General features: G+C 46.8%; 2 protein-coding genes across 2 annotated transcripts; one reads left to right on the top strand and one right to left on the bottom strand.

The window, feature by feature from the left end:
* Window positions 1-20763: 20763 nt before the first annotated feature.
* Window positions 20764-28682, bottom strand: MBOAT4 (membrane bound O-acyltransferase domain containing 4). The gene is made up of 3 exons (XM_062213529.1): window positions 28564-28682; window positions 24467-24691; window positions 20764-21810 (listed from the first exon to the last, which is right to left on the bottom strand). The coding sequence occupies exons 1-3, from the start codon at window positions 28680-28682 to the stop codon at window positions 20820-20822; spliced, it is 1335 nt and encodes a 444-aa protein (XP_062069513.1). The 3' UTR covers window positions 20764-20819.
* Window positions 28683-33773: 5091 nt separating this feature from the next.
* Window positions 33774-53999, top strand: DCTN6 (dynactin subunit 6). Its single transcript, XM_062213422.1, has 7 exons — window positions 33774-33886; window positions 35595-35659; window positions 47366-47471; window positions 48695-48783; window positions 50710-50757; window positions 51976-52118; window positions 53426-53999. The coding sequence occupies exons 1-7, from the start codon at window positions 33864-33866 to the stop codon at window positions 53522-53524; spliced, it is 573 nt and encodes a 190-aa protein (XP_062069406.1). The 5' UTR covers window positions 33774-33863; the 3' UTR covers window positions 53525-53999.
* The last annotated feature ends 6618 nt before the right edge of the window (window positions 54000-60617 follow it).

Raw genomic sequence — 60617 nt, 5'->3', positions numbered from 1 at the left:
TCAACGCATACACGTAATCCAAGGCTGTGAGAAGAGCCACTAGAAAGGGAGGAGTTCCTTGTAATTAAGTTTTCTACACTTTAGTGTAGGAGTCACTCTGAGCTTAAGATACTCATACACCTTTATCTCACTTCTGAGATCTTTTGTTTCCTGGGATTTTGTTAATTATTTGGAAGGCAGAGCAACACAGAGGTCTTCCATCCACTGGTTCACTCCCCAGATGGCTGCACCAGCCAGAGCCCAGAACTTCATCTGTGTCTCTCACATGGCTGGTGGAAACTCGGGTACTTGAACTCTCATGGGCTGCTTTCCAGACCCAATGGACAGAAGCTGGGTCAGAAGCACCACAGCCAGGACTGCAGCCAGTACTCCGACACTGGAAGCTAGCATGCCAGCGGTGGCTCAGCCCACTGCACTACAGTCCCCACCCATCTAAGGTCCTTTATGTCTTCCCCATTTGTTTTCCATTATGAAAAGTCTAGACATGAAGTTTCTTTGTACCCAAGTGTCTTGAGGATTATTTGAAACCATCCCTGGATTCAGGACCAGACACAGCCACGTTATTCAGATGTTAATTCATAAACGTGCATTCCAGTGGGTGACAGGGAGATAGAGAAACTCCTAAAACTTTCCCTCAGAGATTATCACCACAAGACCTTCCTGTTCTAATTCTGTTTGTTTATATTTAGAAACAGTATTACTGGGGGGAGGAGTCAGGATTTTTTTCCACTTCAGGAGCCAGTGGAATGGCTAATACTGTGAAAAGAAGCTTTTTTGCAGTTTATAACATAGAAACCACTACATGGAATAAAATAAAGAATAAACATTGAGTATTTTTTGTAAGAGCCTTGCTATTAACAATTATTATCTGGATTTATTACACATCTGGATTTAACTTCAGAAGTTCTCTCTTGGCAGATGAGTTTACTGCATAATATCCTGTAAATATAGCTACAACATCAAGTGGACCTGTGTAGATTTGTGAGCCTCCCAAATAGAGGGCATTGGACAAATACAAGCTAGGTTTACTTAACATCGAACCTGTAAGAAATGTGTTTCTGTAACCTCCTAGGATTAAACTAAAATATATGGGTTGAGTTTATTTTTGTCATGGTCGAAGCCATCAACTTCAAAAATATAAAAGAGAAGCAGCTCTAAAACCCAGTTATGCGTGCAGCAGTGAGGATGAGGATATTCGTCTCCTAAGGGTTAAGAAAAGGAAAAAAAGGTGGTTTTGAGCGGTTGAAATGAAATTTGTCATTTACCAGTGTAAATGGCCGAGTCATCATTTTCACAGTCCAGTGCTTTAAAATATTTTTAAAAACTGCAGACACTGAGAATTGTCCAGCCAATTAGCTAGAAAAGTTTGGTGTCCACAGCTCTGTATTTTGCCTTGGCTATGTCACTGAGGTGGTTATTCTGAAACTCCACACTTGGTGTGGGCGCTTGATCTAGAAAACTTCCCAGTGGCAGGTACAGACCGCTTAACAACATTTTAGGTACTCTGAATAGAAACAAAACAAAAAAACACATGGCAAACCAGCAACCTGGAGAGATGAGACAGAGACACAAAAGGTATCAAAAGAAGCGGACTCCTGTGCATTCAGAGAGAAGTGTGGAGGCTCACGGGAGGAGATATGGAGAACCAGGTGAGGAGTGGGCTGGGTTCCTGTCCTTGCTGGCAGGCAGGGCCACGGTGAGCCGAGCACCTCTCTGCAGCGTCATTTTGCTATTGGTTCTTCAGCTGCCTGGGGTTCAGGAAGCTATTTGGGTCGCAGCGATGGTAATAACAGCATCTTTTTTTTTTTTTTCTAACTTTTAAAACGCATCTTATTTGAAAGGCAAGAAACAAATCTCCCACCCACTGGTTCATTCCCCAAATTCCTGCAACAGCCAGGGCTGGGCCAGGTAGAAATCTGGAGCCAGGTTCACCCCATTGTTTCTAAGTGGGTAGCAGGAACCCAACTACTTGAACTATCATCCAGGGTGCATATGAGCAGGATCAAATGGGGAGTGGAGTTGGGACTTGAACCTAAACAACTCCGGTGTGGGATGCAGGTATGCCTACCCCCACATCTTGATTTTGACACCCAGCCTGGATCCCAGAGACCATATGAGAGGTGAGGTGAGTGAGGCTATATTTTTATGTATTTTTTTTTTTTAAGATCTGTTTACTTGAAGGCAGAGTTTCAGAGACATCTTTTATCTGTGGTTCACTCCACCAGAGGCCACATTAGCCAGGGCTGGGCCAGGCTGAAGCCAGGAGCCCAGAACTTTCAGGTCCTGTCACACAGCTTGAGTCTTCATCCGCTGCTTTCTCAGGTACATAAATGGGGAACTGGATCAGAGTGGAGCAGCCAGGACTAGACCGGTGCTGGTGCCCATATGGGGTGCCAGTGTCCCAGGCAGCAGCTTAACCCACTGTGCCACAATGTTAGCCCTTCAGGCTGTATTTTTAAAGCTATATAACCAAGCAGACTTACCAGTGAGTTGTATAGGAGAAAAACAAGAATCAAGAATGGCAGGTTGTTGCAGACACAGTGGTCCTATAATTAGGGTGTCACCAAATAACCTCAAGCAGGAGTTGCTCAGAGGAAAGCTTTATGTTTAAATCCCACTCTCTTGAGTTGTCATACCAAGGAGGTAGGAGTGAAGAACTAATGAGGGCGAGTTTGAAAAAAAAAAAAAAAAAACCCTAAGGTTCAGCTTGGGCCCCATGTCCAAACCACTGGTTCATCACATTCGTTTGTTACCTAAACATAGTGTGCTTTGTCTTGTTTCAGACATCTGCCAAACAAAGCGATACTGGTGAGGCTTGGGACACGTGAACCTTGTAAATATCTTTCGAATTGAATTCCTTAAGGGCTGGCATGGTGTGTAGCACATGTCACAGCTTAGCCACGTCACTCTGGGATCTGGAGTCCCACCGCCTGGCGATGCGACTTTAGCCAGGTTATTTGACCTCTCTGTGTCTCATTTCCACGGCTGGAAAGTGAGGACCATATTAGCATTCCCACCACAAGATGGTCTGGGGTTTAAACATGCCGACTGATTAACGATTTGCTCTTTCTAGCAGTGTTTCTCACCAATTCCCTGGACTGCTAGGCAGTTTCTCCTCTTACAAGTGGCCAGATCTTCATAAACTCACATCTGAAGGACCCAGTGCATATCATGCAGGCATGTATCTCTTGCAAATGCTGTAACCACTTGTTCCATCAATTGTTGGAGTACTTCCAATTCATTAAGAAGGCCTGTGGATTATTTAATAAACTCTGCCAGGATGCTGTGACGTGGGCTCCCAGCAGACAGTGTACATGTCCTTCCTTCCTATAATTTTATTTACTTGGGGTGGGAGGAGGAAGGGCAAGGGCACAACAGGTTAAGCTGCCACTTCAGCATCCCTCATCAGAGTGCTGGTTCGAGTCCCAGCAGCTCAACTTGAGATCCAGTTCCTTGCTAATGCGCCTGAGAAAGCAGCAGAAAATGACCCAAGTGTCTGGGCCCCTGCCAGCCCTGTGGGAGTCCCAGATGGAGTTCCAGGCTCCTGGCTTCAGTCTGGCCCAGCCCTGGCTGTTGCAGCCATTTGTGGCATGAACCAATGCTGTTGCTTTCTGCCTTTCAAATAAATACATAAATCTTTAAAATAAAAAAAAAATAGAAAATGCATTGCTGAACTAAAGAAGGGAAACAAGAGAGGGTGGATCTGATTGAAAATCGCTGAGAAAATTTAAGCCATGGGATCTAACTGAAAAGCTTATGCAAGCGTGGGAGAATCCGACTACCAAAGGCAGGAGCCATGCCAAGGTGGCCAGTGTTCAGTGCGAAGGGTGGACTCCAGGAGCAGCAGGGGGCTTCCAGAGGCCACACCCAGGCACCTTGGGGTGCTGCCGTGGGAGCAGCCAGCCAGCAGCTCCTTGGCACCTTCATTCCTATCCCCATCTCGCTGCCTCCAGTGTAGGGTGGGGGGACATCAAGTTCAGGCCAGCCCCAGCTTTCCTCTTCATCCCGGATGCCCGGGAAACACTGGGCCTCTCCCTTTAGTCGGGCTGCACAAACCAGGCAGCACTTGGTCTACCAAGGGCTCTTGGTGCAAAGCCGAGCTCCCAGATGATGAACACAGAGCGTTCAGGGGCACCAGATGCGAGAAAACAGCATTTACTGCTGAGGAAACAGTTAATGCGGCAAATTGAAAGAAGTTCCATGTTCGCTGTTTTAATGTCGGAGCCATCCACCAGCCTGGGAAGGCCATACCGCATGTCATCAAGCTGATGATATTAAACTTACAGAACATTAACATTTTTTTTAAAAAAGATGTATGTGTTTACTTGAAAGGCAGAGTTAGCAGGAGAGACCAAGATTGCCATCCGCTGGTTCACTCCCCAGATGACTACAACAGCCAAGACTGGGCCAGGCTGAAGCCAGGAGCCTGGAACTCTATCTGGGCCTCCCAAGTGGGTGGCAGGGGCCCAAACACTTGGGCCATGTTCCATCACTTTTCCCAGGCCATTAGCAGGGAGCTGGATGGGAAGTGGAGCAGCCAGGACTTGAACCAGTGCTCACATGGGATGCCAGCGTTGCCACAATCCCAGCCACATTTTTGCACCATTATAAAGTAAAAAACTCACTGTAAGTCAAGCCATTGTAAGTCGGAGACCATCAGATGTGTCAGTCATCCATAAATCCATAAGAAAAAGGTGAGACAAGCTTAGAGAAGAGTGGTCACAAGATACAAATAAGTGAATCGTCGCAAAGGAAACCCCATCTGTCAGTAAACTTACTGAAAAATACTCAACTGCCCTAGTCATAAGAGAAATTAAAATTAAATCTCACACCACATGCACGCACAATTTGAAAACATGCCTTTCATATCAGTTTAAATGCTTTTACCACACAAAATAGGACCGCTTTGTGGGTGGGTGCTGGCTGCTCTGTGTGAGCATGGTCCCCAGGGCTATAGGCATGCTGTCTACCAGGACGTCCTAAGATGGCTAAGAGTGGGTGGTGGATGGGGAATACCACACTTCCGGAAGATTTTGAGGAAAACCTTGGTTAGCTTATTGTAGAAGTTAAAGATGAACAGACAGGTGAACTGGCCTCCATGTGCAGACAGAAAAAGTTTTCCTAAGAAGTCATGTCAACTTCTTGAAGTCGTTCTATTTGCTATTCTCTTCCTCAAGGCATAAAACGGAGGCTGCTCTAGCTCTTTTCTGAGGTCTTACAGTGAGGCCTAGCCTGGATCCTGCCTGGGAACTTTGCTCCGAGTCCTTCTGAGCAATCACTTGTTTGTCTTAATCTTTTACATTAGGTACTTGAACAGAACTCTCCTTTTAAGGAACTTGCTATGCTCATAGGAATCCCTTCTGTTTTTTAAGATTTTATTTATTATTTATTTGAGAGGTAGAATTACAGACAGGGAGAGACAGAGAGAGAGAGGTCTTCCATCTGTTGGTCCACTCCCCAGATGGCTGCAACAGCTGGAGCTGAGCCAATCCGAAGCCAGGAACCTGGAGTTTCCTTGGAGTCTCCCATGTGAGTGCAGGGGCCCAAGGGCTTGGGCCATCTTTCACTGCTTTCCCAGGCCATAACAGAGAGCTGGATCAGAAGAGAAGCAGCTGGGACTAGAACAGGCTCCCATATGGGATGCCAGCACTTCAGGCAGAGGATTAACCTACTGCGCCAGCCCTTTGAATCCCTTCTTAAAGTACGTAAGCCTAGAGGTTTTATCTTTCAAGCTTTATCTTTGGGAACAGTTTTTAGTTAATGTCTGTCCTAATTTTAAAAAAGAAAAAAAAAACATACAAAGTAGTTACAGAAATCTGAGTGGTGTGTGAGTTTGTATGCAAATATATGCACTGCCTGTCTCTGTCCACTGAGGGTGGCACAGTGACAGCTCAGTAGCAGTAAGCACACCCTGCACCCAGAGCCTGGTTTCTAAACACCAAAGAAGGAAGGGGTTGACTCCAAGGCTGGGGCTAGGAAAATAAAAAGATGAACCTGAGCATCTTGTGATGCCTGAAGGCAGGAGTGTGATTGAAACAGGACGGGGCTTTTGTGGAAAGGACACAAGGGCCAGTCACAAGGTGCTCCCAAGGGCTAAACCAGAAAAGTATGCGTGACGAAATAAATATAAGCCACAGTTAAATAAATATGGGCTGGCTTTGTGGCACAGTGGATTAAGCCGCTGCCTGTGATGCTGGCATCCCATATGAACAGAGGTTTGAGTTCCAGCTGCTCAGCTTTTTTTTTTTTTTTTTTAAGATTTATTTATTTTATTTGAAAGGCAGAGAGGCAGAGGCAGAGACAGAGAGAGGTCTTCCATCCGCTGGTTCACTCCCCAATGGCTGGAGCTGCACCGATCCGAAGCCAGGAGTCAGGAGCTTCTTCCCGGTCTCCCACATGGGTGCAGGGGCCCAAGGACTTGGGCCATCTTCTACTGCTTTCCCAGGCCATAGCAGAGAGCTGGATCAGAAGAGGAGCAGCTGGAACTCAAACTGGAGCCCATATGGGATGCCAGCACTGCAGGCGGCAGCTTTACCCACAATGCCACAGCACTGGCCCCAGCTCAGTTTTCAATGAAGCTCCCCGCTAAGGTACCTAGGAAAGCAGAGGAAGATGACCCAACTACTTGCACCTCTGCCACCCTCATGGAAAACCTGGATGAAATTCCTGGCTCCTGGCTTCAGCTGTTGCAGCCATTTGGAGAGTGAACCAGCAGATGGAAGTTTTATTCCTTTCTCACCCTCTCTTTCTCTGTCACTCTGCTTTTCAAACAAATAAATAAATCTTCAAAAAATTATTAGTTAAATATTCATGAGTATGTACTGATATAAATGAAAGGACAACTGTTCTTTACCAGAGTTCCAATTAATGACCTGTGAAGAAATCAGAAATTCAGAATCCCCATTAGGCAGGTGTTAAGAGTTATAAAATAGCCAAAAGAAAGAAATCCATGGCCAGCGCCGCGGCTCACTAGTCTAATCCTCCGCCTGCGGCGCCGGCACCCCGGGTTCTAGTCCCGGTTGGGGTGCTGGATTCTGTCCCGGTTGCTCCTCTTCCAGTCCAGCTCTCTGCTGTGGCCCGGGAAGGCAGTGGGGGATGGCCCAAGTGCTTGGGCCCTGCACCCGCATGGGAGACCAGAAGGAAGCACCTGGCTCCTGGCTTTGGATCGGCACAGCACCGGCCGTAGCAGCCATTTGGGGGGTGAACCAACGGAAGGAAGACCTTTCTCTTTGTCTCTCTCTCTCCCTGTCTAACTCTGCCTATCAAAAACAAACAAAAAAAAAAACAAAAACAAAAACAAAAACAAAGAAATCCATTTGTCCAAGAGATATCTGCACTTTCATGTTCATTGCAGCATTATTCACAATAGCCAAGAAATGTAATCAACCTAAGAGCCCCTGAAAAACAAACAAACAAAAAATGGAGCCATAATCTGCTGCCTTCCCAAGCATATTAGCAGGTATGTGCATCAGAAGTGGAGTAGCCAGGACTCAAGCCGGTACTCTGATATGGGATGCTAGCATCCGCTTAACCCACTGCACCATAACACCAGCCCCTTTTTTGTTTGTTTTTAAAAGTTTGTTTTTTTTAAAAAAAAAAAGAATGAGAGAACTTTGCCCATCTCTGGACTCCTGGATTGATTTAATATATTTATCTGTCTAGGCAGAAATAACACCAACATTTAGAAAGGTTAGGTAAATGCATTGCAGCTTCTTTTATAACTTTGGCATTACATTCAAGTGCCTGTGTTCCTTAAAACTGATCATCTGGTTAGAGTGCAGCCATTCGCAGTTAGAACCCTGTTTTGTTTGCTTCCATTACTCAATTCTTCCTAAGGAAATTGAGAAGGATTGGCTGGAAACCTGAATTTATATAAAGGGTCTCATTGAGTTGTATCAAAAATAGACACACAGAAAGAAAGAAAACCTTCCACTTGAAAACTTTCCCTGGAGGGCGGCTGTGCCATGAAGTGCGTGTGTCGGGTGCTCAGGTCCCAGGGAGCTTCGCAGGGAGGGGAGGACGTGGCCTCCAGCATCCTTGGTGCATTCGTTGTTCACACACCGGGGAGTGTGGCCTCCAGCCTATTGGAACACGTGGCTTTAAAAGAATGTGGGCCTTAGCGCCGCGGCTCTCTAGGCTAATCCTCCGCCTGTGGCGCTGGTACACCAGGTTCTAGTCCCGGTTGGGGCGCCGGATTCTGTCCCAGTCGCTCCTCTTCCAGTCCAGCTCTCTGCTGTGGCCCGGGAAGGCAGTGGAGGATGGCCCAAGTGCTTGGGCCCTGCACCTGCGTGGGAGACCAGGAGAAGCACCTGACTCCTGGCTTTGGATAAAGCCAGCTGTAGCAGCCATTTGGGGGGGGTGAACCAACGGAAGGAATACCTGTCTCTCTCTCTCTCACTGTCTAACTCTGCCTGTCAAAAAAAAAAAAAAAAAAAAAAAAAGGAATGTGGGCAAAGCTTATAAGCTCCAGAGTAGGTGTTTTCCTGGCTTTGGGTTGACTCTACTTTATGTGTTTCTCAAATTTTTCCATTTTATCCTCTGCTATGCATTTTTTTCTAAAGATTTATTCAAAAGGCACAGTTATAGAGAGAAAAGGAGAAAAAGATAAAAGGATCTTCCATTGACTGGTTCCCTCCCCAAATGTTCACAGTGGCTGAGACTGGGGCCAGGCCAAAGCCAGGAGCTTAGAACTCTGTCCGGGTCCCACCCACATAGGTAGGAGGGGCCTGACTACTTGGGCCATCTACTGCTTTCCCAGGCATGGTAGCAGGGAGCTGGATTGGAAGTGGAGCAGCAGGGACTTGAACCAGCACTCTGATATGGGATGCAGGCAGCAGGCGATGGCTTAACCTGCTGTGCCAAGTCACCCACCCCCATGCTATGCAATTTTGTGGTCCATTACTGAAAATGATTACAAGTTCTGCATAGTATTAAGCTTTACTACGACCACGTGTATATGTCTCCTTCCTTTTTTAAGGCTATAATACACAATTTCACTTTGATTCATTGTTTTTGCTCTGTGCAGAGACTTTAGAAGGCTAACCCAGAGGCAAGCCAATTCAGAATTGAGTGTAATTGAACACAGGCTTAAAAAGTATTCATGGGAAAAGGCAAAGGTCAGAAGCATGATCAGATTTTTGTAGCTACTAAACATTCCAAGTGTTTGTTTGCAGCTTCTGTAACAGTTTTCTCTTAATTTTTCATAGTAAACAGTCCTGTTCAAATTTTTAGTCAAGCTCTTCTACCATATGTTATCAACTACACAAATAAAAATAGTTTATATTATAGTGGAGAAAACCAGTAGGCACCACGTTAATCAAGTGACTAAGTTTCACATCATGAGTAGTAAGACACATTACTGAAGTGACACCCGACAGGAGGGACTCCACTTTAGAGCATCCAAGACTGCATGTTGAGAAAGCACCCCTCAGCGTGAGACTGTGGTCTGCCACTAACTGTGGTCTAAAACTCGGACAGTCACAATACACTACATCCTGCTTGGCGGAACACAGACATCCACCAGCATGACTGCTCAAGCTTCAAACAGATAGGCTGCACCTGGATCAATGTTAAGATTGTAATCTGGCCAGCGCCGTGGCTTAACAGGCTAATCCTCCGCCTAGCAGTGCCGGCACACCGGGTTCTAGTCCCGGTTAGGGCGCCGGATTCTATCCCGGTTGCCCCTCTTCCAGGCCAGTTCTCTGCTATGGCCCGGGAAGGCAGTGGAGGATGGCCCAAGTGCTTGGGCCCTGCACCCGCATGGGAGACCAGGAGAAGCACCTGGCTCCTGGCTTCAGATCAGCAAGATGCGCCGGCCATAGCGGCCATTGGAGGGTGAACCAACGGCAAAAGGAAGACCTTTCTCTCTGTCTCTCTCTCTCTCTCACTATCCACTTTGCCTGTCAAAAAAAAAAAAAAGATTGTAATCTATGTCCTGCCTATGTGTTAGGTTGGATAGGTCAGTACCTGGCCTAACGTCAAGACTGTCATTGGTATTGTCAAGATTGTAACTGATACTAGCTTTGCATATGCTTCAGGTCATCTTGACCCTGGTAACCTTTTGTTCCCCTGACCCCAGCAACCAAGTATTCCCCCGACCCTAGCAACCATGTATTCCCCCTCCCCTCCTTGTGGTTTCTGCCTTTAAAAAACCCTGTTGCTATGAGCTTCAGAGTCGAGAGTTCTTAGGGGCCTGAGCTCACTCTCCATCGCTGGCAATAAAGTCTCCAAAGTTTATCACACGTGTGTGTGTGTGTGTGTTTTGACAGGCAGAGTGGACAGTGAGAGAGAGAGAGAGAGACAGAGAGAAAGGTCTTCCTTTGCCGTTGGTTCACCCTTCAATGGCCGCTGCAGCCGGCGCACCGCGCTGATCCGAAGCCAGGAGCCAGGTGCTTCTCCTGGTCTCCCATGCGGGTGCAGGGCCCAAGCACTTGGGCCATCCTCCACTGCACTCCCGGGCCACAGCAGAGAGCTGGCCTGGAAGAGGGGCAACCGGGACAGAATCCGCCGCCCCAACCGGGACTAGAACCTGGGGTGCAGGCGCCGCAAGGCGGAGGATTAGCCTAATGAGCCGCGGCGCCAGCCTTGCATGTGTGTTTCTAAAGTGGTGCTTTCACTGCTGGGCCAAATGACTGCCCCAATAACTTACTTTTTAATGAAGAAAAATATTGCTGGCATCAATTTAAAAATCACCAAAGGGAGTTAGGATTTCAACACATGAATTTGGAGAGGGAGAACAAACATCAGTCCACAATGGAGGAGATTTGAATAAGGCTGGTAGTTTAGTAGTTAGTTACACTGTATGCTAATTTTTGGCTTTGTAATTATACTATCATTTTGTGAACTGTTAACATTAGAAGCTGGGTACAGGGGCTGGCACTGTGGCGCAGTGGGTTAATGCCCTGGCCTGAAGCATTGGCATCCCATATGGGTGCTGGTTCAAGACCTGGCTGCTCCACTTCCCATCCAGCACTCTGTTATGGCCTGAGAAAGCAGCAGAAGATAGCCCAAGTCCTTGGGCCCCTGCACCCGCCTGGGAGACCTGGAAAAAGCTCCTGGCTCCTGGCTCCTGGCTTCAGATCAGCGTAGCTCTGGCCTTTGTGGCCAAGTAGGGAGTGAACCATTGGATGGAAGACCTCTCTCTCTCTGCCTCTCCTCTCTCTATGTAACTCTGACTTTCAAATAAATAAATAAAATCTTTAAAAAAAGAAGCTGGATGGAAGGGTAGATGTGAACTCTATACTATTTCTTAGCAACTTCCCTAAAAACATATTTCAAAATAAAAAAAAATTAAAGTACCACTTACATCCATCAGTTCACAAAACTGTAAGTGTTGACAATATAAAGAATTGGAAAGGAGATGGAGCAAATAGAACCCTCTGAATCGCTGGTGTTTAAGTGTCTAGTGGTACAAACACTCAGAAGCATACACAGCTATGTTTGTCAACAGCCAGGAAAACTGAAGGTGCACAAACATAATTAAGCATTTCTGTGGTTGGGAAGACGTCTAGAGTAACTAGGAAATACCACTCACGGGAATAGACACAAGAGTGTCCATCGCCAGTTACAGTGGCCTCTCAGCTTCCAGGTGAACTGGCGCCAGGACTCCTGCAGATGCCCAAATCCCTCACCAAGGAGGCGTGGTACTCGGGACGGGCTTCTGGGTGAGCTGCACACATCCTGTGTCAGAATGCCTGGCTTTCACACTCCCCTCTGGCTCCTGCCTTCGGCTTTCTGCTGTCACAGACCTTGGTCCCTGCCTCCCTCGTGGGAGGAATGGATTACATTCCTGTTTCCCTGCCCAACCTGGGCCATTCCAGGCATCTGGGGAGTGAACCAGTGGATGGGGAGCACTGTCTCTCTCCCTTTCCCTCTCTCCCTCCCTGTCTGGCTCTTTGCCATTCAAATAAAATTTTTTAAATAAATAAATATGGCCTGGAATCTATATATAACTGTGTACTTTAAATCACCTCTAAATTACATATAATACCTCATACAATGTCAATAGCCACTCTAACGTACTGTATAGGTGCAGGGATGTGGGACGTAGGGCCCACGAGCTATACAAGGCCCACAGAATCATTTGGGCTGGCCTTGCCAAGGCAAACACAGGCAGGACTTGAAATTCAATAAACCAAGAGCAGGCTAATTTTTAAGTTGATAATTCTGTATGGCTCATGAATGATGTTATAAATATCCAACAAGCCCTTGGCAGAAAAAAAAAGTTCCCACCCCTGGTTGATGGAATAAGAACAAGGAAAAAAATGGCTACACACATTCAGTACAGATGTAACATGGTAGGCCTAATTACAGAGTGCACACTTCACACCTGGTTATACATACCATGGATGCAGAATCCTAAGCCACAGGCCCTTGTTTTCTTTTCCTTTTTTTTTTTTTTTTTTTTGACAAGCAGAATGGATAGTGTGTGTGTGTGTGTGTGTGTGTGAGAGAGAGAGAGAGAGAGAGAGAGAGAGAGAGAGAGAGAGAAAGGTCTTCCTTTTGCCGTTAGTTCACCCCCCAATAGCCGCTGTGGCCGGCACACCGCGCTGATCCGAAGCCAGGAGCCAGGTGCTTCTCCTGGTCTCCCATGGGGTGCAGGGCCCAAGCACTTGGGCCATCCTCCACTGCACTCCCGGGCCACAGCAGAGAGCTGGCCTGGGAGAGGGGTAACCAGGACAGAATCCGGCGCCCCGACCGGGACTAGAATCCGGTGTGCCAGCACCGCAAGGTGGAGGATTAGCCTAATGAGCCGTGGCGCCAGCCTGGCCCTTGTTTTCATCCCCTGGGGCCAGGCCTGGTTCATCGTGGGAGGGTGTGAGTATCGGGAAGAGAGGTTCATTAGGGTCACTGAAAATTATTGGGCCATCTTCTACTGCTTTCCCAGGCCATAGCAAAGAGCTGAATCGGAAGCAGTGTCCATGTGGGATGCTGGCACTGCAGGCGGTGGCTTTACCCGCTATGCCACTGTGCCGGCCCCTATAAATGTACTTTTACCATTAGTTGATTTGAATCAAGAGCTACACAAAATCTACACACTCACAAAATGATATAAACAAAAATATGTAAAGAATAAAATGCATTTGAGGTCAGCTATATATTTAAAAAATAAGGGACTGGAGAGAGTTTGGGGCAGCAGTTAATGTGCAGCTTGTGATGTCTGTACCCCACACAGGAGAGCCTGTGTCTGATAAATTGATAATTCTGTATGGCCCTTGGCAGAAAAAAAAATTCCCCACCCTGGTTGATGGAATAAGTTGGTTCCACCTGTGATTCAACCTTTTTGCTAATGTGTACCCTGGGAGGCATCTGTGGTGGCTCAAGTAATTGGGTCCCTGCCACCCATGTAGGGGACCAGGATTAAGCTCCTGGCTCCTGCCTTTGGCCTGGCCCACCCCCTGCTGTTATGGGCATTTGGGGAGTAAACCAGTGGAATGGAAGATTATTCTCTTTTGAATTCTCTCTCTCTCTGCCTTCCAAATAAGTAAATAAATCATTTTTAAAATATGTGGATAGGAAATTTTCTTTGTTCTTCTTGTCTATCCTGAACAGCACGCCCCCTTGAATTGCAGTCATTGTAAATGAGTGTCAGCAGCAGGGGTCAAGGCCACGCTCTTCTACAGGGAAATGCAATCAAAGTTCTAGACAATATGGAAGTGAAGTCTGGGAAACAGCCTTTTCATAAATTGAGGATGACAGAGAACCCTACCATAGCTCCAGGCTAGTGGGTCCATCAAAGGCACTGGGGTTAACATACTCAGACTGGCCATGCAATTAAGCCAAGGAAACTCCTGGATCATACGAACCGCATGAACTCCCTGCAAGGATCACATACCGAAACAGGTAATTATTTCAATTGCTGCTGCTTAAAAAATGTTTCTGAAGAAACAGATGCAACAAACACAGGTGAGGTAAGCAAACACACTTCTTAAGATATCATCTGGCATCTCTAGCCACTGTAGTTTAAAAAAAAAAAAGGGAGAGGTTTATTTAAAAGGTAGAGTGCCAGAGAGAGGGAGAGATAGACAGAGATAGAGACAGAGAGATCTTCCATCTGCTGGTTGTCTCCCAAGTTGGCCACAACAGTCAGGGCTGGGCCAAACTGAAGCCAGGAGCCAGGAACTCCATCCAGGTCTCCCAAGTAGGTGGCAGGGACTCAAGTACTTGAGCCATCATCCTCTGCTTCCCAGGTGCATCAGCAGGGAGCTGGATCAGAAGCATAGTAACCAGAACTCAGACCAGCACTCTGATATGGGATGTGGATGTCCCAAATGGGTGACTTCACTCACTGTGCCACAACATCAGCCCCTAACTGTGATTCTGAATTGTTCCTGGAAATGAGGCCCACGGCACACTGATATATGCTATCAGTTGCTGAGAAATTAAAAACCATTATTCAGGAAAGAAAGCAAACAACCAATAGTGTTTTATTACCACCAGAGAAATACTGTTTACTCTGTTTTAATGAGCCATGAAAATACCACTTCATTTTTTTTTATACAGCGAGAAACAAGTGGAAGAAGCATCATAGAAAATGTCAGCTCTTTATTAAAAAAAAAAAAAATCTTAAGTGCTCAGCAGATTTTCTTCTACTTCCTCCTGTAAAAATCCTTACTGGATGAACAGATGCAGGAAGCAAGGTGCTTTACTTTTCCTGCTGAATGTGTTGAAAAATGACCAGGCATGGACACAGTCCTAATACCTTCCATTTGAAAGCTAAGTAAGAGAATATCTTATCCACCTGGCTGGGGCACTCTAGGAAACTTGGGTCTGGAGAAGGAATTGCTCCAGTTGCACAGCTGGTTGGTGCTAGGATGGTGGTCGCTACAGCCAGCACGTTGCTGCCGGCGCACTGCAAAGATCCGAAGCCAGGAGCCAGGTGCTTCCTCCTGGTCTCCCATGAGAGTGCAGGGCCCAAGCACTTGGGCCATCCTCCACTGCCTTCCCGGGCCACAGCAGAGAGCTGGACTGGAAGAGGAGCAACCAGGACAGAATCTGGTGCCCCGACCAGGACTAGAACCAGGGGTGCCGGCGCCACAGGCGGAAGATTAGCCTAGTGAGCCGCGGCGCCGGCATGTTGGTGTTTTAATCATGATAGTCGCTGCTGTTTGTCATTTATTCCTTTATAGCAATGGTCATTGTAATGCCTTTGATCTGTTGGTATGAATGATACACCCATGAAAACAAGGGTCAGATGGGTCCATTCACACCCAGTAAACCTGCTTCATATCAACACGCTCCTCTTGTATGATCCCTCCCAGGTCCTGCCAGGGCCCATCAAGTGACCAGAGCGTGAGCTCATGGCCTGCAGGCCAGAGGCTGCATTTGTCGAGGGTTGACAGCATTTGTCAACATAACCACTCTGCTTCAGTCCACACATGGGCCAGAAGAAGACAGAAAGCAGGCGTAGCCTGGAAGCCACTTCCAGATCAAGCAAGAGAAGGAAATCAGGGAGCCCGATTCTGTCAGTGAGGTCAGAGCAAATTGAGAAGAGAGGTTAATAAGCAGGTGCTACTATAGGTCAAGTGGCAAAGGGAATTTGGGCAGCAAGTGTGTGGGGTCTCGGGGGTGAATTCGTAGGACACAGAAAGACAGGAGAACTAAAGTTGCCATTTCTTTTTCTTTTTTTTTTTTTTATTTGAAAGAGTTACGCACAGAGAGAGAGAGGTCTTCCATCCGATGGTTCACTTCCCAATTGGCCTCAACAGCCAGAGCTGCACCAATCCGAAGCCAGGAGCCAGGAGCTTCTTCCAGGTCTCCCACACGGGTGTGGGGGCCCAAGGACTTGGGCTACCCTCTGCTGCTTTCCCAGGCCATAGCAGAGAGCTGGATCGGAAGAGGAGCAGCCGGGACTAGAACCAGCGCCACATGGGATGCCGGCGCTTCAGGCCAGGGCGTTAACCCACTGCGCCATAGTGCCGGCCCCTAAAGTTGCCATTTCTTTGGATGAGCTGGGCAGCAGCCAGGAACTGAACAGGTCAGGTCCCAAGGGAAGACTGAGGGAATGGAAAAAGGCACATGCTCTCTGTTTTCCGCCATCTTGGATTCCAGCCTTGCCCTGTGCAGGCAGATGGTCTACATCTCTGGCTCTGACTGTATTCCTTAGGCCAAGTCCCTCAAATCACACTGCTCTTTATACTGTCCAGCTCAATAAACACTCCCTATAAGATGCAATTAGCAACGGAAGGAAGTGGACGTCCTGGTTTAACCAGAGTAGTAGAAATTATCCTTGGCCATCAACAGAGATTTGGAGGCCAGATTACATTTTACAATGCTTAATTCACCAACTTCTTTTTGAAAACTATCATTTCCGTAGAAGCATTTCTCTAATCATTCAAAGTTCTCACTAAGGGCCAGCAGTGAGGCATAGCGGGTAACACTGCCTCCTGAACAGTTTTTTTTTTTTTTTTTTCATACTATTTGTTGAACTCTTTACTTAGTATAGTGTTAATTGTATGTGTAGAAAGTTAATTGAAAATAGATCTTAGTAAAAAATAAGAATGAGAATAGAAGAGAAAGAAGGATAGGAGGGCAGGTATAGGAAGAATCACTATGTTCCTAAAGTCATATTTATGAAATGTAGGAAGTTTGTATTCCTTAAATAAAAGGTTTCTGGAGTAAAAAATAAATAAATAAAAAGGAGAAGTGGAGCAGCCAGGACCTGAACCAGCAATCAAATGAACTGTTGGCGTCACAGCGGCACCACAACGCTGGTGCCACAAATACATTTCTAATACACCTGCAACAGCAGCCCACACGGGCGCCAGTTTGTGTCCCGGCTGTTCCACTTGTGATCCAGCTCTCTACTAATGACCTGGGAAAAGTTGTGGAAGATGGCCCAAGTGCTTAGGCCCCTGCACCCATGTGGGAGATCTGGAGGAAGCTCCTGGCTCCTGGCTTCAGCCCTAGCCCAGCCACTACAGCCATCTGGGGAGTGAGCCAGCAGATAGAAGATCTCTCTGTGAGCCTCCTTCTCTCTGTAACTCTTTCAAATACATCTTTTTAAAAAGAAAAGTTCATAGAAAAATGCAATTAAAAATAAGTTCATTTTGGTGCAAAATAATTTTGAAATTCACACATAATTTTTCCCAATATGCATTTCCATGGACTTTTTTTTTTTTTTTTTTTTTGACAGGCAGAGTGGACAGTGAGAGAGAAACAGAGAGAAAGGTCTTCCTTTTGCCGTTGGTTCACCCTCCAATGGCCGCCGCGGTAGCGCGCTGCGGCCGGCGCACCGCGCTGTTCCGATGGCAGGAGCCAGGTGTTTATCCTGGTCTCCCATGGGGTGCAGAGCCCAAACACTTGGGCCATCCTCCACTGCACACCCTGGCCACAGCAGAGAGCTGGCCTGGAAGAGGGGCAACCGGGACAGGATCGGTGCCCTGACCGGGACTAGAACCCGGTGTGCCGGCGCCGCAAGGCGGAGGATTAGCCTGTTGAGCCACGGCACCGGCTTCCATGGACTTTTTGAAGTACCCTCATGCATTTATCCTGGTGATTACCATGTATGCATACACGGAAACATCACATAGTGCTCACAATGTGTGCAATCTTATGTATCAGATAAAAATAAAATTAGCCTAAATTTCCTCCCAACTTCTAATACCACCCCACCCCAGTCCCACTTGTCTCTCTGGTTAGTGTAAAGACTCATTTCAGTGACCTGTTTGTAATGGTCTCAGGGTCCCTTACCATCTCTTTGGCGAGGCACTGTTTTCCCCCCCATTCAAGTTCTCAGTTCTGTGAACCCCCTGCCTGCCCTGAGCTATTGTTTATGTGAGAGGAAATGCAGACCCACCCTGGCTGAGACCACGACAGATTCCCACCATTGCTGCATCAGGGGTGGGTTCTGTGTGCCAAGAGTTCACTTGCTGCTTGTTTGCCTTAATACTAAGTGGTGCTTGGGCCTCATTCCTTTGTAATCATAACCTCTATTCTACCACCAATGGCTCTACTCCCAACCTGTGTGTACTGATGGTCCTCTTCCCCACTTAATGCTGTATAATTGTTCAGACCTGGTTAATGCCACTCTTAGGATCATTGGTTACTATCCTCACCCTGTCTTTTATGACCTTGTCTAAATATGATCAGAGTCGGCAAACTTGGAAGGCTTCCATAGCCTTGGCAACTCATGACGAGAGCCTAGGGTGGTTACTGGTGCCATAAACTAGAGTGTCAATTTGTTGGGTCAACAACAGGAGTCACTGTGCACTTGCTCCTCATGTGGGATCTCTGTCCTTAATGTGCTGTACATTGTGATTTAATGCTACTAGTACTCAAACAGTATGTTTCACTTTGTGTTTCTATGTGGGTGCAAACTGTTGAAATCTTTATACTAAATTGATCTTCTGTATATAAAGAGAATTGAAAATGAATCTTGATGTGAATGGAAGGGGAGAGAGAGCGGGAGAGGGGAGGGTTTCGGGGGGGAGGGAAGTTATGGGGGCGGGAAGCCATTGTAATCCATAAGCTGTACTTTGGAAATTTGTATTCATTAAATAAAAGTTAAAAAAAATACTAAGTGGTGATGCTGACCTGTAACTTTCCAAGTCATCTACTGTTTTTGTCAGGCTTTAAATATTAAAGGCTTATTTGCCATTGAATGTGTTGAAAAGGAATGAAAAGTGTTGGTTTTGGAGGCTTAGATAGTTGCTTAATACTTTTATGATGGAATAGATATCACCCTAATAAGAAGACAGTTGTAAGCAGTACACAAATAAACACTTTTTTCTTTTGAACAAGCATGTGTTTCTTTTAGTGAGTAGCACAAAAAATATAATTAGTACACCAAATACAATTTTCATCAGTGTTGTTGCTTGGAAGGAAGGTTTTACTTACTTTTACTTTTTAAAACAAGTATCATTGTTTTACATTCACACTTTTAAAAATTATTTATTTAGGCCAGCGCCGTGGCTCAACAGGCTAATCCTCTGCCTTGCGGCGCCGGCTCACTGGGTTCTAGTCCTGGTTGGGGCACCAGATTCTATCCCGGTTGCCCCTCTTCCAGGCCAGCTCTCTGCTATGGCCCGGGAAGGCAGTGGAGGATAGCCCAAATCCTTGGGCCCTGCACCCTCATGGGAGACCAGGAGAAGCACCTGGCTCCTGCCTTAGGATCAGCGCGATGCACCGGCCGCAGCGGCCATTGGAGGGTGAGCCAACGGCAAAAAGGAAGACCTTTCTCTCTGTCTCTCTCTTACTGTCCACTCTGCCTATCAAAAAAAAAAATTATTTATTTGAAAGGCAGAATGATAGAGAAAGATCTTTCATCTGCTGGTTCAATCCCCAAATGGTCACGACAGCCAGGGCTTGGCTAGACCAAAGCCGGGAGCCCAGAACTCCATCTAAGTCTCCTGCACGGGTGGCAGAAACTCAAGTACTGGGCCCAGCATCTGCTGCTTCCCAGGTGCATTAGCAGGGAGCTGGATTGGAAGTGGAGCAGCCAGGACTTTCATATGGGATGTGGGCCTGCCAAGCAGCTGCTTAACCTGCTGTACCACACCACTGACCCCAGAAGGTAAGTTCTTAAAAGTAAGTTGATTTAAAGAAAAACAGTAATTATATTTTAGTAGAGGTGGCCCACAGCTGAGGCAAGGTGGTGAGGGTGCTGGTTATATGACATTGTTTCAATGTAACCTGTAGGTCCTGGTAGCTTTTTGTTGCTGTTACTATTTTAACTCCAGACCAAGGAAGAAACTGAGGGAGTTATTTAGCATATGCCAAGAAAAGGAATCAGACCCATTGTCCAAGTCTTAGTAAATGATCATCTCTTTCCCGTTCTCGGTCTCTGTGTGTAACATTTGCCTGAGTCGGTTTTGCATGTAATGCGTACGTAAGTAGTTATCAAGCCTTAGGTGGATCTGCACTCTAGCAACACACTTCCAAGAATAATATCAGCCTTCCCATTTTTAGACCAAATGTTTCAAATTTCCACATGTTGACCAGATATTTCAAATTTCTGAAATCAAAGGATGGGTTCAAACTTATAAGCTGGTCTCAAGTTCATGTAACATACCAATATAATAGCACAACTGAGGTTTGGTTTTGTGTCACTCAAGTTCACATTCCAGGATCAAGGGGGCCAACTGGATGCTTGGTTTCTGGGAGTCCATGCATATTCCATTTGCTCTCTTGTTCCCAGTACTTTGTGCTCTTTGCATCGCTTTCCTTAAAACTTTGCCTCCACTTGTAGAAAAGGAGGCCCTGAAGCAAGAAGCCATGTCTTTTTCTGTTTTGTATTCTCAGTACCAACAATAGGAGCTTGTATGTAGTGACAGTAGGAAGTGTCTTTATATGCACCAGTGACAGTCAGAGGGATTGCTGCTTAAAGTAGCCACACCAATTTCTAAGGCAGGCCATCAGGTGTATCCATCCAATTCCTAAAACATCCTTACGTTATGGAAATGTTCAAACATGCACACCATCCGTGTATCATCTGGTACTTTCTAATCTCTCTCACAGATGCATAAGAGAAAGCAAGGAAATAAGACAGGTAAATTTGGGGACTGGCATGTGGCACAATGGGTTGGGCAGCTGCCTTCAACATCGGCATCCCATATGCGCACCAGTTTGAGTCCTAGATGCTCCACTTCTGATCCAGCTTCCTGTTAACGCACCCAGGAAAGCAGCAGCAGATGACCCAAGTGCTTGGGCCCCTGCACTCATATGGGAGATCTAAAAGGATTTCCATGCTCCTGGCTTCTGCCTTGCCAAGTCCTAGCTGTTGTTGCCATCTAGGAAATGAACCAGTGGATGGGAAATCTCTCTTTCTCTCTCTCTCTCTCTCTCTCTCTCTCTCTCTCTTTTTCTCTCTCTTACTAACCCTACCTTTCAAGTAAATATTTTTTTAAGAAGTTAAATTTGTGCTTTCTCTTTGCTAATAGAAAAAGCAAAGTACAGTACACTGCAGGAAAGACACTGCTGTATGAATTACCCAGCAACCAGAGTGAGGAGAGGCTCCTGACCTCCACGGCCACCATTATGTAGGCTATGATGAGCTGAGTGTGGACCCAGGTGATGGTTCTATAGAGGAGCCTCAGGGGCCAGGACCTGATAAACACATCGGCAAAGGTGTGAATCAGGTAGTCCGCTTCCACCATCACAGCCCAGCAAAGGAAACCAAACACCTGTCCGGGGTGGAGTCCGTGCCACCAGGCAGAGAAGACGAAGGTCTGGAACAGTGGCCAGACCCTGCGGCGCTGGAAGATGAGCCGCCGGAGCCACTGAGCTGTGCTGTGGTTCCATTTCCTTGTGAACAGGGCTATCCTGTGGGTTGTTTCGAGTGTCCAGATGTCCGCGTCGGGGATGTATCCATCCTCACCAGGGCTCTGGCCAAACCCAGTCCCAAAGCCTGCAGCATGGAGGAGGGACTCATCCAGGATCCACTGGGAGTAGTAAGTGAGTTTGAAGAGCCCGGCTGTGGACCACATGACATAGACGCACTCGAGTTGCTGGCAGTGGCTCAGTCCTGCCCCTGTACTCACCAGCCCCCTCATGGCCACCTTTAGGCTCTCCAGTCCGAGGAGCTGCAGCCCCCTCCAGGACAGGACCCAGAAACACTGCCTGGGACCCAAAGAGCTGGGCCTTTGAACACGAGCCTGGAATCTCTGGAAGGAACACAGAGGGCCTCCGAGGAGAGCAGGGAAAAACAGCAAGTAGCTGAGATAGGGCAGTGCTTTCCCCAGATGCTCAGACAGAGAGCGCCTGCTGCCGACACCTCCTGAGGCCGCCTCCACTTTCCCCTCACAAATGTCCAGTGAGAGGGACGTGACCCTCTGGGTCAAGAGCATGAGGGACGAAAGAGCGATGCAGAACCTGAAAGAGATTTTTCTTAGTGTGAAAACACTCCCTATTTATTCTCTTTTCCATTCCAGTCTGTCACACATGACCACACAGCAAACAGGCAGCTCCGAAGAGTTCAGGTTAAGTGCCTGGGCTGCAGTGCCCCAGCTGAGACTCCAGGAAGAATTCAGAGCCACACTCCACCCTGGGCAGAATCAACAGGTACGTGAAGACGTTCAACACGAGTCATGGATGCAAATGTGGATTATAATATTTCTAAGAATGGCCTGCAAAGATTAGGATCAGTGACTTGGGAGAAGTTTGCCAAAGAAACTGAACTTTAGGAGTGATGAGATTACAGGAAGCTGCAGGCTACAAATCCTGCAAGATTCTGCCTGGTTTGGGATTGGTTCTGAGGCATGGGTCAGAGTGCGTGGAGAGCGGCTGGCAGTTTGAGGTGTGTTCTTCACCCATCTCGTGAACATGTACCACTTCATTGTCAAAGATGCACAGATTACTGTGGAAGGGAGGGCTTTTTGCCACAGCCAGATAAGCTGTTGCAGGCATTTGAGGAATGAGCCAACAGATGCAAGTCTCTCTCTCTCCTTTTCTGTCTCCCTTTCCAATAAATAAAACTCTAAAAAAATTATTGGGCCAGCATTGTGGAGCAGTGGGTTAGGCTACTGCTTGCAACACCAGCATTCCATATGAGAGTGCAGGTTCAAGTCCCAGCTGCTCTGCTTCTAATCCGTGCTAGTGTGCCTGGGAAGGCAGCTGAAGATGGCCCAAGTGCTTGGATCCCTGCCACCCTCTCTCTTTCTCTCTTTAAAGATTTACTGATTGGGGCTGGGGCGCTTTGGCATAGCAGATCAAGCCACTGCCTGCAGTGCCGGCATCCCACATGGGTGCCAGTTCAAGTCCCGGCTGCTCCACTTCCGATCCAGCTCTCTGCTATGGCCTGGGAAAGCAGTGGAAGATGGCCCAAGTCCTTGGGCCCCTGCACCCACGGGGGAGACCTGGAAGAAACTGCTGGCTCCTGGCTTCAGATCAGCGCAGCTCTGGCCGTTGCAGCCATCTGGGGAGTGAACCAGCGGAAGGAAGACCTCTCTCTCTCTCTACCTCTCCTCTCTCTCTCTCCGCCTCTCCTTCTCTCTCTGTAACTCTGACTTTCAAATAAATAAATAAATATTTTTAAAAAAATTTTTTTAAAAAAAGATTGAGAACAGTGAGTGAAAACTACAGGGCCACACTCTACAATCGGCACCACGGGCCTGTAGAGAAAACACAACTGCTGCTGTTTCCACCTGTGTGTCTGACGATGTACGGAGGGTGTTAGTGAGCCACTTTCCTGCCTTAACTGGGAGCCAGGCAGCCTCCAGGTGCCATCCACGCCTGCTCAGTCACCTTCAGTTCTGGGCTGAGGGGTCCCCCACGAAATCCATGTGGTAAGGGCCTTAACCCCAGGACTGGCGAGTGTGACCCTATTTGGAGACCGGATCTATAAGCAGGTGGATAAAATGGCTTCCCGGGTGAGCCTCTACTCCATGACTGGTGTATGTAATGACTCTGGTCCATTACACGCCATGGACGCAGAGGGAAGGCCGCCTGCACACCCAAGTAGGAAGACGACCATCTGCAGCCCAAGGACAGAGGCCTTAGAAGAACCTGTCCTCTGGACGCTGTGACCTTGAACTTTTCTCCTCTGGAATTGTGAGGAAACAAATCTCTGCTTGGTTGTTAGACAGCCACAGCAGCCGGACACGCCTTCCCATTCGGTCTGGCTCGGCTTTCCTCCTGTCCAGCCAGAGCCTGTTCTACGGCCCTCCCAGCCCCCACGGAAGTCCCGAGTCACTACTTCCGGGTCACTCAGTACGTCCCCGCCCACCTGCCCTCTGACCTTTTCCTCAGAGAAGCAAGCCGGAAGGCTTTCTGGAAGCAGAAAAGGATTCTGGGTGCAGTAGCGGTGGCAGAAGTGAACCAGTGGCAGGCGGGACTCGAGAAGGGACCGGCCTCCGCTCTCTGAAACCACACAGCGGGGCCAGTGTGTGCTAACCAGAGGGAGCCGGGATCACGAGGGAGCCATTTCCCTCAACCGTGGTGCCCACACTGACTTGTGAAAAACGCCCGGCAAGGTGGTCGGTAGCTCTTGTCTTCCTTTTTCTAGGTTGGGTGACCGTCCTTCCTCCCGAGGACAGGGGACAGCTGAGTCTGAACCAAGAGAAACCCCCACTCCGCAGCTGCTGGGGCCGCCACCATGAGCGGGCAGCGAGGGTCTCCAGAGAGTCGCACCTGCTGGCCGCGTGTCACCGCCCGCGCTGAGGGCAGCAAAGTGCTGCTTAGCCATTCCGGGCACTCCTGGCGCAGCCTCCCACTCAGCACAGTGAACTAAGAGAAATGCCAGATGCCGTGCTACCCGGGCAACACGCACCTATGAATCATTGTTGAATCACTTTGACCTTCACTGTCTCCGACTTAGAACAGGCCTTGTGAGCCAAGAACTAGACTCTCACCACCGCCACCCCCCAGGGAAAGAAGTCGAGTCTGAAAGGTTAAATGACTTCCATTCAAGGTCAAACCCACAGAGAAGAAATGAGCACTCCAATTCAACACCGAGGTTCTCCCCGCGAGAACTGTGCGGCCAGCACATCCCCGGGCAGCTCAGGACAAGCAAACCAAGGCGTCGTGTTACCTCATGGGAGGGGGCTCCTGCAGGTAATGCTCCGTGTACTGCAGCCCCAGGTGGCACAGGGTCTGCCAGCCCATCTGGAAGAGGAAAGTCCATCTGTGAACTTCCGGTGGGCTGAGTGAGGAGACCAGAACCACGGCGCAGACCGCGGGCGTGAAGACCAGCATGGCATAGGGCCCCATGGCAGCCACGGCCAGGGCGCCCCCTCCGGCCAGCAGGAAGAGATACCTGAAAGAAAAGGGACACGTCTGTGAGACTGAGACCCTGTGGCAGATACGTGGCTTCTGAAGTCTTTCCCCGGAACTCGGTGGAGGGAGGAATCCATGTAATTGTCCCATGGACGCCTTCCTTATGGCCTTCTGATGCAACTAAACATGGGAGAAAAAGCCAGGGGCAGTTTTGCTCCCTCAAGAGACAAAGCTTGATTCCTGCCTCAGTGACCCTGGGAAGCCCTCTCTTTTCTGCCCACCATGCCAGTGATTCCCTCTGAAGGCTGCCATTAACAGTCCTAATAGCCATGCTCATAGGGCACCATCAAAACCTAATGGCTGTGGCTGGCATTGTGGCATAATGGGTTAAGCCATATCTACAATGACAGCATCCCATATAAGCACAGGTTCTAGTCCCAGATGCTCCACTTCTCATTCAGCTCCCTGCTAATGTGCCTGGGAAATAGTGAAAGATGGCCCAAGTCCTTGGGCCCCTGCACCCACATGGAAGACCCACATGGAGTTCCTGGCTTTGGTCTGGCTTTGGCTTTGGTTTGGCTCAGCCCTGGCTGTTGCAGCCATTTGGGGAGTGAATCAGCAGATGGAAGATCTCTCTCTCTCTAACTATGCCTTTTAAATAAATCTTTAAAAAAAAAAAAAACCAACACAAAACCTGCTTTCCTGTAGTCTGACAAAACCTACTGTCCTGTAGTCTGACCAAAGTGATGTGAATCTAGCATTGAAGATCTAAAAGAACTATCTGAAGATGAATGTCTTTCCTTTTTAAGGTAACACTTCCCTGAAGGTTTTTTTTTGGGGGGGGAGGGGTGGTGGGGGAGGGGGGTTCAATACCTCCCTCTGGCAAGTGTTTGAAACTTAACTTAGAAAGTGTTTGTGGCCGGCGCCGCAGCTCACTAGGCTAATCCTCCGCCTGCAGCACCAGCACCCTAGGTTCTAGTCCCGGTCAGGGCGCAGGATTCTGTCCCAGTTGCTCCTCTTCCAGGCCAGCTCTCTGCTGTGGCCCAGGAAGGCAGTGGAGGATGGCCCAAGTGCTTGGGCCCTGCACCCGCATGGGAGACCAGGAGAAGCACCTGGCTCCTGGCTTCGGATCAGCGCGATGCGCCGGCCGCAGTACACCGGCCGCAGCGGCCATTGGGGGGGTGAACCAACGGAAAAGGAAGACCTTTCTCTCTCTCTCTCTCTCTCTCTCTCTCTCTCTCTTTTTCTCTCACTGTCCACTCTGTCTAAATAAATAAATAAATAAAAATTTCTAAAAAGTCTTTGTATCGCCCATCATCCTTGCACTGCACTTTAGATCTTATGAACCAGTGTTCTGGCTTTTAAAACGCTATTTTGTTTGTTAATGCTCTCACGGAAAACCTGCATAATCCCTGCAGGTCGCATCATGGCAGCATCTGCCCTCTATTTTGCCTTTCTTCATTCTGTCCTTGGGTTTCTTTGGCCCTCGAAGTCTTTTACTTCTCATACAGGCTGTGTCTTGCCAATCTGTGATTGGGTTCATTTTTCTTTGTGAAATCCAAGGAATTGTCAGAAACCTCAATATATAAAAATCCTGGTTTCTAAAATAAGTGAATCCTTAGGAGGTGGCCCCTTGGCCATGCATTTTCACTTTACAAAAGGGTATTCCACAAAACTTTTTTTAAAAATTAGAGACTGTCTCTAATGCATTGAGGTTCCTAGATATTAAAAAATTACAGGGAGAGGCACTAAGATGGCGGAATAGGGAGGGAGCTTACTGCTATAGTCTAGGGGAAGATAGTTTTAAAAAATGTGAACAGAGTGCAATCTCAGGGAAAAGTTAGGGAGAAAATGGCAGAGGAAACTCCACTCAAATTAGAGAGACATTAGGATCTACGTGGAGGGTGGGAATGTGCACAACTCAGGACCCCAGCAGCCAAGAGCCCCAGCGCCAGCTTTGGAGAATGAGATGAGACCAGACTGCAGCAGCCCAAGACACTGGCAATAAAGCTGCGGGAAGAGCCTGGTTGGTGTGAGCCTGGCTTGGAGCCCTGTGGAGGACGGTATATCTCCCAACCTAGAGGCAAAAAAAAGTAAGGCACATTTCTCTCTCCCGACCACCCAGCACCGGTGTCCTGCAACTAGCCCAGAGCAGGCAGGTGCCATTTTGGACATATGTAACTGCTGTGCCAGCTTGTGTCTGTGTGCCCAGCAACGAGCCAACAGGAGATGCCTGAGTTTGGGAGAATTGACAGGGGGCTAGGTGTGAAGTAACACTTTGATAGTAGGGATTTTAGAGCACCCAAGACTCCATCTTGAGAAAGCACCCCCCCCCCCCCACCGTGAGATTCTGGTCTGAAAGTTTTATCTAAAAATCAGACAATAACAGCACACTGTATCCCCCTTGGCAGAGCACAGAAACTCCTAGCATGATCGCTCAAGCTGAAACAGATAGGCTGCACCTGGATTAATGTCAAGATTGTAATTTGTCTATTGTCAAGATTGTAATTGATATTAGATTCACATAGGCCTTAGGTCAGCTTAACCCTAGTAGCCATGTATTCCTCACAACCGGCCCCAATCTTAACAACCATGTATTCCCCCAATCCTACCAACCATGTATTCCCCCTCCCTGCCTTGTGTTTTTTGCCTTTACAAACCTTGTTGCTTTGAGCTTCAAGGTCAAGAGTTTTTTAGGGGATAAGCCCGAAATTTTATAAATGTGTGGTGCTCATCTGTTTGCACTTGCTCAGGTACAACAGGTGCCCATAACTGTGGGAGCCTTGTGAGCTGGGACTGTGAAAACTCTGTGGCTGCATGTGAGAGCACAGGGTGTGGCTGGGTCTTTGGGCAGTCACTGTGGGTGGCTCTACATGCTCGGGACTCCCTGATTCCCTGGTGAAGGTCATTGCTATGGGATCTGTGCTCACACCTAGGACCGCATGGATCTAGTCCTGGCTGCCTGTATTCCAATCCAGCTCCCTACTAATGGCCTAGGAAAAGCAGCAGAGGATGGCCCAAATGTTTGGTCCCCTGCTACCCACATGGGAGACCCCAGTGAGGCTTCTAGCTTCATCCTGGCCCAGTGCTGGCAGTTGCAGCCATCTGGCAGTGAGCCGGTGGATAGAAGGTCTCTCCCCTTCTGTCACTATAGCTCTACATTTCAAATCAATAAATAAATCTTAAGATAAAAAAGATACCTGTGCCTATCAGAGTACCTGGATTCAATATCTGCCTCTTATTCCTGACTCCAGCTTCCTGTTAATGCATACCCTGGGAGGCAGTACTGATGGCTCAAGTAATTGGGTTTTTGCCACTCACACAGGAAACCTGGATTCCAGGTTTGGCCGTGGCCCAGTCCTAGCTGTCATGGGAATTTGGAGGGTGAACCAGCAGACAGGTACTCTCTCTCTACTTCTCAAATAAATAGCAAATAACTTTACAGTTTTAAATATAACATATAACATTATATATAATATATATGAGATATAGATACAACTTATTATAATATATCATATATATTAATATTTATTCTATAATATTATATTAGATAGAATTTTACTGAAAATGGTAAAACTCCATGAAATTAGGATTGCTCAAGGAATCTAGAATCTGCATGGATGTACACATCGGAGGACTCCTGTACCATCTCAGCATCTATCGTCCTCATAGGTTAGTCATTCCCCACTTACCGTGAACCTGTCACACTTTGAGTCAATGCAGACATGATGTCAATTTCCCGGCCGGTTTTCCTCTCTCATTCGTATTCAGTATCTCACAACCAGTAATCAGTGGCAGTCAGTCACCACCAGGTGTAATTAATAGGCAGTCTTCACACCTGAGGTCTGTCCTGCTTTCCTGGCCTGCTAGCGTACTCCTCGATGGAAGAGCAAAGGTGACCCTCTCGCCTACCTGGCACGAGCAGAAAATGAGTCCCTGATGCAGAGATAATTAAACAGTAGTGCAACAGGAAAAGCAGCTCCTTGGTAAAGTGAGACCGGGTGGAGGACGAACAGCTGCAGCCAATCCATTCGGAACTGGAACCGAAGACGCCGTCCTTTCCAGAGTGCTTAGCTGGCGGCTTCCTCAAGGAGCAGTGTCAGCCAGGCGCTCTCTGGTCTTTTTATACGGTCTTTTTGCAGGAAGGCCTGGCTGAGCAAAAACCAAACAGAAGCACTGCAGACAAGCAGTATGGAAGCTGGCTTGCTGATAAGGGGAACTGCACTATGGAGACCAAAACATATCTTGGGGTCATATTACTTAGTAATATGTACTGAAGACACCGCTTTCAGAAGTTGTGGCTTTGTTCGGTTGACACAGGACACTGTTTGCCTTTCCAGCCATCATACGTCAAACTGCCATATTCTCTTCACTAAGTTAATGAAAAATCTCATTTTCCAGTTGAGGACGGACAACTCCCTGCATGGGCAGGAGGAACAAGTTGAGCAGAGGAGAGAAGGTAGGCTCTTGGGGCAAAATTTAAGATGCTTGGGGTGGGAGTTGTGGTATAGCGGGTTAAGCCGCCACTTAAGTGACAACAGCATCCCATATCAGTGCCGGTTCAAGTCCTGGCTGTTCCACTTCCAACTCGGCTTCCTGCTAATGTACCTGGGAAGGCAGAAGATGCCCAAGTACTTGGGCCTCTACCACCCATGTGTGAGACCAGGATGGAGTTGCAGGTTCCTGGTTTCAGCCTGGCCAGTTCCCGGCTGTTGCGGCTATTGGGAAGTGAACCAGCAAATAGAAGACTTCTCTCTATATATCCAAGAAGTGGAGCAGCTGGGCTCAAACCGGCGTCCATATGGGATGCTGGCGCTTCAGGCCAGGGCGTTAACCCACTGCGCCACAGCACCGGCCCCACAGGCATCCTTCGGTAAAGTAGGAGGAAATATATCCTGATACAGGGGCAAGGACCACCTCTTACTGGAGACAGCTCTGCACAGAGGAGAAAACCTTGAAGCCTCTGATTCGCTGGGGACGTGGAGGATTCACTGAGCTTCATCTTACAATTCGACACAACGATGCCGCTCCAACGGAACAAAAATTACATAAAGCGTGTAAAAGCGTAGAGTGGACAGCTGGTTGGCTGAATGTAGCTGAAGGTAAAACAAGTGAGTAATAAAATACCTGAGTATTATTGGGCTATTGTTACGGTTGGACCAGAATTGGCTCCCAAGCCCATGCAGACGCTGAACTCCGAGTTTGATGCCGATGGCTGATGGATTAGGGTAGAGGCTGGATCCATTCAAGGTCACTGAGGTGGGGCCCTGACAAGTGACTGCATTGGATGAGGTTGCTGGGGTGGAACCCTAGATTTAAATCATGATGGCAACACGGGGAGAGACTGGTACAGGAATTCGCAGTCAGTTCTTTGCTTCACCACAATGAAGAATTACAATGTGGATAATAAATGGGAGTGAGCAAAGCAAGTGAAACAGATTTTGTTGACAAACAGAGACTCTTGCTTGCCAGGAGGGGTCCATCCAGGTCTGGGCATTGGGAGCTTATATAGGGAGTGCATGCAGATCAACTAATCAATGCTTCTACTTAGTTTCAATATGGCAGAGGCCTGCTTTGTGTTTTTCTATGTCTCCCACATAACGGTCATGGTTCCTGACCCGTTAACAAATGTTACCATGTCAACCACCTGGGAGATGTGACTGTTGAGAAACATTGTTGACCTGACCAGTTAAGGTAGCTTATGCCTTACCTGGTCAGTGGCTATGCACTTGGGACATGCTGCTTTGTGGTGTGTATACTGTAGTGGATAAACAAAGAATCACCTGCAGAGAGGGAAAATTTCAAAAGATTTTGGAGAACCAGGGATATTAAACATGGCTGTCTATAAGAGGACACTTCCAAAGAGATGGGTTGCTTATTCTAGGTCACAGAAGCAAGAACAGTCTTAGACAAATACAAAACAGTTCACAGGGATGTAAACTGAACAAGTTGACATCCTATTAAATACGTTAAATACAAGCACATCCCACAGTAAGTATAATTTTTATGTATAGAAGAGTTAAATTGCAGTTGATTCATTATGAAAAATGATGTTTTAGATATCTTAAAATATTTACTAATTCCTATTTGTACTTTTTGTTTTCTGGATTCAGTACTTTATTTTCCTTGTTTTTTCTTTCTTTTGTTAAAATTTTTTCTTCATTTTTTTGGGAGTTAGTACATTTTATTTTCAGGTCTGAAACATGTTTTACATCCCTGAAAAGCTTATAGCCCCTAGACATCATACCTAATGCTGATAAAAGGGCCCTTCTTCTTCTTCTTCTTCTTTTTTTTAAGATTTATTTATTTGCTTGAAAGGCAGAGTTACAGAGAGGCAGAGGCAAAGACAGAGAGGGAAGTCTTCAATCCACTGGTTCACTTCCAAATGGTTGCAATGGCAAGAGCTGGGCCAATTTGAAGCCAGGAGCTTCTTCTGGGTCTCCCATGCAGGTGCAGGGATCCAAGGCCTTGGGCCATCTTCTAGTGCTTTCCCAGGGCACAGCAGAGACAAGATCAGAACAGGAACACCCGGGACTAGAACCGGCACTTAGCTTTATCGGCTAAGCCATAGTGCTGGCCCAAAATGGTCCTTCTTATATGCATGCCATGAAAGTCTTTCAAGTTAATTCAGATAGACATTGTAAATATTTGGGTGTTTACATGCTTGGTGCCAACAGGATGTCTTAAATTCATGCATACACCTATTCAACAAGTTTTTGTGGGGAGTAACAACTGTGCACCAGGCATGGTGGTTGGTGTTCAGCAGAATGACAACAAAACACATGGTCCTGGGGCAGGCGCTGTGGCGCAGCGGGTTAAAGCCCTGTCCTGAGGCGCTGGCATCCATTTGGGCACTGGTTTGAGTCCCAGCTGCTCCACTTCTGATCCAGCTCTCTGTCATGGCCTGGGAAAGCAGTGGAAGATGGCTCAAGTCCTTAGGTTCCTGCACCCATTGGGAGACCTGGAAGAAACTCCAGGCTCCTGGCTTCGGATTGGCCCAGCTCCAGCTGTTGCAACCCTTGGGGAGTGAACCAGCAGATAGAAGACCTTTCTCTCTGTCCCTACCTCTCTTTCTCTGTAACTCTGTCTTTCAAATAAATAAATAAATCTTTTTAAAAAAAGAAGCAAAGGCAGGCGCCGTGGCTCAATAGGCTAATCCTCCACCTGTGGTGCCGGCACACCGGGTTCTAGTCCTGGTCGGGGCGCCGGATTCTGTCCCAGTCGCTCCTCTTCCAGGCCAGCTCTCTGCTGTGGCCCGGGAAGGCAGTGGAGGATGGCCCAAGCACTTGGGCCCTGCACCCGCATGGGAGACCAGGAGAAGCACCTGGCTCCTGGCTTCGGATCAGCGCGATGCGCCGGCCGCAGCACGCCGGCCACGGCAGCCATTGGAGGGTGAACCAACAGCAAAAGGAAGACCTTTCTCTCTGTCTCTCTCTCTCTCACTGTCCACTCTGCCTGTCAAAAAAAAAAAAAAAAAAAAAAAGCAGAAGAAGAAGAAAAATAATGATTTGGAATTTTTTTAAAAAAGATTTACTTATTTATTTGAAAGGCAGAGTTGCAGAGAGGCAGAGGCAGAAAGAGAGAGAGAGGTCTTCCATCTGCTGGTTCACTCCCCAAATGGCCAAAATGGCTGGAGCTGCACCGATCCAAAGCCAGGAGCCAGGATCTTCCTCTGGGTCTCCCACATGGGTGCAGGGGCCCAAGGACTTGGGCCATCCTCCACTGCCCTCCCAGGCCATAGCAGAGAGCAGGATGGGAAGTAGAGCAACCAGGACTCGAACTGGCTCTCATTTGGGATGCTCACACTTCAGGTAATGGCTTTACCCTCTACACCACAGCAACGGCCCCTGGGATTTTTTTTTTTAAACCTTTTATTTTAAAGGCCAAGCGATTCGGAAAGTCAAAGAGGGAACAACAGAGACAGAGCCCATCTGCTGATTCACCCTTCAAGTTCCTGTAATAGTCCTGCTAAGCCAGGCCAAAGTCAGGAGCCAGGAGCTAGGAGCTCCATCTGGGTTTCCACATGGGTGACAGGGACTCCAGTACTGGAGCCACTGCCTCCCATGGTGCATACCAGCTGGGAAGCTGGCACAGGAAGCAGAGGAGGACCTGAACCCAGGCACTCCAATATGGGATGTAGGGCACCCCTAGATTTGATTTTTAAGCGGTGATTTTGACTACAAAATGACTTCGAGGGGAGCTGGAGGCGGAAGATAGGGGGCTTGATTTTGTCTATCCTTGCTGCCTTTCAAACAATATTAGAAATAAAAATGTTCATAGAAGTTTGGCTTCAGCAATGAGTGAATGGCAGATTTTTTTACGGAGATAGAGACCAAGGACGACTGGCTGGAGGAAGGATGAGGCTTGTACCGAAAGCCCCATTCCGGGCGTTTGGGGTTTAGTAAGACTTTGAGTCAAGTAGCCGACTGAGTGCTAGGTGTGACGCTCACCAGAGGACACAGCTAGCAGATACGTAGAAGGTTAAGCCTTCACCTGCAGTGCCAAGAGTCCGGCTGCTCCATTCAGATCCAGCTCTCTGCTGTGGCCTGGAAAAGCAGCACAAGATGGCCCTAGTACTTGGGCCCCTGCACCCTCATGGGAAACCGGGAAGAAGCAAGAAGCCCCAGCCTTTCCGCCATCTAGGGAGTGAATCAGAGGATGGAAGATCTCTCTTTCTCCCTCTGTGTGTGTGTATTTATGTTTTTCAAATAAATAAATAAATCTTAAAAAAAAAAAAAAAAAAAACGGGAAAAGGTCCCGGAGAAAAGGAGCACCCAGTGAGGTTGGGGGATCACCTGCCGGGAGTATCAAAGTGGAGAGGAGATCAGATCATAGTAATATGAGTTGGGTTGGAATAAATAGCTATTTAACTTCGAACCTATGGACCTCCTGGGACAGAGCTAACAAAGCCGCCTGGCACCGCCGTCACGCCCAATCTTGCGTACCCAAGCACCGTGCAAAGAGGAGGAAACGTGTCTCCAGTCCGCCTTCCCGGCCCCGCCCACAGCCCCGCCCACGCAGGGCCATCCTCGGCGTCTGGCCCCGCCCTTCCCGGCCCCGCCCCCGCCCCCGCGGGGCCTTCCTCGGCGTCCCGGCCCCGGGGCTCCGCCCCGCCCCCAAGCCTGCCAGGCTCTCCAGTCGCGTCTAGAGATCATCGATCTACCCAGGCGGAGCTGTCGACCTCGGCTGCAAGCGGAATCCCGGGCCGTACCATGGCGGAGAAGACTCAAAAGAGGTGGGTCTGCCGCTTCAGGAAAGCTTGCTGTCAAGTCTCCGCGAGGGCGGCACCTATGCCCCCTCGCCAATGGCGAGGACTGAGATGGTGTCTTCTCCCGGGCGCCCGGGCTGGTGGTGCGGGAAGCGGGGCCTGGAGGCGCAGTGGGGGTAGGGAGGGCTGGGAAGGGAGGCGGCATCCGTGTCGGGCAGGTGTTTGTCCTGCTGTCCCTCCTCCGCCTCACGCCAGCGCGGCGGGGGGTCTTCGGCGGTGTTTCCGGGGCAGCGACTTCCGTCCCGACCCGGCCTGGGGGGTACCCGCTGCGGTGCCGGGCCGCTGCACCCCGCGGCTGGTGCGGACGCTGTGTGTAGACTGAGTCACTGTCGCTTGTCAAGAGGGGGCCCCGGCACCTGTCCCGGCCGGCTTGAATGGACTCCCCTGTCAGCATAGGGGTGTCAGGAGTTGTGGCCCTTGACCCAGCAATCTTCAGTGCCAGCGATTTTGGTGGGAAGGATGGTTGGGCGAGAGAAATGCGTGGATAGAAGAACCATTTCCATTGACTTTTTCTCCTTTTTTAAAAAGATCTGCTTACTTATTTGAAAGGTAGCTTTAGAGAGAGAGAGACAGACAGACCTACCTTCTGGTCCATGCCTCCAAATGCCCGCACCAGCTAAGGCTGGGCCAGGCTGAAGCTAGGAGGCAGGAACTCCATCCGGTCTCCCACATGGGTGGCAGGGTCCCAGAATACTTGAGCCGTCATCTGCTGCCTGCCAGGTGCACCGGCAGGAAGCCGGACTGGAAGTGCAGACGTCATCCATGCTGGCTCATCAGGGATGCAGGGGCCCTAAGAGCAGCTTACCCTGCTGAGCTGCAGGGGCTGCCCCCGCATACCCTTTATTTAATTTTTTAAAGAGATTTATTTCAAAGGCAGGGAGACAGAGCTTCTGTCCACTGGCTCGCTCTCCAAATGCCCACAACAGCTGGGACAGGACCAGGTCAAAGTTGGGAGCCAGGAACTCAAGCTGCGTCTCTCTCACGTAGGGGACAGGGGCACAGCTGCGTGAGCCATCATCTGCTGCTTCCCAGGGTGGGGCACTGGCAGGAAGTTGGATTCCAAGGCGGAGCCAGGACTCAAACCCAGACAGAACCAGCTCCCTTCTGGGAACTGGCATTGCAGACGGCAGCTTAACGCGCTGTACCACCTTGCCAGCCCCATAGAAGTTTTCTGAAAAGGAGACAATGCAAGGCTGTGGCATTGGGACACCTGCCTCCCACGTTACAGCACTGATTCAAATACTGGCTGCTCCGCTTCTGATTCAGCTCCCTGCTAATGTGCTGGAGAAACAGCGGGTGATGGCTCAAGTGCTTGGCCACTCAAGTGGAGTTTGTGGTTCTTTGCTTTGGCCTGAGCAGGCCCTGGCTTTTGTTACCAATTGGGAAGTTGTACCAGCGGATGGAAGATCTCTCTCCTTCTTCCTGTCACTCTGCCTTTGAAAAAGAAAAAATAAGGAAACGGCTTAAAAAAAAAAGCAGATACTAGATTAAAACTCCAAAAGTGATAGTATGTTGTATATGATTTTGGCCTGTTGGATAGTATGGTGCTCGAAAATGTTTTTCTATATTAAAACGTCCCCTTTTTCCATCAATTTTTTAAAACCTCTTCAGGGGAGTTTCTATGACAACATGCTCAGTCTTACCCGCAGTGAATGTAACCTTTTTCTGCCTTCAGTGTGAAGATTGCTCCCGGAGCAGTTGTATGTGTAGAAAGCGAAATCCGAGGAGATGTGACTATAGGTAAGAAAATAGTTCATTAGCATTGCTTCTCAAGAATTGAGGTGACCTGATCAATTGTAGTGTGTTATCATTAGGTATCATCCTTAATGGTCAGTTTCACTAACATCCTAGTTTTATCACCGAAGTATTTTCTCCTACAAATGTTTAATGTTCCTAATAGAGTATGGTGTGTTGGAGGCCGTGTTTAAACTTCCATGTGGAATATTAGTGAGGCGGCGTAATGACTGAGAGATGCCTGTTGTGTTCCTGCGATGTGCCACGCACTGTGCTAGCAACAGGCACACGGCACTGAGCACAGCGGACAAAGGCACTGCGTTTGTACGGCTATTAGTCCACTGAGTCCACAGACCCGAGTTAGCTTGCTCCTTGCTCCTCAGCTGCTGGGTCACCTTGGACGTCCCCCGTCACCTCTCTAGCCTTCATTTTCCTCATCCATGTCATTGTGTCAGGAGTAGGTTCAGCGCAGGGAGTGGTGGCTTTAAAATGGACAAGTTTGCTCTCTGCTATCAGAAACTTAGAGGTAAGCCATTCAGGGCCAATCAGTTGCATGTCCAGCATGGATCTCTGGCCTTGTAGGCATGGAAGTAGTGGTCAGAACACCAAGAGTCATCGTGGATGAGAAAGGTGAATAGTGGGGACCAAGGACCTGTGGCCCAAGTGAGTCACCTTCCTTCAGATGGCCTTGCTGATTTCCACACAGCCCTTCTCTGTGTGTCCTAGGCCATGGCTTTCTGTCATGGCACCTCAGGCTACAGGGATGTGGGGGATGTAGTCCTGCTTGGCCGCATTGCTTCTTTGAACAAAATCAGGGTTCTGTTTAAAGGAAAAAGAGGAGAGTGGCAATTACCAGTTTTTGTCACATGCAAAATATTTCACATTCTCCTGAAAGAGAATCTTTTCTATTAAAGAGTTGTTTTTTTTGTTTTTTTTTTAAATTTTTGACAGGCAGAGTGAACAGTGAGAGAGAGAGACAAAGAGAAAGGTCTTCCTTTTCCGTTGGTTCACCCCCCAAAATGGCCGCTGCAGCCAGTACACCGCGCTGATCCGAAGCCAGGAGCCAGGTGCTTCCTCCCAGTCTCCCATGTGGGTGCAGGGCCCAAGCACTTGGGCCATCCTCCACTGCACTCCCGGGCCACAGCAGAGAGCTGGACTGGAAGAGGAGCAACCAGGACAGAATTCGGCGCCCCAACTGGGTGTGCCGGCGCCACAGGCGGAGGATTAGCCTATTGAGCCGCGGCGCCAGCCAATTTCTTGAGAGAGCAGGCATAGCATAGCTGATTAAGCCGCTGCCTATGACATCGGCGTCTGATATGGGCACTAGTTCCTGTCCTGGATGCTCCACTTCCTATCCAGCTCCCTGCTAATGCACCTGGGAAAAGCGGCGGAAGATGGTCCATGTGTTTGGGCCCCTGCCACCCACATGGGAGACCTGGATGAAGCTCCTAGCTCCTGGCTTTGGCCTGGCCCAGCCCTGGCTGATGTGGCCATGTGGGTAGTGAACCAGTGGATGGAAGATCTTCCTCTCTGTCTCTACCTCTTTTTCTGTGATACTTATTTTCAAAATAAATAGATAAATCTTAAAGAGGAAATTTCTTTAGTAGGAAAAAAAAAACTAATGTCATTTTTTTTCTGATTCTAAACTTCCAACCAATTTAGGCACTGTGTGTTGTATAACTTGCAAAGATTGTGCCAAGAATATGGAACTCTGTTAAGAATTTGCCCGGTTGATTTATTTATTATTTTAAGTTGACAGGTTTAGAAAATAGCCCCGTTTCTTTTCAGTGCTGTGTTCACTCTCTCGTTTCTGTTAGCTAAACCACTTGCCCACTTGTCATGAGGAGAAACCATGAAGCCCACACATTTAGCAACATGCCCTTCTGGATTCTTTTCCCTTGTTCTGCTGCGTCGTGTGTGTACTTACGCTCTCATCAAAATTCAGGGAATAACTCCTCAGCTCACAAGGTGCTCTAAGACTAAAAGAGTCTAGCGGTTAGTGTAAAGTGTCCCCTATGTTTCTGCTTCCTCCCATGTTAGACAGGAAGTATGTGATATCTGCTTATAGTAGATAAGTAGGTGGAATAGATGTGTCTAGAGGCATAAATACATACGTAGGCGTGTGTGTGTGTGTGTATGTTTCCAATTTGAAATAACTTCTGTTACATCCAGTTTTCCTAGATAGAAAGCTGCTAGTGATGGGACCACTGCCTAGGACTGGGGTTTGGGGTGTTGGGAGTCAGCACTCATTGTCCTGTTGTTCCCTCTGGCTTTCACCAATTTGTTCTTCTCCCCTTTCTTTATCCCTGTATCTCCTCACTTTCCCTAAATGTTGACATTATATCTGGACATACAGTGTTTAAATTTGCTATTTGTCCAGTATTTGACCACTAGCTGATAGTGCACCATTCTAATACTTAACAAATAAAATGACATTTCAACACATTTTCAGTGATGAATTATAGCATAAGAAGTGATTATAAATTTCTTTTTCTTAAAAGATGTATTTATTTTATTTTAAAAGCAGAGTTACAGAGAGAGGAGAGACAGAGAGAACTTCCATTTACTGATTAACTCCTCATATGGCTATGACAACCATGACTGGGCCAGGCTGAAGTCTGGATCCTACAACTCCATCTGAGTCTCCCACACAGGGGGCAGCGGTGCAACTACTTGGCCCATCTTCTTGGTATTTTCCCAGGTTCGTTAGGAAGCTGGATCAGAAGTGGAGTAGCCAGGATTCGAACCGGTACCCATATGGGAGATGACTTAATCTACTGCACCACAACGCCAGCCCCTGTGATTGTAAATTTCTTAAGAAAGAAATCTATAGTTACTTGAAATTTATCACAGGAAGGTCCAAGTTAGCATTTGTTATATTTTTATTTATTTATGGTCTTTTAAAAATATTTATTTATTTGAAAGGCAAGAAACAGAAAGAGAGATCTTCAATTTGCTGGTTTACTCTCCAAATGACTATAACAGCCAGGTCTAGGCTAGACCAAAGCCAGGATCCAAGAACTTGATCCAGGTCTCCCACATGGGAGTCAGGGGCCCAAATATTTGAACCATGTACTACTGCCTTCCCAGACACATTAGTAGGAAGTTGGATAGGCAACAGAGCAACTGGGATGCTATGTGGTGCTCTGATACGGGATGCTGGAGTTCAAGTGGTAGCTTAACCTGCTGTGCCACAACACCAGCCCATTATATTTATTTTTGACCCAGTTTCTTTTTTTTTTTTTTTTAATTCATTTATTTATTCGAAAGTCAGAGTTAAACAGAGAGACAGGAAGAGAGAGAGAGGTCTTCCATCCACTGGTTTACTCCCCAATTGGCAGCAATGGCTGGAGCTGCGCTGATCCAAAGCCGGGAGCCAGGAGCTTCTTCCGGGTCTCCCACGCGGGTACAGGGGCCCAAGGACTTGGGCCATCTTCTACTGCTTTCCCAGGCCACAGCAGAGAGCTGGATGGGAAGTGGAGCAGCCAGGACTAGAACCAGTGCCCATATGGGATGCCAGCGCTTCAGGCCAGGGCATTAACCTGCTGCGACACAGCGCTGGCCCCAGACCAAGTTTCTTAAGAGTTGCTTAAATCACAGAAACAGCTCAATTTTTTTTTTAATCAAAAGAGTATTTTGTTTTCCACATTTTTTTATTCCCTTTTTGTTATGTGTTTCTTATCTGTAATTGCTATGTAAATATAGGAATTTTCCAGAATAGATATTTAGATAACCATCTCTGTCATTGTTATATTTAGTAAAAAATATCTCTAATCTTTGGCTGCTATTCATTTTTCTGAAGTAATATGTCAGACTAAAAATCTCCTGAGAGATGGATAAAATTAAATGAAAGCTTTCAGGGCTGGCACTGTGGCATAGTGGGTAAAGCCGCCGCCTGCCATGTCAGCATCCATATGAGCATCAGTTCAAGTCCCGGCTGCTCCACTTCCCATCTAGCTCTCTGCTATGGCCTGGGAAAGCAGTAAAAGATGGCACAGTGCCGGCCCCTCCACTTTCTTTCAATTCAGCTTCTTGCTCATATGCCTGGGAAGGCAGCAAAAATGACCCAAGTGCTTGGGCTCCTGCCGTCCATGTGGGAGACCTGGATGGAGTTCCAGGCTCCTGGCTTTGGCCTGGCCCAGCCCTGGTTATAGCAGGCATTTGGGGAATGAACCAACTGAAAGAAGATTCTGTATCTCTCACTCTCTGTCACTCTGCCTTTCAGATAAATGAATCTTAAAAAAATTAAAGCTGAGGGTGGAGATAAATAATCTGGTTACAGCTTTCTTTGCTACATCTTATTTTTCACTTCAGGGTTTTAATTTTTTTTGTGTTTACTTAATTTACCAAGGTAATTAATATAAGTCTATTTTATTGTGTTATAGAAATGGAGATTAAGTAACAATACACTTAAGTGCAATTTAGTTGATAGATTTTTTTTAAAAGATTTATTTATTTGAAATGCAGAGTTACGAAGAGAGAAGAGAGAGAGAGAGAGGTCTTCCATCCGGTGGTTCACTTCCCAAATGGCAGCAACAGCCAGGGTTGGGCCGGGCTGAAACCAGGAGCCAGGAGCTTCATCAGGTCTCCCACATGAGTGCAGGGGTCCAAGCACTTGGCCATCTTCCACTGCTTTCCTAGGCATGTTAGCAAGGAGGTGGATCTGAAGTAGAGCAGCCAGACTTGAACCAATGCCCATATGGGATGCTGGTGTCACAGGCAGTGGCTTAACCCATGATGGCTTAACCTACTGTGCCACAACACTGGCCCCAGTTGATAGATTTTTTTTTTCAGCATATTTTGTTTGCTTGCTTCCTCCAGTCATTTATTATACTTTTACAGGCTATTCAATCCTGAAATATTTTGGAAAGAAATGTTTCCTTTACTATGTTTCAAGTTAGTGGAACTTTGAACTTGGTATTCTGATCTCCTAGAAAATCAAACATTTATTTGGTTTATCAGAGAAGTTGGAAGCTTAGAAGTTTAAGCCAGGGGCCGGCACTGTGGTGTAGTAGGTGAAGCCGCCATCTGCAACACTGGCATCCCATATGGGCGCCAATTGAAGTCCCGGCAGCTCCACTTCCAATCCAGCTCTCTGCTGTGGCCTGGGAAAGCTGTGGAAGAGGGCCCAAGTCCTTGGGCCCCTGTACCCATATGGGAGACCCAGAAGAAGCTCCTGGCTCCTGGCTTCAGATTGGCCCAGCTTTGGTCATTGTGGTCATTTGGGGAGTAAACCAGCAGATGGAAGACCTCTCTTTCCCTCTCTCTCTAACTCTGCCTTTCAAATAAATGAATCAATCTTAAAAAATATGAATAGAAGTATAATCCTTAACCGGGAACCCTGTGAAGTAGAAGCCCTGCTGGAGCCTCACCTCCCTCATTGGGAGCCATTGGACAGCAGATCTTGGGGAAGTAACAGCTCTGTTGTTCACTCCAATTTGCATAAATAAGGTTTCATAGCACCAAGCCTGTTTTCTTTTTTTTTTTTTTTTTTAGGATTTATTTATTTATTTGAAAGTCAAAGTTACACAGAGAGAGAAAGAGAGGTTCACTCCCCAGTTGGCTGCAACAGCTGCGCTGATCCGAAGCCAGGAACAAAGATTTTCTTTCTGGTCTCCCACGCGGGTGCAGGGCCCAAGGACTTGGGCCATCTTCTGCTTTCCCAGGCCACAGCAGAGAGCTGGATCAGAAGCAGAGCAGCTGGGACTCGAACCTGCACCCATATGGAATGTGGGCACTGCAGACGCACCTTAACCCATTAGGCCACAGTGCTGGCCTCACCAAGCCTGTTTTTCAGTAGGCTCCCTTAATTTACGACGAGCCATGAGTTGTGTCCTGTAAATCTGTTTTGAGAGCTGAAGAACATTTCAGAAGGGCATTCTGTGTGTTAGTGTCAGGACGAGGCCTGCTTGGGACATCGTACTGTGGAGGCACAGTGGAGAAGCCTTGTGCTAGGAGCACTCTGTCCCACAGGTTCTCTCCTCTGAGTTTTAATGGAGGCCCAAAGGCTCCCCTCTATGTGGAAATCTCTCAGGAAGACAGACCAGTGGCTTTGACCTGGGAAAGCATCGCACACCAAGCAGCTCAGTGCTTTAGCGTACCGGTCACTGGGGCAGGGTGTCATTTTCGAGAGAGAGTTCACAGCTTTTTAAAATTATTTCTTAATGGAGGGAAACGTACATCAGGATTGCTTTCTGTGGCGAAGACAGACAGGAAAAATGTCCTGTACCAAATGAGGAAGATGGAAATGTGATGCAAGGAATGTGTTTCTGGCTATGTCGCATCAAGCTCTGCCGACCATTTAAAAAAAATAACTCATCGGCCAGTTCAGGCAGCTCTAGCTCTGCACACACTTAGCCAAACAAGGAGATAAGACAACTAGGGTTTTGGCACATTTGGTAAGGAAATATAGACTTTCAGAAAGAACTCCAAGAAGGCTCACAATGGGCTTTAAAAAAAAAAAAAAAAAAACACACACAAAAACTTTCCATGGTGATCTGTATTTTTAAAGCACTTTAACCCCAGGTTCCTTAAAGTGCTTGTGACATGCAGAGAAGCGTGGAGCAAGCCGTGCCCACGTGACAGTGTGCTGTCACTCAGAGAGCCTGAGTCGCCTGGCCCTCTCCTTGTCTCTGTCCCAGAACTGTTCCGAGACAAAGCTGAATAACACTCATTCACTGAAGTCACATGTTCCTTTAAGATCACTCAACCAAAATCTTTACAGCCGTATATCCTAAAGTACGTGTATGCAGCCTCTCTCGTGCGTGCCCCCAAAACACCTACCGGAGGCTTCTATTCAGTTTATTACTGCCTGTGACATCTGCTGATCACCTGGCAACTCAAAGTTGATAGTTTGACCATCTAAATTATTTTAGACCCAAAATACCAGGAATTGTAGTTTGGCAGTGCTGCCAGCAGGTGGTGCTGGTGTCTAAATCACAGGTCTTGGCCTAAGCGACTGTGTTTTACCTCCCAGCACAAGGCCCTCACATTTATAAGCAGGACTTTTCCAGTTAATTATTAAATAAATTATTAATAATTATAACAATAATAATATACCTTGATAAAGTAGCTAAGGCATTATTCTTCAATATTGTGTGGGATATCATTATGAGACTTAATGGTTATTTAAATTTTAAAAATTTTGTACATAATGTGTTTGGGTTTTTATATAATAAATATGGATTACTTACATCATATTTGAAAGAGAAAAATTAAAATAGCAGCTGTTTTCAAATGTACACTTTTAGAGGACCTGTAAAAGCATAGGTCCCAGTTGCCCTTCCTCTTCCTAATCCATCCTCAGGTAGGTTTTTTTTTTTTTTTTTTTTTTTTTGTTTTGTTTTGTTTTTTGTTTTTAATTTGAAAGAGTTACACAGAGAGAGAAGTCTTCCATCTGCTGGTTCACTCCCCAACTGGCCCCAATGGCCGGATCTGCATCAATCCAAAGCCAGGAGCTAGGAGGTTCTTCCGTGGTCTCCAACGTGGGTGCAGGGGCCCAAGAACTTGGGCCATCTTCTGCTGCTTTCCCAGGCCATAGCAGAGAGCCGGATCAGAAGTGGAGCAGCTGGGACTCGAACTGGCGCCCATATGGGATGCTGGCACTGCAGGCGGTGGCTTTACCTACTATGCCACAGCGCCAGCCCCTCAGGTAGTTTCTTAGCTGTCCTGTTTATTGTCAAAAGCTGCAGCGTGAGGGCCAGAGAAAGTGAGGACCCAGGGCCTTTGCTGCTTATCTAGCACTGGCAACCAATCTGCTTTCTGTCACAGCCTTGGTGATCCCTTCCTCCTGTCTAGGACTTTTGTATTTTAATGAATCTTTTTATTGTCTGTGATACTTTTGGTTAAAAGCAGAAATTATCCTGCTCCCTGAGTAGAGGAGGAAAGCAGTCTTTTCTTCTGTTTCTCAAAGCAGATTTAGTGTCTTACAAAAAAGTTACTTATGAGCTCTTAGTGACATAGTGCTGAACCTCGCTTTTTTAAGGACTGTGGCCCAGGCCCCATTCTCTCCCATTCAGACCTAACTTTGCATAATCTCCATTTCACCCCACTGGGGTAGGTTGTTCCAGCTCATATCTTTCTGTAGGTGAGAAACAGACCTTTGTGTGATAGAGCCCACAGTCTAGTCTGGGTGCCAGCCAAGGTTTTCATTATAAAGACCCCGAAGTAAAGAGCTTCATCTGTTTATCATAGGACATTCTGAAATACAATGTACATCTGCTCTTGTACTCTATGAGCTACAGATTTCAGTTGGTTCATGCAGCTGGAAGACTTAACAATTTCTTATTTCAAAGGAACTCAGTGTCCATTTCAGAATTATGTTCTACTTCTCCCCCAAAAGTGCTGACATATCAATATTAAGGGATCAGTAAAGCAAATTACAATATATTGATGTGATATGAGATGCTTCTCAGCCATCAGAAAGAATATCTGTGTAGAATATACTCACACGGAGGCATCATGAAAATAGAAAATTACAAAATGAGTACTGTTCCTTGGTTTTAAAGTATGTGCTTGGAATCAAACTTTTCACTCCAAAGCTGTATTTACCTTTGAACTCTTTAATGAGATACATGTATAGATCTTAAGTGCTCAGTAGTACTGAAGCCTGCAACACATAACACAAACTTTCAAGGATAGTTAACTCTGGAAATGGGATTGGTAGGAGTAGATTCTTCACTTTTTGCTTTCTTTGAATTTTTTCTAATGACCATGTATTCCGTTCATAAATAAGTGTACTATGAGGGCTCTTCAAAAAGTTCATGGAATTGCATATAATGAGAAAACTGCATGGGTTTCCACTTTTTTCTACAAAAATCAATATATCCTTTAATTCCATTTTCCATGAGTTTTTAAAAAATTGTTGATATCCATCTATGTGAAAGGCAGAGTGGCAGAGAAAGAGAGAGAGAAGAGAGAGAGAGAGAGAGGCCGGCGCTGCGGCATAGTAGGTAAAGCCACTGTCTGCATCCCATTTGGGTACCGGTTCAGGACGTGGCTGTTCCACTTCCTACCCAGCTCTCTGCTATGGCCTGGGAAAGCAGTAGAAGATGGCCCAAGTCCTTGAGCCCCTGCACCCACATGGGAGACCCAGAAGAAGCTCCTGGCTCCTGGCTTCAGATCAGCCTAGCTCCGGCCATTGTGGCCATTTGGGGAGTGAACCAGTGGATAGAAGACTTCTCTCTCTCTGCCTCTGTAACTCCCCCTTTCAAACAAATAAATAAACCTTTAAAAAAAGAGAGAAAGAGAGATCTTCTACCTACCTGTTCAACTCCTTTAATGCCTGTAAACAACCAGGGCTGAGCCTGGCAAAAACCAGGAGCATGAAATCCCATCTGGGTCTCCCACGTTGAAGAAAGGCCAGGTGCTTGAGCCATCCTCTCTGCTTTCCCAGGATGCATTAGCAGGAAGCTGGTCGGAAAGTGGCAAAGCCAGGACTTGAACTGCCACTTACATTTGGGATGTGGGCATTCCAAGCTATAGTTTAATCCGCTACACAACAGTTTCCACCCTCCCTGAACTTTTTGAAGTACTTGTGTGTATGTTGTATACATGCATATATATTTCTTAAAAGGAGGGGCCGGCACTGTGGCTTAGTAGACTAAGCTGCCACCTTCAGCACTGGCATCCCATATGAGCTCTGGTTTGTATCCCAGCTGCTCCTCTTCCCTCAACCCTCTGCTTATGGCCTGGGAACGCAGTGGAAGATGGCCCAAGTGTTTGGGCCCCTGCACTCGCCTGGGAGACAGGAAGAAGCCCCTGGCTCCTGGCTTTGAATCAGCTCAGTTCTGGCTGTTGTGGCCATTTGGGGAGTGAACCAGCAGATAGAAGATCTTTCTGTCTCTCTCTCTCTCTGTAACTCTACCTCTCAAAATAATATATAAATTTTAAAAATCTAAAAAAAAATAAAAAATGCACAAGGCTCACACTCAGGGTCAATGTAAGAAACTTCCCAGGGATCTCAGAGATCCCATTGCTCCGGAGTTCTTCTTTTCCAAGTAGAATTTGCCTGGGAAATTTTACGTTAGCAGCTGCGATTTGGGGACCCTGAGGTGACTGAGAAATAGCAAGGCTACTCTTGCTGTTTCTTCCCGGACCGTGTCGCTGGCCTGTGCATCTGTTTTGGGTCCCCACCCCCGTTATCAGTTCCCGGCTCCTCATTGTCAAGGCAAAGAATAAGCTGCACTGAGGTTGCTTCCAAATGCTCTGGGTACCAGGCACCTCCTCATTTATTTTATTTTTATTTTTATTTTTATTTTTATTTTTATTTTTTGACAGGCAGAGTGGACAGTGAGAGAGAGACAGAGAGAAAGGTCTTCCTTTTACCCTCCAATGGCCGCCGTGGTAGGCGCGCTGCGGCCGGCGCACCGCGCTGATCCGAAGCCAGGAGCCAGGTGCTTCTCCTGGTTTCCCATGGGGTGCAGGGCCCAAGCACTTGGGCCATCCTCCACTGCACTCCCTGGCCACAGCAGAGAGCTGGCCTGGAAGAGGGGCAACGGGGACAGGATCTGTGCCCCGACCGGGACTAGAACCCGGTGTGCCGGCGCCACAAGGTGGAGGATTAGCCTAGTGAGCCGCAGCGCCGGCTCCTCATTTATTTTAATATATTTGTGACTGGGTATGCAGCACTGCTAGTTTTCAAGATAACAAACTCAAAAGGACAAAAATAGCCGGTATCCATCTTTCTTTCCCCATACCATATAGCACTGCATCTTACCTGTCACAAGCAAGTAGTGATTATTGAATGAATAACTGATACCATTACATACTGCATTTCATGGGCAGTGTCACTTTCCTGACCTCCCCCACCTGCCGTCAGTACTTCTGTCCATCCTCCCTTGCCTTCAGACTGTTCCTTCCTGTCCGCTTGCTGACCAGCAAAAATAACCTCGGTGTTGGGGGAGAGTGGGCTGGGTGTTGGAGAGAGGCTAAGAGGAGGATGTGTTTTTTCCACCAGTGGTTTTGTTATCACCAGATGCTAGGCCGGCGGGCAGATAACAGCTGTCGGGAGGGAGTGCGCATTCCAGGACCCGCCCTGCAGTGCTGTGGTGTGATGAGGCCCCTCCCTGCTGCCTCAGAATGGAGGGATGCAGATGGCGGGTATTGCCTCGGTCTCCCCACAGCGGACCTTAGGACTCCAGTGGTGCCTTCGGGCTCCCCCTCCGTCTTCCTTTAGCTTGTTTGACTTCATCTGGTCAGCATCGTCTCCTAGACCAGCCAGCGGAAGCTCTGCCTCCGTGCAGCGGGCATGCTTGTAACAGGGGCAGCAGCAGAACGACAGAGCTGATGAGCTTGCTGTCTGCTCACACTGCCCACCTGGATTAGTAAAAGGACTCCCCCTACGCTAGCCAGGAGGAGAGCCTTCCCCTTCTGAGGGAAAGCGAGCAAGGGGGTTCACCGTGAGTGCCTTTGTCTCCAGCGTGGTCGCCTTTGTCTCCAGCGTGGTCTCGTCTGACCCGCGCAGCAGCCCCGCAGGCCCGCACTTGTCACCCCTGTCTCTCCTCGGATCTCAGGGGTCAGAGAGCAAGGCTGTCTGCCTCTAGCGCCGGGGCCGTTCCCCTCACCTCCCCGGAGGTTTGGCCCCAACTGCTGCTGCTATCAGCCGAGAAAGAACCAGTGTGCAGAAAATGTTCCTCCCAGCAGCCTCTTCTACCCTCCAGTGGGAAGCGTGGCCTCCAGTGCTAATCTCTTCTCAAACAATCTTTCTAACAGGGCCCAGGACGGTGATCCACCCCAAAGCGCGAATCATTGCCGAGGCCGGGCCCATAGTGATCGGTGAAGGGAACCTGATCGAAGAGCAGGCTCTCATCATAAACGCGTGAGTGAGGTGCTCTCGGGCGCTCCCAGCACAGGCACTGCTTCCCTGTTTGTGGCTGTCTGTGGGACCCTTCTACAGCCACCCTCTGCCAGGCTCACTGTTGTACTAGAGTAAGGCTAAGGATCTTTGTCAGTGTGGTGTCTGGAAACCTGAGAACCAGATGAGGGGAAGGCCCCACTCCAAGTGCGCGAGCTTCTGAACCCTGGGCCTGATCTTCCATTACTCTCCCTTTCTCATCCTTTCCCTGGCAGCTCCCCAAGTGAAGAGAATGTTTGGTTGGATCTTGGTTCTGGCAGAATTGTCATGGCTCATGCCACACACGTGAACTTAACCCTGATGTGTTTTCACATGTTTTGCACGGGTAACACCCACAGTTGTAGTTGAAAAATTGGAGATCATAATGACAATTTTAGGCTTTAAATGTACAAATTAGTAAAATATTAGAACACATAGCTGGTATTAGGGAAATATAATGTGATACCTTTAAAATTTCTGTAAGCATTTGTGAGTCTTTCTAGATAAAATTTGGCAAGAAATTCAAGGTTATACCTAATTTATAGCAGCAATGTATGGAATTTGTATGAAAGACCTTGGAAAAATATTTAACTGTGATAAGAAGACAGACTTGTTTTAATGCTTATCTAGGATTTGGGAGTTTCTTACTGTAAAGCAGTTTCTTTTCTAAGAACATTTGGTACTTTGGATATAAGTCAGTTAACAGCAGCTATATTCTGCACTAACTCAGCTGTCAGGTAGAGCGCCGTTTAAAATGGCTTCCTGCTTTCAGAACGCAAACATTTACTCTTCCACATATTTCAGCTACTGCCTAAGGCAGTAATTATTTTATGTGCGTATCTATTTACATTGTTGAGGTTGGAAAGTTTCCAAGTTAGGTGAGATTTTATTCTGAAAACTGTAGCCAGCATGTTGTTCACCTTGTCCTGGAGAAGGCCCTGTGGACTTGGCATTTAGAAAACAAACAAAGGAAGGCTGTCCCCTCCCAGGCCCTGTGGCCTCCTTGCATTTCAAAAGCTCCCTTGAACTCAAAAATCAAGCCTTCTCCAGCATGGAGGCTAAATGATGCACTTGGATAAAGGAATTAAGGAAGTAATTTACAGAGTTACAATATAGGTCCAATGGAGAGAAATGACCCAAATTCTCAACAGGAGGAAAGTTGTTTATTGTGCTTCTGACTGTTTGATGGTTTATCCTTTCTTTCACAGCCACCCAGAGAACATAACCCCAGATGTGGAAGACCCCGAGCCCAAGCCTATGGTCATTGGCACCAATAATGTGTTCGAAGTTGGCTGTTGTATCCTGTGTAATAATCTGAGATGAATCACCCTGCTGTCCGTTAGTACCCAAGTCTCCCCATGTCAAGTTTGTCATAATTGATTTAGCAGCTGTATTTATAATGCACATCATGATTACGTTTTACAGACCAGGCCATCCAACCCTTTCAATAGACTTGTTTGTAGAAACTCCAGTAAGTCCTGCATGCCCTTTTTAGACAGCAGTGTGTGCGATTTTAGCTCAGCGTTGGGAACGTGACTTCCTGCTCCTGTTGCTGAACCACATTGTGTTGCCAGAAGGTGACAGGAGACACAGGAGCTATGATCCTGGCTTCTGGCCTCATTTAAGAACCACACTTGTGTCAGTTTGCCTCCTACGTAATGTGCTGGGATCCCTTCTACCCAGTGTTCCTCTCATTCTTTTGCTCGGTTCTATAAAAAATAGAAAAAAAAATAGAAAATTAAAAAAATAGAAAAATCTTTTTGTGGCATCAGCAAAACCTTGACATATAATAGGAAATACTTGGAGGGAAAAAAAAAATCCAAATGTTCAACAATAGCAAAATATTTTAACAAGCCAGTCTACAAGCCTGAAGCAAATCACTAGGACTTTTAGACAGTCGTTAAAAATTAACTTTCTTGGGGCTGGCGTTGTGGGGTAGTAGGTTAAGCCTCCGTCTACGATGTTAGCATCCCATGTGGGTACAGGTTTGAGTTCCAGCTGCTCTACTTCTGATTCAGCTCCCTGCTAATGGCCTGGGAAAAGCAGTGAAAGATGACCCAAATGTTTGGGCCCCTGCCACCCATGTGGGAGACCTGGAAGAAGCTCCTGGTTCCTGTCTTCTGCCTGGCCCAGCCCTGGCCATTGCAGCCAGCTGGGGAATAAACCAGCAGATGGAAGATCTCTGTGTAATTCTGACTTTCAAATAAATAAATATTTAAAAATTAATTTTCTCTAAGATTTTAGTGGCTTGGAATAATACTTGCAAATTTAAGTCAGCTGAGTAAGCTATAACAGTTTATAGTTTTATACAGTTTGATTCCCATTTACCTAAAAGGAATTCAATATGTATTTGTATTATATGTCAAACTGTTAACAGTATCTAAATGATTGAGTGATAGATAGTTTTAATTTTCTTCAAAAAGTTGCAAACATGCATTACCCATAAAATCATGTTAAAAGGTGCCTATTTATTATTTTTTTTAAGATTTTGTGTGTTTATTTGAGCGGTAGAGTTAGAGAGGGAGACAAACACAAAGCTGGATCAAAGAGAAGCAGCTGGGGGCTGGCGCTGTGGCACAGTAGGTTAATCCTCTGCCTGTGGCGCAGGCGCCCATATGGGCCCCTGTTCTAGTCCTGGCTGCTCCTCTTCCCATCCAGCTCTCTGCTATGGCCTGGGAAAGCAGTAGAAGATGGCCCAAGTCCTTGGGCCCCTGCACCCATGGGGAGACCGGAAGAAGCGCCTGGCTCCTGGCTTTGGATCGGCCCAGTTCCAGCCGTTGTGGCCATTTGGGGAGTGAACCAGCAGACGGAAGACCTTTCTGTCTCTCTCTCTCTTCCTCTCACTGTCTGTAACTCTACCTCTTAAATAAATAAAATCTTAAAAAAAAAAAAAAAAGAGAGAGAGAGAAGCAGCTGGGATACGAACTGGTGCCCTTACGGGATCTTTGTTCTACAGCCGGAAGCTTTAGCATACTGCGCCACAGCACTAGCCAGGTACCCATTTCTTTAAAAAACGTAGAAAAGTCCTTTGTTTATACCTAGAGATATTTGTGTTTAAAGAGAAAATTTTCCTGCAGATTGCCCTAAGCAAGGAGATCTGATCAGGACAATCTCTGGCCCTTCCGCGCCTTTGTCCGCTGCCTCAGTGTAATACAGGGACGTGTTGTATTAGTAGGGAAAGCAGAGGAGCAGATTTCAGTATTTGCTTAACTCCAGCTTACAGATTCGCAAGCTATGAAAATGGGAGATAACAACGTCATTGAATCGAAAGGTAAGCTGTGGTCACATTGTACTGTCAAAGTGATCAGCTCCTTTCTCTTTGTGGTGACTGGGAAACAGCACACGTGTAGACTCCGGCAAGGTGGCACACTTGGCCGTGGACGACAGTAGATGTCAGACTAATTCTTTGCCTCTAAGAAACCGAATCTGGTCATGTGACTAAAATTAAAAAGTCAGCGGTGTACATTTAAGTCAGAATTGAATTAAACAGTGATGTTCAAATGAAATATTCGAAAACAAACCCCACTAAATACTAGTTTCCATGATATTTTAGTGGGTTGGTATTATAAAATTCTAAAAAGCACAGTCTCTCTAGCTTTCTTTCATCTCAGGCCCAATCCGCCCTAGCTGATCAGAAGCAAATGTAATCGGGGCGGGCACTTGGCACAGCAGTTGAGATGCCACTGGGGACGCCTGCATCCCTAATTGGAGTGCCCGGTCTGAATCCCAGCTCCATATCTGATTCAGCTTCCTGCTAATGCACGCCTTTAAAGGCCAGTATTTGGGTCCCTGCTGCCCACATGGGGAACTTGGACTGAGTTCCAGGCTTCTGGCTTTGCCTGTCCCAGTCCTGCTATTGGGGACATAGGCGAAGTGAAAAAATTTTGAAAAGAAACAAATACTATCTGTGCGTCCCAAACAGGGCCAGGCATGAGTCTTGTGAAGTCACCACCACTCTTGCAGATTGACTCTAAGAGCTTGTTGTACTGAACTCCTGAAAGAACCTGAATGATGGCACTTCTTAAAGAATAATGGTTTATCTTTCTTCAGCCTGGTTGGCATGAAAGAGTTTCTTTTTTTAAAATAACAGAAGTTAATACTTAATGGCTTTTATCTTGATTTGAATTCCCAGTTATCATCACTGATGTTTTTAATCTATTGTGTGATTATCGTGTATCAAACCCGTGTTCAGTATTTCACATTCGTTATCCCATTCATTCTTGAAAATCTGAAGTGTGGTGGTTTCTGTTTTATTGATAACTTGGTTAGAGACCTCATGGGGACTTGTCCAGGGCCATGCAAGGTGGCAGCAGAGCTCTGCTCTGAATCCGTTGGGCTCTGGTCTGTACTGTCTACACAGACTCTGAGCTGAAGTATTGCTTTAGTCTGTTCCTTAAGGCCAGTTTGTGGTTTTATTCGTGAGTCATCTTGGAAGAACAAAGGGGTGACCATTTGTTGTCTTTAATTGCAATTCTGTGTTTTCCTGCAGCATATGTCGGCAGAAATGTCATACTGACAAGTGGTTGCATCATTGGGGCTTGTTGCAACCTCAACACTTTTGAAGTCATCCCGGAGAACACAGTGATCTACGGTGCAGACTGCCTCCGGAGGGTGCAGACCGAGCGGCCGCAGGTATCAGAACCACTCTTCCCAAAGGGTTCCCAGGGGGCAGGAGTTTGGCCTAGCAGGTGAGCCGCTAGTAGGCATGCCTGCATCCCGTATCAGAGTACCTGGATTCAAGTCCTGGTTCTGCACAAGGATTATGCAGAGGTCTTTATTAAAAACAGAGATTGTCCAGACTTACAGAATCACAGTGGCTAGGGCAGTGGTCTAAAAAAAAAAAAAAAGCATATATTTCACAAATTCCCCAAGTGAGTTTTGCAATCAGGAAAGTCCAGTAAAGCTGGTATTTGCAGAGTGAAGATCAGATGTTATATCTCAGCTGCATGGCTCTGGCGGTTGTGTGGAATATACTGTGGGTATTTTACTTTTGTGGTCTTCTGTAATTGGGGTCTTTTAACATTTTAGAAGCCAAGATGAAATCTACAAAAGCAAGTTTGAAAGCTGATTTCTGTATAGATTTTATAAGCAAAACATTTTGGCTTTTTCTTATTATCAAAGTTAAAAAGTAAGCAAAAATAAGTCAATGAAAATCATGTATAATTCCACAGCATAGTAATAACTATTTCTCCCTGGTACTCTTGACTTTTTGCTTTCTGCCGGTCAGTCTTAATTATCTTACTTTTAATTAATTTTTTTAAAGATTTATTTATTTATTTGAAACTCGGAGTTACATAGAGAGGCAGAGAGAGAGAGAAAGAGAGGTCTTCCATCCACTGGTTCACTCCTCAATTGGCCACAACTGCCGGAGCTGCACTGATCTGAAGCCAGGAGCTTCTGTGGCTCTCCCACATGAGTGCAGGGGCCCAAGGATTTGGGCCATCTTCCACTGCTTTCCCAGGCCATAGCAGAGAGCTGGATCAGTAGTGGAGCAGCTGGGACTTGAAGTGCCACCCATATGGGATGCCGGCACTGTAGGCAGTGGCTTTACCCTCTATGCCACAGCGTATTTTTTATTTTTTAAAATTTTTAATTTTTTTAAAGATTTACTTTATCTTGAAAGAGTTATTGGTGGGGGGGGGGGGGTGGGAGACAGAGAAAGAAATCTTCCATCCACTGATTCACTCCCCAGATGGCCACAATGGCCAGGACAGATCAAGGCCGAAGCCAGGAGTTTTTATGTGGGTCTCCTACATGGGTGCAGAAACCCAAGCACTTGGGCTGTCTTCTGCTGCTTTCTCAGGCGCATTAGCAAGGAGCTATATCAGAAGTAGAGCAACTGGAAATGGAACTGGTGCCCATATGAGATGTAGGCTTTGCAGGCAGCAGCTTTACCTGCTACACCACAGTGCCAGCCCCTAATTATCTTATCTTTTTAGCCCCAGACACTACAGCTGGATTTCTTGATGAAAATCTTGCCAAATTACCACCACCTAAAGAAGACTATGAAAGGAAGCTCAACGCCAGTTAAGAACTAAGACAGTGTGCATCATCAACGTTTTTGTCTTTGACAACTGTCTTTTGAAAGGGCCACAGTGTTTGTACACTCTTAGTGGCTCACAGAATAATACCTGTTGACTTTATTTTGTAAAATTGAGTTCGAAAAGTAATGGATTTTTGTTTTAACTGTTGTCTATAATTTATATAAAGTGCTTTATTTTCCTATATCCTTGCTCCTTTTCAGAAAATTCACACACTTAGCTTTTCTTTTGCTATACACAATGTTGACCACAAATTTTGGTTATGTAAAAGACTACCCATGATAAAAAAGTAGGGGGTCACGTTGTTTTTGTTTCTATGCTAGCATATACTAAACCAAACAAAAAATGCTGATGGCAGGACTTATAGTGGGAATACTTTAATTAGTTTTTTTACTTTCATTACTCTAACCAAAAATTGCTGTCTTCATTTTTATTGTGTACTAGCTGTATTAAAATTTCTGTGTTTACCTTTTTCCTCTTGTGGACTTGTAAATATTTCACGTGAAATTTCAGCAGCTGTATTATAATTTAAACTTCACTTTGTTTTTAAGAAAAATATTTTTTTTTCTTCGTAGTAAAACAAAAGTAATCAAGGAAAGCTATCTTCTTTTGAATAAAAATTCGAAAAGGATGATTTCTGTCCAAAGTGACAAGTAAGTAATCATTTATTTTAGTGGTTTTCTGAGGTTTCTGAGGACAATGAAACTGAGATACTTTGAAATATTGGCAAATTTGCTTTAAAAGATTTATTTACTTATTTGAAAGGCAGAGTTATAGAGAGGCACAGGCAGAGAGAGAGAGAAAGAGAGGTCTTCCATCTGCTAGTTCACTCCCCAAATCACCTCAATAGCCAGAGCGGGGCCAGTCCAAAGCCAGGAGCCAGGAGCGTCTTCCGGGTCTCCCATGCAGGTATAGGGGCCCAAGGACTTGGGCCACCTTCTACAGCTTTCCCAACCCACAGCAGAGAGCTGGATTGGAAGTAGAGCAGCTGGGACTCAAACTGGTAATGATATTGGATGCTGGTACTGCAGGCGGCAACTTAACCCATTACGCCACAGTGCCAGCCCCAAAATATTTGTAAATTTATGAGATTATTTGGTATAGTACTAATCCCTAATTATTAAACTTGTTATAATTCTGTTGATCTAATTGCACAGTGGGTAGAATACTGGTAATTTTATTTAATTAAAATATTTTTTAAAAAGTCAAATGTATACATTTAATGGCATACTTCAACTTTTGAATTAGGAGATATTAATACTAAGTAATAAGATAAATACTAAGATATAAAATGCACAGGTATTTCTCAGAATTGAAATTTTAATTGTGGGCAGAGGAAAGTGTATTATTGAATTTCTGAAACTGATAGTTCAGATTAGCCTAATTTTTCCAAACTGGAATTACTTTATTTTGATAAGAATATTCATGTCTCAAGTTGGAAAACTGTACTGTTGTAGACTAGGCACGAAGGTTTTTGTGGGTTTTTTTAAAGATTTTTATTTATTTATTTGAAAAGTAGAGTTACAGAGAGAGGGAGAGACAGAGAGAACGATCTATCCACTGGTTCACTCCTCAAATGACCAAATGGCCACAAATGACCAGAGCTGCTCTGATCCAAAGCCAGGAACCAGGAGCTTCTGGGTCTCCCACATGGGTGCCAGGGCCCAAGCAGTTGGGCCGTCTTCTACTGCTTTCCCAGGCCACAAACGGAGAGCTGGATCAGAAGGGGAGCAGCCAGGACACAAACTGGCGCCCATCTGGGATGCTGGCACTGCAGGCAGAGGCTTAATCTACTATGCCACAGTGCTGGCCCCAGCATAGAGCTGTATCAAAGGAGAATATCCTATAAATGCCCTCCCTCCTTTTTCTGTTTGTTTGTTTTTCAAATTCTGATGATCCATTCAGAATTTTGTTGATCATGGAAAATTTCTAAATGAAAGGTTAGAAACTCAAACCACCTGCAACATTCTACAGTTTCTAAAATGTTTTGTCTGGATAAGCTCTGATACACTCAGTAAATAACATCTCCACACTCTACAGATAGTATCCAGAGACAGCCGTGAGATGCTGCCCACGGACTTGCTGATAAGAAACCCACAGAAAGTGAAACTTACTAAATCAACATCCGTAAACACACTGCACTAGTCATCTGTACGTGCAGCAGGTAACTTCAAACACAGCAGCTTGAAGCCTTTTCTGTCTCAGTTTCCGAAGCTGGAGACTGAGTGGCTCCCACGAGATGGTGCTTGTGCCGTCAGCAGGAGCCGCCGCTGTCGGCAGGCTCGGGGCTGTAGGACCTGCTTCCAAGGGGGATGTGGAACATGGTTGTTGGCAGGAGGCCTCCGTTCCCCACCACAGGGACCTCTAGAAAGTTACCCAGGTGTCCTCATGACACAGCAACTGGCTTCCTCCAGGAGCAGTGAGCCAGGAAAGGACAGCAGCCACAGACCTTTGACAATCTCCTTTTTAAAGGTGGACACCGCCCCTTCCACTTAATCGACTTGTTAGACGTAAGTCACTAAGCCCGTGTCACACTCGAGGTGAGGGGATTGGGCTTGACCATTTGAAGAAAGGGGCACCGAGGAGTTCACGTTCAGTCTGAGGAACACCAGCATACACACTTGCACTTCCAGCTGGGTGCCTCCCAGTGTGTTGTCAGAATCTCCTAGGGGTCTTCACGCCAAGGAAGACCACTTTGGTCAAGGCTGCTGCTCATTCATTGGCGTGGCACATGACATCATCAGAGATCTTCATCTGACTTCTAAGCCCTGTTGTGTGATGTTTTTTGATTCTGAATGTGTGGCTTTTTCCCAACACCCAACAGTCCATTCTCACTGGTGTCCAGCAGTCAGTACAGTTCTGACACTAAGTACTATTAGCCCAAACCCACAGCTTAAAGGCTCATTCCCCCAAGACTTCCCCCACTTCATTTGCTACCAGAACATGGGGTACCCTAGCTACACACATCTGCCAGCCAGCTACGTGATACTGCCCCCCAGTTTGAATTCTTTGGGATGATTCACAGAACTCTGGAGGGGGTGTACCGATTCTCACAGTTGCGTTAAAGCCACAACTCCTGAACAGCCAGGTGGGAGAACACAGGGCGAGGACTGGTACTGGTGTGGACCTGGCCCTCCTTGTTGGAGCCCACCATCCTGCCAGCACGTCAGCCTGTTCCCTAAACCAGAGAACTCTTGAGTCTCCGAGTTCAGGGGCTTTTTGTTTTTTTAGAGATTTATTTATTTATTTACTTGAAAGAGTTAACAGAAGGACAGAAAGAGCAGGTGGGGCACGAAATGGTGCCCATAGGGGATGCTGGCATCACAGATGGCAACTTTACCCACTATGCTACAGTGCCAGCTCCTGCTCAGCATTTCTGATGAATGTGCATCTCTTCTACTCTCCCAGGAGTCTATGGGGCAGGGCTGAAAGTTCCAACCCCTCCTCAGTTTCATTAGCATTCACATGACAGTAAACCCTGGGGATTTGAGGAGCTGTGTTCCAGGAATCAGGAACAAAGACCACTTACATCTTTAAACCATGCTGATCTTTGTAAAAATTTAGATTACTTACCCCTAAATATTAGGATACTTCAAAAAGTTCATGGAAAAATGCAATTAAAACATAAGTTTATTTTGGTAGAAAAATATTTATTTTGGTAGGAAAACATTCTGAAATCCATTCATAGTTTTTTCACAGTACACATTTTCTGTGAACTTTTTGAAGTATCTTAATATAACAAACATCATTAAGCATCAGTTTACAAGTATCTAGGAATAATAGGAGCGATCATTAACAAAAGCCTTGAAGGATAAAAATATTGAGTGGGAGCAGGCATTTGGCCAGCCGGTTAAGATGGTGGTTGGGACACTTGGTTACCATATCGGAGCACCTGGATATGAGTCCCGACAATTCCCATTCTAGCTTCCTGTTAATGAGCACCCTGGGAAGCAACAGGTGATGTTGGGTACTTGGTCCCTGTCACCCACATGGGAGACCTGGATTGATTTCCATGGTCCTGACTTTGTCTTGGCCCAGCCCGGAATCTCGAAGGTATCTGGGGAGTGAACCAGTAGGTGGAAGATTTCTCTCTGTGTCTCTTTCGTTTTTTGGTTGTTTTTTGGTTTTTGGGTTTTTTTTTGACAGGCAGAGTGGACAGTGAGAGAGAGAGACAGAGAGAAAGGTCTTCCTTTTCCATTGGTTCACCCTCCAATGGCTGCTGTGGCCCGCATGCTGCGGCCGGCGCACCGTGCTGATCTGAAGCCAGGAGCCAGGTGCTTCTCCTGGTCTCCCATGCGGGTGCAGGGCCCAAGCACTTGGGCCATCCTCCACTGCACTCCCGGGTCACAGCAGAGAGCTGGACTGGAAGAGGAACAACTGGGACAGAATCCGGCACCCCGACCGGGACTAGAACCCAGGGTGCCGGTGCCGCAGGTGGAGGATTAGCCTAGTGAGCCACGGCATCGGCCTACTCTGTGTCTCTTTCCAACAAACAAATTTTTAAAAAGCATATTAAGTGGGAGAATATTGAAGATAATATCAGAACTATCTTACTCTATAAGTCAACTCTTTTTTAAAAAATTGGATTTATTTATTAAACTTCCATAAAGCTTACTACACGCCAGTCATTATTAAAAGCAGTTTATACATAACTTATTAGATATACATTAGCTGCTTTACTTCTGTTACTCAGGTGGGTATTAGTATTATTCCTATTTGGCAGATGTGGAAATTGAGGGACTGGGAGAGAGAAAATAAATTCCCAAAGTCACTCAGCTAGTAAGTGGCATTTTGGTTCCAGAGTTCATAATCTTGACCATATTCTATGCCTTTTTTTTTTTTTTAAGATTTTATTTATTTACTTGAAAGAGTTACAGAGAGACAGAGGCAGAGAAAGAAGTCTTCCATCCACTGGTTCACTCCCCATATGGCCATAGTGGCTGGAGCTGAGCTGATCCGAAGCCAGGAGCCAGGAGCTGCTGGGTCCACCACACAAGTGCATGGGACTTGGGCCATCTTCTGCTTTTCCAGGCCATAGCAGAGAGTTGGATCAGAAGTGGAGCAGCCGGGACTCGAACAGGTGCCCACATGGGATGCTGGCACTGCAGGCGGTGGCTTTACCTGCTATGCCACAGCGCTGGCCCCTCTATGCTATCTTTTGGAACACTTTTTTTTTTTTTTTAAAGAAAGAATTGTTTATTTATTTATTTAAAAGGTAGAGTTACAGAAAGAGAGGGAGAGACAGAGAGATCAAGATCTTCCATCCGCTGGTTTACTCCCCAAATGACTGCAACAGTTGGAGCTGGGCCAGGCTGAAGCCAGGAGCCAGGAACTCCATCTGGGTCTCCCACATGGGTGCACGGGCCTAAACACTTGGGTTACCTTTTTCTGCTTTCCCAGGCACATTAGCAGGGAGCTGGATCGGAAGTGGAGCAGCCAGGACTCAAACTGGTGCCCATATGGCATGCCGGCACTGCAGGCGGAGTCTTAACCTTCATTGCCATAGCGCTGGCTCCTTTAGTGGTCTTCTTAAATGCTAATTATCGGCCCGCGCTGTGGCTCACTAGGCTAATCCTCCACCTGTGGTGCCGACACCCTGGGTTCTAGTCCCGACTGGGGCGCCGGTTCTGTCCCAGTTACTCCTCTTCCAGTCCAGCTCTTTGCTGTGGCCTGGGAGTGCAGTGGAGGATGGCCCAAGTCCTTGGGCCCTGCACCTGCAGGGGAGACCAGGAGGAAGCACCTGGCTCCTGGCTTCGCCGGCCACGGCGGCCACTTGGGGGGTGAACCAACGGAAGGAATACCTTTCTCTCTGTCTCTCTCTCACTGTCTAACTCTGCCTGTCCAAAAAAAAAAAAAAATGCTAATTATGAAAATGTGTGGATTTGGCTGTTCTAAAGTCTGCTTTTCTGAAAGGTCTCAGTCTGTATGAGCCAAAACAGGGAAGTTTAAACAGAATCGCTTGGGCTTCATATTGAATTCAATCAGAATTACCCCAAAAAGGAACTCAGGCTAAGGTTTCAGGTCATTCTGTACAAAACTTTCAACTGGGTCCTCTTGTTACTGCTGATTAGCTGTGCTGGTAATTTGTGGTGGTGGTTCAGGTTTTGGTTTTTGTTTTTTACTGGTAAAAGCAGTATCATTTCATTTAAGCAGTTTAGGAAGTGGAGAGGAGAAACTTCTAATTCCATGGGCCACCCTCGGCCCTCTGATCAGTTTGGCGGCTAATTCGCAGCGTGCAGTCTAACCACTGGTCGAGGCAGATGAAGAGCTTTCTCACCGTAACGCCTTGTAATCCCCACTCTGCTGTTTTATCACAAGAGGGCACCAGCCGACAGCATTGTTCTCCTCATTGGCTAGCACATGGGACCCATTTAAGGACACTTTAAACTTCAGTATTTGAGTAAATGCAGATTCGGAAAAGTTCCTTTCCTGCCCCTCTCAAAGGGGGATTTTCTTCCCTCCTGCTTGGATCTATGTTAATATTTTAGAACATTAGCTGGGACTGGGTTCATGATACTGAACACATCCACAGGGAGGCTTGGGCACTTTGCCTTCCATGAGCTGCATGCTGGTCCCACTAGAGAGGAATGGTTTGGTCAAACCATCATTGTCGTCATTCCTCTCCAAGGCGTGGCGGCACCTCTTTCCTTCGTGTAAGTTTGAGTGGTGCTAAACTCCCTGAATTTAGATTTTCCATTGCTTGAACCAACTCAGCCTTGCTTGGCTACCTGCATGGTGCAAACCTCTGAACCCAGCTCTGCCCTCTGTGGAAGATAATCTCTGATGCTCAAGGCCCACCCAGTTTCCACAGTTGCTAAGTAGCCTACTCTCTGGTGGGCTAATCACTTCTCACCCTTTTCAAAACTTAATCGTATCTGTTCCCAAACTTGTTTATGCAAGGTATGCATATTAAGTACATAACTTAATTCAATATTACTAAAAATCAAACATTATGAGTGTGAAGAGAGTTGTAATCTCTACAAAAATAAGTTGGATGCTTGGGAAAGACATGATAAAGACATGTTATTAAAGGAAAAAAAATGCTGTGGAATTAGGTGTGGGCAAAACAACTGACAGTTTGGATGGGGGA

This window comes from Lepus europaeus, chromosome 16 (assembly GCF_033115175.1).
Source record: "Lepus europaeus isolate LE1 chromosome 16, mLepTim1.pri, whole genome shotgun sequence".
In the NCBI taxonomy this organism is placed as follows: Eukaryota; Metazoa; Chordata; class Mammalia; order Lagomorpha; family Leporidae; genus Lepus; species Lepus europaeus.
This window is presented reverse-complemented; position numbering and strand designations above follow the sequence as displayed.

Coding starts and splice junctions, on each gene's coding strand:
- MBOAT4 (XM_062213529.1), bottom strand. CDS start 28,682: ATGGATTGGCTGCAGCTGTTCGTCCTCCACCCGGTCTCACTTTACCAA. Junction 24,692..28,563: donor TCATTTTCTGCTCGTGCCAG/GTAGGCGAGAGG, acceptor CTTTTCTTTCAG/GTATCTCTTCCTGCTGGCCG. Junction 21,811..24,466: donor CAGGAGCCCCCTCCCATGAG/GTAACACGACGC, acceptor AATCTCTTTCAG/GTTCTGCATCGCTCTTTCGT.
- DCTN6 (XM_062213422.1), top strand. CDS start 33,864: ATGGCGGAGAAGACTCAAAAGAG. Junction 33,887..35,594: donor GCGGAGAAGACTCAAAAGAG/GTGGGTCTGCCG, acceptor TTCTGCCTTCAG/TGTGAAGATTGCTCCCGGAG. Junction 47,472..48,694: donor CAGGCTCTCATCATAAACGC/GTGAGTGAGGTG, acceptor TTTCTTTCACAG/CCACCCAGAGAACATAACCC.